This window comes from Ursus arctos, unplaced genomic scaffold, assembly GCF_023065955.2.
Source record: "Ursus arctos isolate Adak ecotype North America unplaced genomic scaffold, UrsArc2.0 scaffold_31, whole genome shotgun sequence".
Taxonomy (NCBI): Eukaryota; Metazoa; Chordata; class Mammalia; order Carnivora; family Ursidae; genus Ursus; species Ursus arctos.
In genome coordinates, this window is record NW_026622997.1 from 2,646,754 (window position 1) to 2,710,786 (window position 64,033).

The 64,033-nt window shown below is 49.3% G+C and overlaps 4 protein-coding genes and 4 non-coding genes across 13 annotated transcripts; 1 reads left to right on the forward strand and 7 right to left on the reverse strand.

Moving 5' to 3' along the window:
* Positions 1-721: 721 nt before the first annotated feature.
* On the reverse strand, positions 722-8,707 carry HMGN4 (high mobility group nucleosomal binding domain 4). 6 transcript variants are annotated; one of them, XR_007191446.2, is made up of 4 exons: positions 8,503-8,600; positions 5,269-5,313; positions 5,011-5,184; positions 722-2,614 (listed from the first exon to the last, which is right to left on the reverse strand). XR_007191446.2 is itself a non-coding variant. In XM_057305015.1 (4 exons), the coding sequence occupies exon 4, from the start codon at positions 2,526-2,528 to the stop codon at positions 2,256-2,258; it is 273 nt and encodes a 90-aa protein (XP_057160998.1). In that variant the 5' UTR covers positions 2,529-2,614; positions 5,077-5,184; positions 5,269-5,313; positions 8,590-8,707; the 3' UTR covers positions 722-2,255. The 6 variants fall into 6 exon arrangements, 5 of the variants coding, with proteins under 5 accessions (XP_057160998.1, XP_026367012.1, XP_026367014.1 ...); XM_057305015.1 differs by having other exon boundaries at positions 5,077-5,184; positions 8,590-8,707; XM_026511227.4 differs by having other exon boundaries at positions 8,590-8,707.
* A 287-nt stretch (positions 8,708-8,994) lies between these two features.
* Positions 8,995-9,067, reverse strand: TRNAV-CAC (transfer RNA valine (anticodon CAC)). Its single transcript has one exon. It is a non-coding gene; the product is annotated as a tRNA-Val (tRNA).
* A 475-nt stretch (positions 9,068-9,542) lies between these two features.
* Positions 9,543-9,615, reverse strand: TRNAR-ACG (transfer RNA arginine (anticodon ACG)). Its single transcript has one exon. It is a non-coding gene; the product is annotated as a tRNA-Arg (tRNA).
* A 3,652-nt stretch (positions 9,616-13,267) lies between these two features.
* TRNAT-AGU (transfer RNA threonine (anticodon AGU)) lies at positions 13,268-13,341 on the forward strand. The gene has a single exon. It is a non-coding gene; the product is annotated as a tRNA-Thr (tRNA).
* Positions 13,342-17,157: 3,816 nt separating this feature from the next.
* On the reverse strand, positions 17,158-17,240 carry TRNAL-CAG (transfer RNA leucine (anticodon CAG)). Its single transcript has one exon. It is a non-coding gene; the product is annotated as a tRNA-Leu (tRNA).
* A 3,960-nt stretch (positions 17,241-21,200) lies between these two features.
* On the reverse strand, positions 21,201-43,519 carry BTN1A1 (butyrophilin subfamily 1 member A1). The gene is made up of 9 exons (XM_026511162.4): positions 43,017-43,519; positions 33,067-33,293; positions 29,521-29,724; positions 29,007-29,354; positions 26,847-27,128; positions 24,251-24,400; positions 23,752-23,772; positions 23,634-23,660; positions 21,201-23,257 (listed from the first exon to the last, which is right to left on the reverse strand). The coding sequence occupies exons 3-9, from the start codon at positions 29,666-29,668 to the stop codon at positions 22,584-22,586; spliced, it is 1,650 nt and encodes a 549-aa protein (XP_026366947.1). The 5' UTR covers positions 29,669-29,724; positions 33,067-33,293; positions 43,017-43,519; the 3' UTR covers positions 21,201-22,583.
* LOC130542242 (endogenous retrovirus group V member 2 Env polyprotein-like) lies at positions 37,033-39,273 on the reverse strand. Its single transcript, XM_057304973.1, has one exon. The coding sequence runs from the start codon at positions 39,183-39,185 to the stop codon at positions 37,815-37,817; it is 1,371 nt and encodes a 456-aa protein (XP_057160956.1). The 5' UTR covers positions 39,186-39,273; the 3' UTR covers positions 37,033-37,814.
* A 2,719-nt stretch (positions 43,520-46,238) lies between the features above and the next one.
* Positions 46,239-53,886, reverse strand: LOC113264301 (butyrophilin subfamily 2 member A2-like). Its single transcript, XM_026511233.3, has 7 exons — positions 53,802-53,886; positions 52,738-53,085; positions 50,736-51,017; positions 48,972-49,172; positions 48,645-48,665; positions 48,517-48,543; positions 46,239-47,176 (listed from the first exon to the last, which is right to left on the reverse strand). The coding sequence occupies exons 1-7, from the start codon at positions 53,884-53,886 to the stop codon at positions 46,584-46,586; spliced, it is 1,557 nt and encodes a 518-aa protein (XP_026367018.1). The 3' UTR covers positions 46,239-46,583.
* Between the last annotated feature and the right edge of the window lie 10,147 nt (positions 53,887-64,033).

The window sequence follows — 64,033 nt, forward strand, 5'->3', positions numbered from 1 at the left end:
CCCACTCCCAACGTTTAGACTGTGTTCTCTGTTGGCAACTCTGATGGTATCCCATCACTTTCAGAGAACAATTACAGCCTGGAGTCTTCCATTTCCTGGCCCCCAGTTATCTCTGCAATCATATCAGCTATCATCCTTACCCATCTTCTTTCCAATTCAGCTGCTTCTGCTTCCTTGTTCTTCCTCAGCGAGCCAAACAGCCAAACACATTTTCACCTCCTGTCTGCTGGAGTGTTTTCCCCACATATTGACATCTCTTGTTCCTTTATTTCATTAAGTGCTCTGCTCAAATGTCATCTCATCATGGAGGACTCCCCAGCCACCCTATCGAAATAGCACCCACTTTTACCTGTTTACTTAGGCCCCTCCTCACATAAATCCGTGTATTTTCTAACTCTCCCCCCAGGCCCAACTGGAATAAAAGCTTGGTGAAAGCAGAGATTTTGTTTTTTCACTGCTGTGCTGCCAGCACTTGGACAATGCCTAGCATTAGAAAGAGTAAAAATGGGAATAAAACCGTGTAGAAACAAAATTGTCCGCACATACACAACATATGGTTTACCTATGTAGAAAACCCAAAAGATTAATTAATGAGAGTTTAGCAAGGTTGCTGGATATAAACATAAACTTTAGCTAAAAACGGAAAATGTAGTAACTAAAAATATACCATAAGAATAGTGTCAAAAAGTATAAAGTCCTTAAGAAATATTAACAAAAGACATTTATGGAGAAAATTATAAAACTTTATTGAAAGACATTTAAAAAGGCTAAATAAATGGAGAACTATATCATGTTCATGGATTGGAAGACTCAACATTGTATTTAGTCTATAAATTCAGTATAAATCCAATAAAAATTCCAACATTTTTGTTTTGTTTTAGAACTTGTCAATCTAATTCTAAAAGTTGTACTGAAGAGCAAATGGCTAAGAATAGCCAAGATACCCCCGAGGAAGAAAAATTTGGTGGTGATTTTTTTGGAGGTGGGATTTGTCCTGAGATACCAAGACCTTTTTCTAAAATAGTACTCAGGATTGTATAGTACTGCCACAAGATTAGACAAATTGACCAGTGAGTCAGAATAGAAATCATCAACAGACTCACCCACACACAGAGACTTTATTTACGAAAGAGCTGGTGTTATAGATCAGTGGGAAAGAATTAAGTATTCAGAGAATGGTGCTGGGACAACCACCACTTATCCACATGGAAAAAATATTATATTGAACTTCTATCTCCTACTTTTCACAAAAATCAGTTCAGAGCAGACTAAAGACAAATGTGAAAAGCAAGACTATAAAATGTTTACAATGCAATGAAGAATACACCTGTGACTTTGGGTAGGAAGTGATCCCCCACCACCTGTGACTTTGGGTAGGAAGTGATCCCCCACCACCTGTGACTTTGGGTAGGAAGTGATCCCCCACCACCTGTGACTTTGGGTAGGAAGTGATCCCCCACCACCTGTGACTTTGGGTAGGAAGTGATCCCCCACCACCAAGCCAATTTGTATTCGGCTTTATCAGATACTTTTCAAAACCAGTTACTTCCAGGAGGACATGGTTGACAATCCATAACATTTTACAACTTTCAAACTCCCCTCCCCCAAAAGTCAACAGTCTTCTGTTGCTGTTTTGAAAAGGCGGAGTTCTCAGAAGGGGTGGATATTTCACAAGAGGCGTGTAAGATCTTTTCACAGGTCAACTCTGACATGGAAGAAAGGAACTGAAAACTCTAAGATCATCGATGGGATGATCCACAAACTACAAACAGGAATCTTGGTCTTTTGAGCAACACCATCTTGATATTATCACCAGAAAGCCTGAGTACTGTTACCCGACACAGGAGTTTTGGGTGGCCAAGGCCACATCATTACTATTTCAGGAAGTCAAGTCTATGCTGATGGCATCAGGAAAGAAGACATGAAGTTTTGCTTCTCTCTGTTGTAAGGCTTCTAAGCCAAAGTGGCTGACATGTGTGAATGTCAGAAAATCTCTCCTGGGAACCAAGAATAATCTTCAAAAATAAGGACAGAAGATCCCATCTTCCCCCATTTCAATCCACCTTCTGAGACACTCTATTAGTGGTATTTGCACTTTCTACAAAAGACAGCAACAATGTGTGTTGTATGCTAACAACATAAGTTTGGAAAGAAAAAAAACCCAAATTCTACATTTTTATAAAACTTGATTAAAGAAAAATAGTATTTCAAACAGTAGAGTCACTAGAAGTACAGAGCTATCAAAAAAGTACACTTCACTTGGCATCCCCACTGCCTTCTGCTTTCTGTGACTGGGCAGTGGAAGCATCTAGGTTCTTTGCAGTGCTGTTCCCCTCCTTGCCACCATCTGCTTTCCCCTTTCTCCCTTTGGGCGGCTTCTCTCCTTTCTTTGCAGGGGCCTTTTTAGGCCTGGGTTCTGGTTTTGGAGGAGCCGGTTTAGCAGACAAACGCGCCGATCTCCTCTGTGGCTCATCCTTCACCTTCCCCTTGTCACCTTTAGCATCTCCCTTTGCCTTTCTCTTGGGCATGGTGGCAGCGGCGCTTGGCAGGTGGCTTGGCCAGTCTAGGGAGGGGAGCGGTTTCTGTCTTCCTCACACTGCTCCTAGAAAGATTTCTTTAACAAACACAAAAAGTGTAAACCATAACGGGAAAGACTGACAAATTTAACTACATTAAAATTCAAATTTGACTATATTAAAATGAATAATTTGTGTAAATCAAATAAAGTATAAAAAAGTAAAAAGATAAGTTATAAGCTGGGTAATGATATTCATAACATACATAACTGACAGGGGATTTGAATCCAGAATATACAAAGAATTTCTACAGATCCACGAGAAAAGGACAAAAGGAAAATATTAAAACAATGAGCAAAGGTGTTAACAAGTACTTCTCAGAAAAAGCATAAATGGTAAATACGCACATAAAAGTACGCTCAACCTCATTAGTAATATGAGAAATGCATGCTAACACGCCACACCCATCAAACTGGTGGAAACGAAATTGCCTGACAAAATTAAGGGCTCAGCAGGTGTGCAACAATTAAAACACGATATACTGCCAGAGTGCGTGTTCTGTGTGTGTAAATTAGGGTATTAAATCTGAAAACATTCTGAAAAGCAGTTTCACTTCTGAGTATTTCCCCAGAGGAATTCTTGGAGATGTGCAGAGGATATCCCCACGAGAATGTTTATGGGGACTCTGTAATTTCAAAACCCAACACCACCAACTGGCCCTCAGTAACAGAACAAATACGTTAGTAGCATCTCGGTGAGGGAATGCTATGCAGCAGCAGAAACGAAGAGATGACAGCGACACGCAGAAACACAGATAATCTCAAGAGCACGCTGTGGAGCAAAAATGACAGGCTGCAAATACGTACAGTACAGATCCATTTGTAAGTACGAAAGTAAATGACATGTTTAGGCTACAAGCATGTAGTAAAACTAAAAAAAAAAAAGAGGAAGATAAAAACTGGGACTGTAGACACATCAAAGGGGGCTGAGAAAGGGATGGTGGCCGGAGAGGGTAAGAGGGTCCAGGGGAAGGGATGGGGGTAGCATTCTCCCCCCTGAACTGAGGGTGGGGTGAGGAGGAGGAGGGACATGGCTGGGGTACTGTTCTCCAGATTCTACACAGAGACATTTTATGTATCTGCTCAAGAATTAATAAAAACTACTTTAAAAAGTACATAGCCAAAGCACAGGTTCAGGGACACACAGAATGGAAAGTGATTTATTTTGAGTTTGGGTAATCGGGACCTGGGCATGAAGCACTGTGTGAACTTTTTTAAAGCTTTAGGCCAGGACTAGCTACTCACACCTCTGCACCACCCTCAAAAACATTTTCTGGGGAATTCTGTAGCCCTAGGCCCTGTCCCACTCCACAACGTTTTATCTTAAGAAGAAAAAAAAATTATTATCTGTCCCTAAATTGTTCCAGAGTCTTGTTTTGTTCTGTTCTGTGTCTGCTGAACCTCACTATGTACATAGATAGCTGGCAAACATGATCCTTGAGCAAACCTGGTTTTGATTTTGATGTTCCTTCGCTAACAGAAGTGACCACCTATAAATGGTGCTAAAACACCAAACTATCTATTTTTCTCCCCATTTCCTCATCAGAATTACTGGAAATTTTGCATGTTTCCTTCCTTCCTGTGCAATAGAGGGAGAAATATGTTAGTATAAAGAAGAAAGGAGAAGCAAAGTGCCCTGAGTAAGTCAGTATTTTTCCCTTGGTACGTTAAAGAAACTTTGGGAACAGAGATCGAAATTGAGAGGAGAAACACTTCTATTCTCATGCTGAAAGCAATTCACTGAAAAGCTAACGTGAAATTAGCTGGACCCTTCTCCTCCCTTACTGTGCTCTTCCCTTGCCTCTAAATATTCTAAATTCCTGAGGGCGGAAAAGTCCCTCTTGCCACAGATGCACTCTGCGTATCGATGGGTCCAGTAGCCTCAACCTGCTCCCTCCAGAGGACATGCTGCCCTAGACATGACATGACTTTATGTCTAATTTATTCTTTTTTCTCTCTCCCAAATGTACCACTAAAGGAATGTGTGAACAATCCTTAGAGAACAAAAGGCTTTTTTTTTAATCCAAATACTGAACCAATAAAAAAACCAATTTTTAAAGAAAGTAATTGAGAAGGACGCAAGAGATCACATAGGTCAACTCTGGGTATGGTAAAGGTGTGCCCAGAAAGCAACAAGTACGAAAAGACAGCTGTTATTAAAATGAAGGACCAACATTGAGAGATAGTTTATGGCACGAAAATCACTTGGTATAGTATTAGGGTGACTTGGTTTATACCTGTTGCCCTGGTGTGATTATTAATAACGTTTCCATTCACTCTCAAAAGTGTGCCAACTTGTATAAAAAATAATACTGTCACGCTAAAAATTCTGCATATATTCTTAGAGGCCTTTTTTTTACCAGAGAATGAGAGAGGAAACCAAAGGCTGAGCTTTTGTTCTAGGACACACTTCCCTAAGAATGGACACTCCATACCATTCTCCTTCCATCTCACTCCAAAACTCTGTTTCTTAGCCCAGGTCCTGGGGTGGGAGTGCTCACAGTCTGTTTCCTGGGCTCAGTCTTCTTCATGTTAGATCCCTTGCAGTCCATCCCAAGCAGGGGGGCCATGATCTCCACATGTCAAAGGCCGAAACACAGCAGGTAACACTAAAGATAAATTCAAGGAAAACAGGCCGCTGGCTGGATGTTGTATCTGAGTAGACGAATATGGATTAGTTCCTTGAAACTCACCTTTAGGAAGCTTATCAGGAGACCTCGGGCTGCCTCTCCAGAGACCTTACAAATTAGGAGACAGATAGACAAATAAGGAAAAAGGGCCAGTGGGATAAAAGTCATTTCATTTCCGTGAAGGCCAAAGAGGGATGGGGAGGGGAGCGTTCTCACCACACAGTGGTGTTAACCGAGAAGAAATCATTTGAGGTGGAGTACCGGGACATATTGCACAATGAAACTATTCTGTATGCATTATAATTGTGGATACATGACATTATGCATTTAGCAACACTCAGCTGTATACAAAGAGTGAAGCCTAAAGTAAACAATGGACTTCAGTTAAGAATAACGTGGAAACACTGCCTCAACAATTGTAAGAATGTACCACACTAATGCAAGTTGTTACTAACAAGAGAAATTTTAATAACAGGAGAAACTACTTTCTGCTCAACTTGTCTGAAAAACTAAAACTGGCCTTAAAAAAATAAAGTCTATTAATTTAAAAAATCCCATATTTTAAGAATTAAAAAAAGAGAAAATAATTTGTTAGGCAATAAAATAGAGAAGTCATAGGATTACAAATATTCCATCAGGCATGTGAGAGAAAAGAAATATTATGAACTAGCAGATAAATCATATAAATAATTTTATAACTTTGGGAATACAGAGATAGGACTTTCAGTGCTATCACCAGGGCAAGAAATTATCAAGACATGGCAACAATTTTTAAAGTTTTAGGAATTTAAAAATTCCTCTTTGTTAAAGTAACACTTCCAAGGACAGAATTATATTAACAGAGAACAGAACACACAAAATAGTGAAAGTGTTGAATCATTCATCTTCGCATTGCAAAGAATCAGACTGAAATTCTTGTGAAAGTTCACAATTTAACTCTTCATTTAACCAAATTGCTTGTTCTATAATGTGGAAAGGTATCTCTCCCTCGGCAGCCTCAGGGGAGAGGGAACATCTGCTCCATCCTTTTTTAAAAGCACTTTTGTTAGCTATGAAGACTTGCATATTTTCATTAGAAGCAGACCCACGAAGTTTAAATTAACTGGTAGAAGTAGCTTAAAAAACCTAAAAGTCAAATAAAAAGCAAACAGTCTATTTCATTTGCAAGAGAAATATGCAAATGATGACTAAAATGAGACGCAGGTGTGCTACAGTCTTCTGTGAGGTTAACTGCTGGGAAATCTCCAAACTCTGTCAATAATATATGTAATCCTCGATCTCAGTCCCCAAAAGTCAGCAAATTTGCCCCTCCTCCCCCACCCAAATTCATAGGTCGAAGTCCTAACCCCCAGGACCTCAGACTGTGACTGTATTTGGAGATAGGGCCCTTAAAAAGGTAGTCGAGGAAAAACGAGGTCATATGGGTGGGTCCTAATCCACTGTGAGTAGATGAAGACGCCAACAACACAGAGGGGTGACCATGCGAAGAGAAAGCAAGAAGGCGACCATCTTCGCGCTAAGGAGAGAGGCCTCAGAAGAAACCAAACCTGCCACCATCTTAATGATGGACTTCCAGCATTCAGAACTGTGAGAACATACATTTCTGTTGTTCGCAAGCCCCAGTCGGTGGCATTTCGTTACGGAGCCCTAGCAGACGACCACAGGAGGGAAGAGTGTAAAGCCCTCAGTGACCTACAACACATCTGGGATTAGATTCACTATGAGGTTTTGCATAGCTCTCAAAATCCTTTTCCCATATTTTTTTTCTCCTTCATTATAAGCCTGTCTCCAGTATCCATGGAGCAAATTCTACTCGTCCAATACACACCCCACCCATTCCCAGCGAACAGTTACAAGCACACTTTAGCAGCATCCTTTTGCTCCCTTGACCTGTTACTGACCTGGATTTCTGGGAGATAGTTCTAATTTGGGTTCTAGTCTCAATCCCACCCCAAACTCAGAAGGCCACCTTCTTCTCTCTGTGCCTTGGGGTTGGAGGGAAGACCTGGGAGAAGGCTTAGGAAAGAGAGAAGAAAGACTATAACAAAATAAAAGGTCATATGTAAGGTGCAGTGTGCCACGGGAGCAAGAGCTCACGTGGTGTCAGCCACTATCTAGAGCCCATTTGTTCTCCACCTTCCAAAGGAAGTATCAGCCAAGGTGGGCAGCCTGAGCTTCCATTTGGCATTGAGGGAGACTGGGAGACGGAAGCGTAGTGAGGTGAGAGGGCAGAGTATCTGAAAGGTTAGGGCTCCTTCTGCGTTTTGCCAGAATACACAGGGTTTGAAGAGAAGGAGGCGGCCATAGGCTTCCAATGAAACCATCACCCATCTGCAACTGGTTGGCTTAGGGCACACTTGGTTTCCCAGCTAAAGTACTCCTGCCCACTGGCATCACAGAGGGATGGGAGGGGACAAATCTCCCAACATCTCCCAGGCCCCTGAGACCCGAGCCTCCTTTCAGGGCACCACCTTAACTCACTTGTATTTCTGAGCAGTATAGATGATTTCAAATGAAAATGTCTTAGATACATTTCTACTGAGCACATACCAAAGCTTACTATTATCTTGCTAACAAGGGAATTAACAAGATGATAAAAGAAGGTATGAAAATGGAGGAGAAAGAGGGAGCTGGGGAGAGAGAGAGAGAGAAAGAAAAAGCACATTAGGTAAAGATCGCCCTTTCTTTTCTTAGGGCCCTAAAAACATCACATTCATAGCATTCATTCCAGGGAACGTAGAGCATTGGGATCTGAGAGACGAGGCTTGGCTAACCCCTAAAAGTAGTAGTGGCAGCAGTAATCCAAATAATAAAAGTAGGAGTAGTCGTAGTAACACATCTAAGAAAGAAATCTTGAGGATAAACCCGAGGCTGTCAGGTGCAATATCAAGACTTCTGCACCAGAAAAGCCTCTGATGGATCCAATTAACACGGAAGCAGGCCTTGTGTCAGGCAGAGGTCAGAGGCCACACACCGGGGCTCAAGACCTGATTTTAAACAGGGGCTGCCAGGGACTCTTCTCAAGCTTCGAGGCACTACGCGGAACCCACAGCTGGTCCGCTTCTTGACTTTGGGATCGTTTTCTTTCGACGGGGAGCGCAGAAGGCCACAGTGGAGGAAGCCTCGCGCCTGCGGCGTCCGCTCGGTGGGCTCGGGGGAGAAGGGCGGGAGAGGCCGCGCGCAGGCCAGGCCAGCCCACCCGACCGCTTCCAGCCGCGGCCCGCGGTGCAGACCCTCCACACGCCCCCGTCGCCGCCCCCCGTCCGCCCTGGCGCGGCTGCCTGCCGCCAGCCGTACCGTTACTCCGGGGAGGCTCCCCGGCGCGCGGGGGCGGCCGCACCACCCCTCCGTCGGGAGGCGCGCACCGAGGCCTGCGCTGCTTACCCGAGTCCCGCGGCCGTGCGAGAGGCGCGGGCGCCCAGCTGCGGCCCGGGCCGCGCGGGTGCCCTCGGCTGGGGCAGGGCCGGCGCGGGCCGTGGGGCCGAGGGGAGACGCGCGCAGCGGGCCCTGCCGGGAACAGGAAGGTGGCGGGCGGCGAGGAACCGCTTCCGGGGCTGCGGGCGGCCGGCGGCCTTGCGTCGGAGCGGGGGAGAGCCGCTTCTCCCCTCGCGATACGTCAGGCCGCAGCCCGGGCCGCGGGACCCCGACCCACCCCGGGCGGTGCCGCCTCCGCACCACGGCCCCGCCACAAGACAACAAAAGGCGGGGGTCGTATTTATGAGGACGTGGTATTTTTCTAATGCAGAAGACAAAATTTTAAGGAATTAGTAACAAAAAGGAATCGGTACGTGTTTCCGCCCGGTTTCGAACCGGGGACCTTTCGCGTGTGAGGCGAACGTGATAACCACTACACTACGGAAACGCGGCAGCAAGTTGCTGCCCCAGAAGGCAGTTCTCCCTGCAGAACATGCCCTTCCATCCTTGCTGCTGAGTGTCGTTTCTAGGTGCATGCGCCCGTGCACCCGAGCGCTCATACCAGACGCCATTGGGAAGCGCAGATCAAGCTCTTGCCGTGCACAGACCTGAAGCCAAATCCTTAACAATTTATTCTGAAAATGGCCAAATGCAGGAAAACAATAGAAAGACTTCAATCTTTATGATTGAGATTGCAATGGGCATGCACCGGGAACCGCTCACATTCCGCGGGCAGCTAAGCGCTCCCGCGTGGCCGAGACGCGGAACCCGCTCTGCAGTGGGCTGATAACCCCAGCTGTGCTAAGAGCTGCCCTTCTCGCTCCGGGAACTTGCAGGCAAACCTCCCTTCACCCGAATTTTCGAACTGCATGGAGCTCCTCGGTGGTATGCAGTGGAAAGAAGTAAAAGAGCACTGCGCCCCCCGAGCCAGCCAGGAGTCGAACCTGGAATCTTCTGATCCGTAGTCAGACGCGTTATCCATTGCGCCACTGGCCCGCACGGGGATGTGGGGGCGCCTGTAAGCCTTCGTGAGGACGCAGGCGCCAGCAGCAGCCTGCTCGGGCCCCGGCGTCTGCGCTCCGCCCGTGTCCCCTCTCCATCCACGCGTTCACTCACCAACCTGTGTTATCTACCGTTCGAAGTGCTGGAAGCCGATCCAAGAAGAAAAGACAAGTGATCCCTGCCCTTCGAGAAGCTTACGACCATGAAGCACTAAATAAGTAAAATAATCATGATAAGCACTTGGAGGAAAACGAACAAACCGGGAAGACTAGGAAAGCCCAGCAGCGCCGGTGATTGACACTGGAGAAATGCGGCTATCAGGGAAAGAGCCACGTGGAGGGGAAATCTCCAGCGCCGAGGCCTGGAGGTGGGAGCACGCGCAGACCACCTCCGACCCTGTAGACACTCGCAAGGGCTTTGGATGTGACCTGTAGGAAACTGGAAGTCGTTGTGGGCTGGCATGATATGACATGCTTTGTTGTCTCGCCTCGGGTCGTTACAAATTTTGTATTTCAGTATTTACTAAGCAAGGCTCAGTGCTAAGCACCTGACCGGCCTGTGCTACTACCGCTGGGCCTACAACTCAGATTTTGACACCTTTAAAAGGAGCATCATTAGCTCTCATGTGTTTGCTTTCTCAAGAAGCAAATAAGCATCTCTGATGTGTGCAGTTCAGCCTCTGTATTTCTGAGAATTAAGCGATATCTCCATGCCTGGATGAGCAATCGCAAATAAGTTGAGGGCTGTTAACAGATGGAGTAAAACTGCCTGATACTGAGAACATACACGATGAATTTAGAAAATAGTTGTTTTCAGCTCTTAAAACGGCGGCAGCCCTTAAGAAGAATATACAGGTTGCTACTCTTTCTGCATAACGTGAAAGTCGATCTAGTTAGGAATTTTCCCCAGGACAGTAGAGCAGGGGACTCCTGACCAGGTTTTGTACTGTACCCCTAGGGCACTTTGGTGGTTATGGACTTGCCTCTCAGAATAATACTTTTAAATATAAAGATAACAGATAAATACGTAAGATTTCAAAGGGAACTCAATTCTATTGAAATATGTTATCAAAATTTATTAAAAATTTATGGTATGGTTATAAAAATTTATGAGATGGTAATATTTGTGCTCCTTTATTAATGCGCCAAATGACAATCTACAGCAGGAGGTCTGATAAATACTGTAGTTTCAAAGCACTCATGAGCATAAATGGTAAAGAAATTTGTAACAACTGTAATTTGATATGAAATATTGGTGATTTCCAAAAGTGATAAAGTAAAAAGGGCTGAAATACAACTGTGATCTGTTGCCTACATTCATAGTGGAAGAAAACACAAAATTTCAGTAACAAGTTAGTCAAGATAAAAATGCATTTTCCCATCCAAGTTCACAGATTATCCCCTCCCTGTAAGATGCAAAAGGAGACTTTTCTTCCAAAGAGAAGTTTGGAAACATGAACAATCATGCCTGAATTTTCAGAAGTGAAACAAATGGGTACTTCTTGGTTCTACTTTATGCTCATCACATACCCAGCATGGGCTTCTCCTGCTGCTTCAAACTTCTCTGCCGTGTGCACAGCCTGACATGAGCCGAGGCAGGCTGTCACTTCGTTTTTGGAGAACTTTCTACCGCGCCTTCTTTTCTGAGAGATCCAGTTTCTAATTTCCAGTCTTTTCTTCAGTGGTTGTTATCAGTCAGAGAAACAGAGTCCAGAAAAAACGGAACCAGTAAGAAAATATGAATGAATGAATGAGTGAATGAATGAATGAATGAATGAATATTTCTAGGACTGGCAAGTCTGAATTCTGCTGGACAGGCCTGTGCTTTAGAAAATCTCAGGCAGGAGCTGATGTTATAGTCTTGAAACCGAATTTCTTCTTTCTCAGGAAACCTCCATTTTGCTTTTAAAGCCTTTCAACTGGTTGGAGATAATAATTGGTTGGAAACAATTGGTTGGAAACAATAGTTGGTTCAACGGGCTGACTCACGCACATTACGGGGGATACTTACAGTCAACTAATTGTAGATGTTAACCATATTTACAAAATATCTTCACAGCAGCATGTAGCTCAGTGTTCAGTTGAGTAAGTGGATAGCAAAGCCTAGCCAAGTGAAGGCATCGAGCTCACCATCGAAGTGGTGGACTCCTCTCCTTCTCTGTGTCTCAGGACACTGTTCTTCTGGTTTCTCTCTCAAGCGTCCAGAAAACGGCATTCTGCCCCTCCCTTTTCTTTACATTATTGTCCGCAGCCTGTGACACGGAGATGTGTGCCTTCTCCGGTTTCAGATATGTGCCACAGAACCAACATCCATGGTCTTTGCTGGTCACACTGGGAATGGAGTAGAATATAGAATTCACGTCCAGATTTCTGGAAACGATTGCTCTAAGGCTCAAGTTTTTCCCCAAGATTTGTCTCTGGCTTGTTAAACAGCTGACTTCCCAAAGTTTCAGTGCAAATTTTGACCGCTGCTCAAAGGAAGAATGCAAACAAAGTACTGTTGGCTCCGCTGGCTTTCTGTCTGCCACAGTTTGGTCAAAGCCACAATGGGAGTGACTGTGCTGTTCATGAATATATTGGCTCCAAGCACACGAATAATATGATGGGTAATCTTATAATAGTAAAGAAAGAGGTGCTTACTTCATGGACTGTCAAACTGATTTCATAGACTTTCTGTGTTTTACTGAAATGAGAAATCTAGCCGAGTCCGGCTTTCACACCTCATCCCTCACCCCCATCATGAATGTAGGTGGAGCTAAGTGCCAACTTTTGTAGTGTGACAGCGAAATCCTTCAAATATTGATACAGTTTAGAAAAACTGAAATGTTGATTTCTGCATTATCACCATGACAATAGATTTCAAGCAACACCGCCAATCATAATTTCATTGGGGAAGTTACTTTCACAGTTATGGCCACATAATTTGTAAATTCTTGGGAGTTTCACTAATGCTCTCTCTTCAAATTTTATTCCCAAGGGAAGATTTATTTTACAGAGAATAAATTGGGAACAGTTACAAATACTCACACAAGTCTCCATGATAATATAGAAATTCTTGTGAATGCTCTCAATTTGACATCTTATCTAACAGATCCTTCGGACAATTATAGGCCAAGAAATCTCTGCCTCTGTAGTTGCAGATGACAGGCGGCCGCTCCTTTCTCTCTAGGACTAGGTTTTAATTATGAAGTCTTGTATTTTTAAGGTGCGACTCTGGAATTCCATTTCCTAACATTATAAGCAAGAAGCAGGCAGGTGAAACCCAATCTTTACGGAAAGAAATGGGGTAAGGAATGACTGGACTTCGAATTAAAAACACCGTGGAATACAGGACCGAGAGCTCGCTTCCTGAGGGACCAGTTCTAGGTGCTGGAAGTGTTCGGGTGTGAACTTGACCTTGGGCCCCAAGTCACGCTCCCAGCGGAGGCAGGAGAACTCCTCTGGCTCCGCCGGAAGGGGACTTGGTTTTCCTATAGCCGCGCGGCTTTTTAGGTCTTGGGGGGGGCGAAGCGGGGACTGCTTTATCTTTAGGGTCTGGAGAAGCATCTGGGCTACTCCTGACCCTCAATGGTGAGAAAATACAGAAATGTACACAAAAGCAAGGATCCTTCCTTTTCACTGTCGATTTGAATCAGTAAGGACGTGCTGGCTCCGTGGCTTAGCTGGTTAAAGCGCCTGTCTAGTAAACAGGAGATCCTGGGTTCGAATCCCAGCGGGGCCTTTTGTGGTTTTCCCACCCTTGATAAAGAGGATGAGTGATCAAACTGCAATATTTAGGGCAAATTCCCCTACGGGATTTAACTGAAGTGTTTTATATGGGTCTGAGGGTGGGCTGTTTGTTTGCAAAGAGAAGATACAAAGATGAGCTTGCATTTCTTTAGGGAGAAAGAATTTCTACCTTTCTTGATGTCAACATCTTTATTTCCATGTAATATATTTTTAGCACATACTAAAGGAACCAGGGAAAGCAGAAGGGAAAATCACCAAGTTTAAACTACAAGTGACATCATCATCTCTGGTCATTCTATTTTCTTGCCAGGGGGAACTCCAAACGGATGCACTCTCACAATCTGCAGGCAGTATTTTTAGAAAGGTCAGCCTCTGGAGTGATTGATAAGCTGCAGCATCTCAGTTCATAGCAGCCACTAAAACCCAACCACATAACACAAGCCATAAGTAAGTGCTTTAAAAGGTGGTTTTGTGCCCAGAGTTTTTGAGAAAGGAAGATCAAACAGAAACAAATATTTGTCACCGAGATTTCAGAAAAGAAGGTGTCAGGAAGATGCTTCTACCTGATCGTATTATCAGAGTGGACAGCCACTAGAACAGGCCGACTTGAACATGGCAGCTTCCAGGCTGACTTGAAGAAGTCCAGAAGAGCTGCGGAGCCTACTCCCGAACTCTCCAAGAGGGACGAAAAAAATAGGAAGTGGGAAAGAAGTCTGGAGTTCTACTAGCAGCCGGGCCCCTACAGAAACTAAGAGCCAGGAAGTGGAAGCTCACCGTAGCTGTTACCAACCCTCTCGCTCATCTCCCACCACCAGGCTCCCCACCACGGGGCACAGAAAGTTCCACCAGCCTGCTTTTACCTTCAGAGCACAGCATTTAATGTAGATGGTCAAGGGTTGAATATAGTCTCTTGTCCTATCTGTGGAAACATCATGTCCCAATACTTTGAGGAATAGTTCAGGAAACAACTCTATCCTTACAGAGGATTTCCCCACTCACTCTGCAGCTTCACTCCCCACTTTTCTTTACAGGCGTCAGACAGCAATGGAAAGGCAGACCCTCTTTTTCACTACATCCTCCCATCCTCTGCTCAGGAAAGCCTTTCTTCCAGGTCTAGACTACAGACTTCTATCAAATGCAGAGGACAGCTGAGGCACCGGGCAGAAGTCAACACTAGACCACTATTTCATCCTGTGACTGAGTCTGACTTAACCTTCCCTCCCTACTCCATCAGCGTCCAGGAACACCTTTACCGGGCTGCTTCCAGCCCACAGGCCCTCAATAGATGGCATGATCTGTACCATTGAGGAAATAGCACTGACTACTGAAGCTAGAATATTCCAGGTGAGAATTCTCACCATCTCTCCCAAAAGCTTAAAAGCCTTTCTAACTCTCCATGTATCAATCACAGAAGTGATTTTTATGTACCAGTGGAAATGACTTACAACCAAATGCTTGTTTGTCCGCCCAGTGCCTATTTGTCCAGAGCCAGATATATGGCAAGTGCCAGGCTAATCGCACACACGTGGGTCACGAGTTCTGTTCTAAAAAGGCTGGGGGAGGGGGTGGCAAACAGTCAGATGGTGGCATGTAGTAACACTGGGAGTGGGGACACTGTGGGCCACGGTTTGCTATTTAACCCAGACTGACGGAGGTAGAAGGAGGTGCGGGCAGACTCCATGCAAGAAGTGATGCCCAAACTGCGCGTGAAGGAGATGTACCACTTCTGCAGGGGAGAGGGTCGGCGGGGGAGAAGGTGTGGACAGAGTGCCCCAGGCAAAGGGAACGGCGGTGACCAGTGGCGACAAAGAGGATGCCCCGTGCAAGTAGGTGGAAGCAATGAGGGGAGGAGATGTGTCTGCACCTGAAACTCTTCTTTGTGTGGATGTGACCGGAGGCCTTTGGGCATCCTCATCATTTGTGGCCTCATGAGGACCACAGATGGACTTGACCTGACAGTTGATCAGTATCAAGTGCTCCCTGGTTTTTGTTCGGTTTCGTTTTGGTTTTGCTTCATGGTATTTTTGTTTTCTTCAAAAAGACCCTGTGTTACCAAAGCAGTAAGGGAGGCATTTGAATTTACTATTTGTGAAGTAAGTGGAGTCTCTCTCTGGACTGCTGAGGCTCTCCTGTGTCTCCCATTTCACCCTGGGTAGCAACACTCATCTACTTGCTTTTTATCTGACTTTGTCGCCATCCTGTCTGCCTCCTGGGGCAAAGGCGATCTCGGATCTCCGGAGTTCCACACAGGCCCCAGCAAACAGCAGGTGCTCCTATTGTAATAAAAAATTACATTTATCTGGTGTTTATTATTTTCCAGGCATTTGTTATTTGCCAAGCACTTCATATGTATACAAAGTCATGAAATTCGCACAGCATCCCCATGAGTGTACGTTCAGCTATTTCCCCTACTTTAAAGAGTCACTTGTCTGGAAGGCCATACAACCCATAAGTGGCAGAGCCCGGGGTGGGCCCATGGAGCCTGAATAGCACTGAACCAACCTGTTGACCCTCCAAGTATCTCTAAATGCTTCTCCTCTTTGCACCTATTTGCTATTTCCTCCTTTACCATACGTTGCCCAGGCCCAAGTGGGGACTCGAAGTGGGAAGAAATGGACCGAATATATAGGCGATAGGAGAAACCTTGTTTGATTGTTCTTTTCTAACCTTATTGATGATAATCTTTCTAAGAAATACCAATTCACTTTTCTTTCAGTGTATGTATGGACGTTTCTGGGAATTTTGAGGAATTTGGGAGAAGGCAGAATGATTCTGAACATCATTATCATAAAACAGATTCACCCTGTTTTTGGTCTTTGTAAGCAGGTTTTAGATTGGATTTCTTTTTTAAGAAGGAACGGTGAGAAGAAAATTCTAGTTACCTGAGATTTTTTATTACTTGGGGCTTTGCAATAAATTATGTGAGAATAATAATATTCAGGGTCCAAGTTTGGAGCTCAAAATAGAAACATTGTATGCTAATATTTGTAACTAGCTATTAATGCTTAAGATAAGTAGGCTAGACATCAGGAAACTTGAATTTGAGGGATATTTCTGAAAAAGTCGTTAAACATGAATTTCTGTGTTTCTAAATCACATTCCCTGGATCCTGGATCCTGTTATGAAGTGCAAACTTTGCAAACCGTCAGAGCCTCATGACCTGCCATTTGCTCCCGCCATATGTCAAGGAAAGCCTCAAACTGGAATGCTGGGAAGATGTTCTTGATAGCAAGGCGTGGGACCCGAACTGGGAGTCATCCCTGGGCGCGTAGGCACACACACGCTTGCAGATCTCTGTGCAGCAGTTAAAAGTAATTGGTCTAGATGTGGTCTAGATGTGCATACAGCAACAGAAATAAACCTCCAAACCATGGTAGGACAGGAACAAAGTGAACGTAGAATGGAATATATGAAACTGTGTCATTTATGTGAATTAAAAGCACAAGCACTGAAATAAAAAATATGTGTCCGGCAAAAACATTTAGAAAGAAAAAGATGAACTTTCTCCAGTAATTTCTTATGGGGGTGGGGGATGGGAAATGAATTAAGAAAAGCGTATTAGAAATCTCTAAGTAAAGAAAACAAAAGAGGGGCCCTGGGGACATCCGTGTAATTTAGGAGTTGACATTCCTTTAATTCCTTGAATGTGAGAGAGGAGATGAGATTAAAATTATTAGTTCTTAAATCGTCTTCTAGTGCTTAATTCTAGAGCGCGGATAAAAAATTTTAAAAAATGGATGATTCCACTATGGGGAATATAGGAAAAGGCAGCAGGATATATTCATTAGTTCAACTAAAAAAGCTGCTTTGTCAGGAGTGGGATTCGAACCCACGCCTCCAGGGGAGACTGCGACCTGAACGCAGCGCCTTAGACCGCTCGGCCATCCTGACTCGCTTGGCGACGGACTTGCTCCGAATTCATTTCTGGGTCTCCAGAAACAGTATTCGGTGCTTGGTGCAAGATAAGGGAACTCTTCGGTGAAAGAGTGAAGGCACGCCTTCGAGAGCCGCCGGGGCGGCCGAGGGGCACCTACTGTACGACCTCGGACTCGATTCCAGGCCCCCCGGAGGGGCGGGCCGGGATGCCGGGAAAGAAGGGCACTCTCCCTCCGCTCTCGGCAGAATCCTGTTAAATAATGCCACCTCCTCGCTGGAATACACGCTTTGTCCCAGGAGGCTTTAGGCCGTTCAGGTGAGCGCCGGCTGAGGCCGAGCCCGCAGGTGCTCGAGAACCCCTCCCCAGCCTCTCCTGTAAATCTCCCCGCCGGGGCTTCCCCTCCTCACCCCCACCCCCCTCCCCCTCCCCTCCACCCCGCACTCCCGGAACCGGGGTTAGGAGGCCGGCTGGTCTGGCTGCTCGTTCTGATTCATTTACCGCTATGCACTGAGGATTTGCGGGCGTTACTGTATAGATGTTTTACTGCAATCAATAGTTTAAAAAGAAAAAAGGGGTGAGTAGTTTCTGTATCTAGTAAACCGGGCCGGCGGGGGACGGGGGCGAGGGGGCAGCCGGATGCCCCGCCTCTACTGCCGCCCCTGTTCGGATCAGACCTCAGGTCACCTGGGACCTACTTCAGGTTTTCTGGCCCACCGTTACAGCCAGGATCCTGTGCTCAGAGTAGCACCGACTAGAAGTCGGGAAACCGGACTGCGAGTTTCAACCAAAGCTAGAACTGGTCAGTTAGCTGCCTGCAGGATTTTAGACAAGTCATTTTGCCTCTGTCCACCTGAGAAACTGCTTTCCTCGCTGCGGAAGTTACATTTAAATTCAGTTGAAGAACGGCAGTGCTAATCTCTTCAATTCCGCATCAAATCCCCATCCCCAGGGAACCGGGTGGAGGCAAATTCTCAGTCCCATCCAGGCCTACGGAATCAGGTATTTTGGGGATAGAGTCCAGTAAGCTGTGTGTAACAGACGCTCCATGTAACCCCGAGGCTCGCCCAAGTTCGCGAGGCACCTGCTTAAAGCACAGCAGCCCGCAATTCTTCAGGGAGACGCGGCCCTGCCATCAGCCGGAGGTGAAAGGTCAAAGCCTGTCGATGCTGCCAACATCCTCCCGCCTCAGACCCGAGAGTTCCACCTGGGGATTGCATTCGTAAGATTTCCCCTCCACCCCTAGGCAATTCTCCTGTGCACCCAAGTTTGAGATCATTGTTTCAGGGTTTAGCTTTAGGAAAAGGCTGAATCTTTCAGGTAAGGTGGAATTTTTTTGAATTCAAAAAAGTGTTCAGGCCCGTGTGGTGCAGGACTCTGGCCCAAAATACGTGTGAATCATAGAGCACAGGAGCCCAAAGCACCATTTACAAGGGCTGTAGACTCGGCTTGTCTGAGCCCACCTGCACTGCGATGTCTCAATGCCACTCACTGGCGGTAGCCAGGGATGCCTGTAACCCAAGGACAGTGCTCCCTGGGATCTGAAAGGCCAGAGCCCCACCTCTCCAGGAGGTAAGATGGAAACTATCTGTAGAGAATGTTAAAATCCGGTTGTTGGAGCGGTTGTATGGGAGGAGGTCGGAGGTCGTACGGAAGCATTTTGTGAGGACAGATATATCTCTCAAGGATGCAGATAAGCTTTCTGGGGTTTAGAGGTCCAGCAACACCCAATGTCATCTCTATGAGAAAATACAGAAATAAAGCCAGAACTACCAATGCTGGTCATTTCCTCCAGGCCTTGGTAGCAGGTGCCAGCTGGAAAGAGAGGCTCATCAGGTAAGTTCTTCCTTAGAGGGGTCTCATGCAAAGAGGCTAGAGCTGGGGGTGTGGTGGGGGTGGAAAGGAAGGACACAAATGTTTCCTATGAATCTACTGTCAGCTCAGTACTGTGTCTGGTGACCATTTTCCTTGAATGATCAAGGAAATCATGGATCTTGGGGAAGTCAAGGATCATGGGGGAAGGGGCGGGGAGTCACAGAGATGATTAAAACCTATCACTGTCTTTCTTTCTAGTCTCAGAGAGGGGTTCTTGGGGCAGCCCTGTCTATTTGGGGTGAGATTTCACATATACATTTCAGGATACACATTATACATTAAACTAGCAAGGTTCCCAAGTATTTTTTTTTTAAGATTTTATTTATTTATTTAACAGAGACAGAGACAGCCAGCGAGAGAGGGAACACAAGCAGGGGTAGTGGGAGAGGAAGAAGCAGGCTCACAGCAGAGGAGCCTGATGTGGGGCTCGATCCCATAACGCCGGGATCACGCCCTGAGCCGAAGGCAGACGCTTAACCACTGTGCCACCCAGGCGCCCCCCAAGTATTTTTAAAGAACTTTGGACTTTGTTTTTCTTGACTGTCTCAAAGTATAACTTGAGCACAAACGAACATGTAAAGCTGTGATAAATGATGTTCTTCTCCCAGGGGGACAGTGTGAGAGTGTGTAGCATGGGGGGGAGGACAGTGTGGGGTGAGAAGTGTTTGAGGCAGGGGCATGGAAAGGACACTGGGTGTTGGAGATCTATGAAGTGACAGAAGAAGGGGCCCTTTCTATCTGGCTCTCCAGGTGCCGGCCCTTGGTCCGAGTAGAAGGTGGTACACTTAGTTGCTTTTTTCTTGTCCTGACCCTCTTCATGCCTAAGACTTTCCCAGGCCAGTGAGTCCCACCTCGATAATTTCTCTAAGCCTCTAGTCCTGCTCTCAACTGTGGTTTGTTCCGTGGAAGTTTTCCTGGACACAGAAAGCAAGGACACCCCCGTTCAGGTCCTGGCTTGGGCACAGACTATATGCTTTAATAAGATCACTTTATGTCTCCTGGCTTCAGTTTCTCATCTCTGAAAGGAGGCAGACGGAATAAATGTTGTCAGTCACTTCTCACTCATTACATCTTCTTCTCCACCCCTTCCCCCAGATAATACTTGTGTGGTCTCCTGATTTACAAGCCTCCATGCAGGTTCACTTTAAAATAACCTAGCAATACGTATATGGAAATGCGGTTACCTAGATATTATTATGTAAGTCTCGAACCCCAAGTCCTAAATCACAATCATAACCAAACCTAAACAGAGTTGGAGCCTGGGGGCTGACAATAACAGGTGAGTAGTGGAGAGTTGTTGACAATGTCGTATGTCACAAATCACAGTGAACGTGGTAATAATAGACTTGTCTGGTGTTTAGAATTTCCACCGAAGAGAGAACATTGGGTTTTAATTTGTCACAGTCTTCTGTGAGGGTAGTTAGTAAACTGAAAATTTAGAAAAGTTGGTTTTTAGCTTAATCATGAGAAATGTAATGTGGCACAATAATGGAAATAATGTCAGGGTGAACAAAATTTGGAATTTGGATTTCTTGTTTGATCCGTAACAGATCTGATCTCGATGATTTCTTACTGGGAGACACATCTGAGGTGATTTTCCCACCACTTGGTGAACCTTTGGAGACTCACATTGTGTCCCTTTGGGCAGCAGGGCTGGTTGAATTGCATTCAGGTCAACCGTCTGTGAAGGAGACCATTCTCGACCCTTGCTTGGGGCGACACGGGAAAGTGGGCATCTCACTGAACTACAAGGCTCTTCAAGTAGGAATCCATAGGGCTTCCCCTCTGGGAAAGGGGTTTCTAAAGATTACCCAAGTGTTTTTGGTGTTGGTTTTCCAATCACAAGGCATTATCATTAAAAATTTCCCAAATATTTCCTCCTCCTGGAAAAGTGTTAACATTTGAAGAGGTGACCCCACTCACTACACCGGGCGTCAATTACCTTTTCAGGAGTAGACGTGGAGTCACCCCGAAACGGAGGCTGAGGGTGGGCAGCCGCTGGCACGGGGCAGCTAGATCCTCACGGGACAACAGCCCCTTGTGCCGCCTGCCCTGGGGAGCCCACCGCCATCCGGCCTAGAGATGAGTCTTGGACACGCAGGTGCTTTCCTGGTTTTATTTCACTTGCACTTGCTGGGATAAAGAAAAGGGGCAGATGCCGCCTTCAGCAATCAACAGACTTATTACGTTAAACCCCTGGGCGAAAATACTCTGGAAACTGGGAAAAGGCAATGGAAATGGAAGGTGTGAGCCCAGATAAATCTGCAGTCCGTCGGCTCGGCGAGCCACGTCCATCCAGGAAAACACACACAAGGGCCGTGCTCGGCCTGGGGGCGCCCACGCGGGGACGCAGGGACGCGGCGGCGGGGGCCTGGGGTGCAGCAGCCCGCGAAAACGCGCGGTGGGGGGAGTGGACGCTGGCGGGAACGCGCGGTGGGGGGAGTGGACGCTGGCGGGAACGCGCGGTGGGGGGAGTGGACGCTGGCGGGAACGCGCGGTGGGGGGAGTGGACGCTGGCGGAGGTGCGCGTGTGCTGCGGGGGGAGCGAACTGAAGGTGCTTTTGAGGGCTTTAAACCAGAGCTTGGGAGGAGGGCTGAGGGGCCCCGAGGCCGACCCAGGCGGATAAAGAGGTGATGTCACTGAGGAGGTTCCTGGAAAGCCTCTGGGTTGGAGAGAGTCTACGCGGAAAGGAAGAAGAGAGCTGGAAACCTGTATGGCGTCCACAGAGCGAGGTTGGAATGAGCCCGGAGCGGAGGGGGGGTGGGGGTGGGGGTGGGGGAAGGCCGTGGCAGAGAGGAGAGCAGGATCTGGGACACGGCCAGACACCCAACCTGGGTTTTGTCTGAAGTTTTCCCCTGGATCAGATCTTCAGTCTGGCCCCCAGCCCCGCTCATTTCATCCCTTCCCCAGGCCCCCATGCCAATGCTCAGATCCCGCAGAAGTAGGGCCAGTTTCCTCTACAGGATGTGTCTTAGAAAGCTGGACATACAGGCCCAGAAAGTCTAGAAGCTGGCCAGGTGTTCATCATTGGCCTGGGTTCCCCTCATGGTCCTCCATCCTGATGTCCCCCCAAATTGCTTTATGGGATTTCAGCCTTGACTTCTCTCTTCCCAGAACCTTTTAGGGTTCCTGCTTGCCTAAAACCTGTTTCTCTACACACCCCTATTCTGGACACCCAGATGTTTCTGTCATAACCCCATGCCAACCTAACCCCATCTTGATCGCTGGGGATTTGGCCTCTGGGGATAGAAGAATGCTAGAAGCGGCTTCAGAGTCACCTCCCTGCCCCGGAGTATCAGCGCAGAAACAGATGAGGACAGCCCCACACCCCACACTCTCTAGCAGCAGCAACACAACCTCCCCAAGACCAGCTGATTCCCTACCCAACAGGCAGAAACGGCTGGGTGGAGCTGGCAGCTGGTGCTTCAGAGGTGATGGAGGGGAGGGCTGAGGACAAAGGAAAGCAGTTGGGCTGGGATATTCCTTAAGATGCCCTTTGGCTGGGCTGGGTAGGGATTAGCTTAGAATGGAGGGTATCTGTATCCCCAGAGGCAGAGAACTCCCCCATGGGGGACAGTGGGATCTCCTTAGTGAAGTCCTTGGCATCAGCAACTACTGTGACTCTCTCAGGCCTGTCAGCGACTGGGCAGATGGTCAGGGGCTTTTTACCACAGGACCACAGGCAGAAGAAAGGCCGGAGGGGACCAGAGAAGGAGGCATTGGAGAAAGTATAGATATGGGACCCAGTGGTCATATTGTAGAAGGAGACGTCTCCTGATTCATAGTTCAGGAAAATCCCAACCTGACGGGGGGGTCCTGCCAATGGGAGAGGGGTCCGCAGTGGGGTAAGGGCCCAGTACCCATTCCCATACAACTCCACAGCCCAGAACCCATTCTCAGGAGTCATGGGGTCAAACCCTTTCTTCACCACATTCTCCCTGCACACCCCAACCGCCCAGTCAGCCCTGTCTCCCACCTCCACCTCCCAGAAATGTTGCCCTGATGTGAAGGTCTCACGACCCAACACGCAAGGCCAGGAGTCAAATCTCTCTGGTTTCTCAGGCAGTTCCTGACGTGAATCTTCTAGTCGGACAGATCTGGAATCCTCATACAAAAAGAGGTGGGGGTGTGCGGTGTCTGGATCCAGAGTCACATCAACTAGAGACAGAGAGAGGTACTCTGAGCATCAGTGAGCGTTAGGGGTCACAAGACCTATTCTTCTCAAAAAAAAAAAAAAAAAATAGAGCACAGTTCTAGAAGTTGGCAGGTCCCTTCAGAAGGAGAACTGTTTGGCCTCTTCCTGTGACCTGTCAACAGTCACAGGGTGATTTGTGAGCTGACTGTCACCAATGCCTAACAGGTCCCTGTCAGAGGGGCTTCTCTTTTAAACATCTTCCAAAGGCCCTCTATATGCCTCAAGGAAAGTGCCGTTTGCCATCATCTTTCCTCTATCTATCCTCACCACAAAAATGGGTTCGTGTTTTTATTTCCAAGTATGACAGACTCTGAGTCCCTGAGGGGTAGGGCCACTGACCTGCATGCACCGTGGCCTTTCTCCATTCTGCAATGAGAGAGAGAGACAATCAGTGACGGGTTTTCTAATGAGAGAGAACAGTTTGCTGGTGAAATAACAACAAGAAGAGAGAACTTACTGAGCTCTTCCAGGAGTTTCTCTGGAAAACAAACAGAAATACCTTACTCACCTTCTAGAATGGACATGAGGGAGGGGTAAAAGCTGGTGTGAGGAACACACAAAGGAGTAAAGGGCTAATTCATGACTACCTGATTACTGAAACTTTATCAATAAATGAGGAACAAGGATCATGGGGTTTTTTCTAAGAAATGTGCAGGAAGTTCCTACTGGCTTGGGATCAGATCTTTAATCTTTCCTGGGAAACCGAGTTAGAAGTGAGGAGAGAGTCAGGGGGGTAAGTGAGTGAACAGCAGGTCTAATATCTCAATTAGCATTGGTTTTGACTCCTTCTACACCCCAGACCTTCATACTGGGTATCCGTGGCTTCCGGTGCCTTATAATCCCCCTTCTTGGCTCTCAGAATTCTGGAATCAAATATCCTCCCATTGGCAGCCATCCAAAAGCACTTGGACCCAGTCCCACTCGGAAGCACGCCTGACAAGCAGCCTATGACTTACCCTTAGAGCTGAATTCATCCTTTCTCTGTCTGGATCTTTCCTTGTAGAGCCTCCAAGTGCAAACTACAGACCCGACTGTGAGAAATCCTAGCACCATCAAGATGACAGCCACCGCCACCATCCAGGGAGTCAACCTTGGGAAGAAGGGAGCTGAAACACAATGCCCAAGAAGGAGGAGTTGTGGTGCGACTCTGAGCAAGTCCAGCTCTCTTTCTGATGCCGATGGGGGTTGGGAGAGAGGCCGAGCGGCCCTTTCCCACTCCTCCCACAGCGAAAGATAGTGCTTCCAATGCCGCTGCTCTAAGCTTTTCAGATTGATCTTGGGTAGGAGAGGGCAGAGAAAGAGAAGAATGAAGATGAACAGGAGTCATTTCAGGCTTGCTGGTGTCACCTTAGAGATGGGGACTGGCTGGGCTTGTGAAAGAATCAACATACCTTTGGCTAGGGATTTACTACACCCGCCCTTGGAAAGGGAAAAGGAAAAAAAAAAAAACATAAAAAGAAATGGCTAGGGGGCTGTGGGGTGACTCAACTGGTTAAGCATCTGCCTTCAGGTCAGGTCATGCTCCCAGGATCCTGGGATTGGGCTCCCTGCTCAGCAAGGGGGAGTCTGCTTCTTCTTCTCCCTCTACCCCTCCCCCTGCTTGTGCACGCTCTCTCTGTCAAATAAATACATGAAATCTTAGGAAAGAAAAGAAAAGAAAAGAAAAGAAAAGAAAAGAAAAGAAAAGGCTAGTTCAAAGCCCAAATTCCTATTTTATGGGTGGAAAATGTCAAGGCTGCTACGAGATCAATCTGGATTTCAGCCATGCTCGGATGGTGGTTCTTTGTGTAGGCTGTTCAACAGTCCTGTGGCAGCTGACAGGAGGAAAGGGCAGACTCACAGAAGGGTGTTCATAAGAAAGCAACACTACTGGCCCCCACAACCTCTTGAATTTCTGTTATATTGCAGAAAGCCTTATCGGTTCAGTAATTCCAGTTAATGTGCGGAGATCATGTAATTATATTTAATTTTGTAAGGGATACAACAGTGATCTATTTTGGTGTCAGTTTTTCAATAAACTTTTGATTATGGGCAAGGAGAAATGAAGAGTCATTTCAGTTAGGACCTGGGAAATAAAGAAGGTAATGGATCAATTTCTGTTATTGTGGAAATTCCTACTTAACTATCAATGCAGGATGGCAGCCAAAGGGATGAAGCACGTAAGCCAGGAAGGGAGATGTCACCTCTGTGTGCGACAGAGAAGGGAGATGTCACCTCTGTGTGCGACAGAGAAGGGAGATGTCACCTCTGTGTGCGACAGAGAAGGGAGATGTCACCTCTGTGTGCGACAGAGAAGGGAGATGTCACCTCTGTGTGCGACAGAGAAGGGAGAATGTCACCTCTGTGTGCGACAGAGAAGGGAGATGTCACCTCTGTGTGCGACAGAGAAGGGAGAATGTCACCTCTGTGTGCGACAGAGAAGGGAGATGTCACCTCTGTGTGCGACAGAGAAGGGAGATGTCACCTCTGTGTGCGACAGAGAAGGGAGATGTCACCTCTGTGTGCGACAGAGAAGGGAGATGTCACCTCTGTGTGCGACAGAGAAGGGAGAATGTCACCTCTGTGTGCGACAGAGAAGGGAGATGTCACCTCTGTGTGCGACAGAGAAGGGAGATGTCACCTCTGTGTGCGACAGAGAAGGGAGATGTCACCTCTGTGTGCGACAGAGAAGGGAGATGTCACCTCTGTGTGCGACAGAGAAGGGAGAATGTCACCTCTGTGTGCGACAGAGAAGGGAGATGTCACCTCTGTGTGCGACAGAGAAGGGAGAATGTCACCTCTGTGTGCGACAGAGAAGGGAGATGTCACCTCTGTGTGCGACAGAGAAGGGAGAATGTCACCTCTGTGTGCGACAGAGAAGGGAGATGTCACCTCTGTGTGCGACAGAGAAGGGAGATGTCACCTCTGTGTGCGACAGAGAAGGGAGAATGTCACCTCTGTGTGCGACAGAGAAGGGAGATGTCACCTCTGTGTGCGACAGAGAAGGGAGAATGTCACCTCTGTGTGCGACAGAGAAGGGAGATGTCACCTCTGTGTGCGACAGAGAAGGGAGATGTCACCTCTGTGTGCGACAGAGAAGGGAGATGTCACCTCTGTGTGCGACAGAGTGGGACTGGATGACCCAAGAATAAGGCAAGGTTCCTGCCTGAACCAGAGGCAGCCTGGGGGGAATAATGAGAAGATTTGCTTTCCTGAGGACGCTGGAAACCTAGACAGAGAGCTCTAGGGTGGAATGGGGAAGACAGAAGGGCAAGGGTGGAAGTGGGTTTTCTTGTTACTCAAGGAGAGAAGGCCCCCAGAGACAAAGCTTTTGTATCTAAAATGTATCTCCTAAAACAGAAAATCTGGAATTTCTATGAGATCGAGGCAGATTTTATGCATTTAGAATCTTTTCTCTTCTAATGAAGTTGCTGGAGCTCCTTCATGTCAGTGGTCAGGAGCTCAGGTGGGGACAGTAGACAGTGCACCATGAGAGCCTGCCTTGGGCAGGTGTCCCAGGTAATATGGCTCTGAAACTGTGTCCGATAGGAACCCAGCATTGATTTCACTGACCTGGTATGGAAATGTCTACTTCCCTCTGCTGGCCAAGAAGGAGGTTCCGGATACAGCAGGATATATTCTTCATGGAGGGGTCTCTGATGATCACTGAAGCCACCACAGTGAACAGGCCTTCTTCGTCAGGATTCCTAGACTCTGATGTGGATGGAAACGTCTCTCCCTCAGAAGTACTCCACTGTACCTGGGGCTCTGGGTACCATCCCACTGAGGTACACTCCAGCCGGACCTCTCCACTTTCTCCAACTTCCATATGGATGTGAGGATCAGAGCCCAGAGCTATGGAGAGAGAAGCGGGCCTTACTCTTGAGAAAGGAAGCGTGCAGGGACTGGGAGTGAGAGGGACTCGTCTCCTATTTCATGACACAAGGAAGCTGTGGTATCAATAAAAGGAATTTCATAACCTTATCAGAGAGGGATGCCCTATTGGGAGTTAGGGTTTGAAATGCAGGCAGTTTGATGGACAGACATAGGGAGCTTTTCTAATCAGCAGGAACAGCGAGACCAATGGGTTAGAGGCAGGTAAGGGAGCTCCAGAGATGGTAGAGGGCTTTGTGGTGGGAAGTATTATGAAAAGACTTTGAGGAGAAGGAGAACTACGAGTGGGTATTTGAGGATGATCAAGAAGGAGTACTTGAAGAGAAGGGGGACTGGAGTTTCTTTGCATTGAGATTGTAGCTGCAATCTAAGTTTCCTTTACTTCTGATTCTGATTTCAGGGATTTTCTTAAATGGGTTTCAACCTCGTCTTCCTCACACACAGTTATGTCCTAACATGTATCAACATAAAGCTGTTTTTCCTTTCTGTCTTCAGCCTGATTATTTTCTTACAATTCGACAGAGTACAGACAAACACCAAGCTGCAGAGAAGAGTCCTCAAACACGTGTCCACACTGTTAGTTTAAATCCATGTTCCACGGTGTGTATCTACGTCACAACATGGATTCTTTTCAGGAAAAGGACCGCCGCTTTCAGCAGACTCTCGGAGATGTCTATCACTCATAAAAGGTAACAATGACAGTTTTATGCTATCAAATCTCTAGGATTTTTTTTTTTTTAAAGATTTTTATTTATTTATTTGACAGAGATAGAGACAGCCAGAGAGAGAGGGAACACAGGCAGGGGGAGTGGGAGAGGAAGAAGCAGGCTCATAGTGGAGAAGCCTGATGTGGGGCTCGATCCCATAATGCCGGGATCACGCCCTGAACCAAAGGCAGACGCTTAACCGCTATGCCACCCAGGCGCCCCAAATCTCTAGGATTTTATAGTCAACTTTTAAGATACTTCCCCAAAAAGGAAATGTGAGTTATACATAATGCTACTGCATGGGACACCCTGTTCTGAGGCAGGGACCCAAATTATACCCAAGTATTTTTGAAACCTTACCTTTATTTGAATATATACATAAAAGGCAATCCATTGGTATGCTGCAAATTCCAGGGCAGTCTGAGGCACCGTACTAATATCTCACAAGTACACAACCCTTCTGCAAGCATCGCCGAGGCACTTTCTTAGGTATTGTCTAATGTTATTTCATTCTTGCAAAATCTCGTTTGACAGATGCCCGCCGAGGTTTACAGTAGGAAATAAGGCTCAGGAAGAGATGTGTTTGCTCCCATTCACTAGCAAGTGGGAAAGTCAGAGGTCACCGCATACTTTCCTCCTGAACACCATTTCCATTATGGTTTCCACCTTGGATTTGGACTTGAAGCCAAAAAGGAAACAAAACCCAAAACCTTTTCTAAGTGGATCAAGGATGTTAAGGAGCAGGCACGCTCTAGGATCTTGGGAAATCCGTCCTCAGGCACTAACCCATAAAGCAGCCTCAAAGGGTGCGCCCCACAGCCTGTCCGTGGTGGTGAAAAATAGACGCGACTTCAGTGTTCAGTTCTGAGACCGGATCAAGTGTATTACGGTGTGCTCGCGGAGAAGAATGTTCTATAGCCATTACACCCTCCGCTTATTCGACTAATAACATGGAATGCTCTGTCCCCACTCTCAAACACCCTCGGAGTCACCTCCCACTCTAGGCCTGCCAACCTTTTCCATCCTAAACGGGATTTGGGCAAAGCCCCTGGTGGTTTCCAAAGTCTCAGGGCCATAGGAAAACGGACACCACCTGGACGTGACCAGAGAAAGCCAAACCCCGCGCGCTCACCGGCCACCTTCAGGTGCACGCTGGCCTCCTCGTAGCTTCCGTCCTGCCGGAAAAAGCATCGGTACTCGCCGTCGTCCGAGGCCCTGACCCGGTGGATCCTCACGGCGACGCGCCCGGCCGCGATGTCGCGGTCCACGAGCGTGGCTCTGCCGCGGTACTCGGGCACCTGCTCCCCGGCCTGCTCGCGCCCGTCCCGGCGCACGAGCACCGCCGCCGCCACCTTCCTGCGGAACCACCGCAGCTCCATGCGCTCGGCGCTCACGTTCGGGGACAGGTGGCAGGGCAGCTCAACGTCGTCACCCACCGCGGCCAGGATGGGCTCCGCCGGCCCGATCACGTCGAAGTGCGCTGCGAAAACCAGGCGGGCAGACAGGGGGTGTGTGTGTGTGGGGGGGACGGACGGAGGGGGGCGGGAAGCCCCGACGCCGACCAAGGTCGGTCTCTGCGACCGTGGCTCCTCCTCCACCTGGACCCCCGCGAAGGGCGCCAGCGACAGCCACGCGGGGTGCCTCACCTTTACTGAGAGGTTTCAGCCCCGGGGTGGGGTGAGGGGACCAGAGAGGGAGACCCAAGCGGGATCTACCCGAATCCGGCTTGCACAGCTGGAAGAAAGTGAGGATGAGCAGACCCCTGGGGAGGCAGGAGTTTGGGGAAACCGCCATCTCCGGCCTTCCGGGGCAGCAGGCTGCTGGGGGTCCACGGTCGTCAGAACTTCCACCTAGGAGATGAATGCACAGGACATCACGAAGTTTCTTTAGACACCCTTCAGCTGCGTCCTCCCTACAACTCTTTCCAACTTGCAACGCTCTAGACCTTCGCACCTGAAGCCTCCCCCTCGCCTCCTGCCACTGCACGCTCTCGGTCCGTGCGGCCGTCGGCACTCGCGCAGCCATTGCCCGGTTTGGTCAAGCATGTATACAGCCGCGAAATAGGCCCTAGAACCCCGACAGAATCTTAGAAGGGAATTGTGAGGCATAGTACCCATTAATGGGTTGCGTGTCAATGAACAAGTCTTGGAACCACTGCTCCAAAAAGCCTCTTTTTTCCTCAAATATAGTAATTTGTATTCACTTTCTGCGATGACAATAAAGACGCAATGAAAGCAGAGACAGAAACCAGGGGACTGAACTGGAGAAGAAAAGAGGAAAGTCGAGAGGAGAAGGCACAAGAAAGGAGCTGGAGAGAGCAAAGGGTCAGGGGTAGAGGGCCCAGGACTGGGGAGGAAGGAGACAGGAGAGCAGATGCCCTCCTGGCTGCTGGTTCTCTCAGGGGAACCAGAGCCGTCACAAGTACTGACCTCTGATCTTGGAGGAAGAGGCACCAATGAGCCCGGCTACCAAGTGACAGAGCTGCTCACGGCCCCAGCGGCAACAGTTAAAGGCCAGCGGAAGAAGGAAGGGGGAAGTGCTCTCAGCAAAGCCTGCCCCCAGGCCCCAGAGGCATTTACTTTGGGGGCAAAGAAGTTTTCCAGAGAGATGAAGGCTCTGTGCGTTTGTGGTCTTCAGTGCCAAGACCAGAATATACACTGATGAGCTTACTAAATAAAAGGCAATTGGGTGGAAAAGGAAGAGGGTCAAGACACCACTAAACTGAGACGAAAGGCCTTAAGCCCGGTAATTCACCTCTTCAAGCCTCACTTCTTTTACCTCTAAATTGGGAATATTGTTAATAATACCCTTTTTGGAGAGGCACTGGATGAAATGAGATTAAGCAAGTAAAGTGCTTAGCATACCGCAGGGATTTAGAAGAGGGTAAATTGTTATCCTATTGCTTCTATGGGTTGAAAATTTAAAGGTAGGCTGGGAATGCACCTGTGGTTCAGTTTTCAAGGTCTCTCCAAGTTACCTCCCTGCAAGCAGTTCGGCCCGCATTTCCTTATTTGGGGCTAAACTTCTTATTGTTATGAAAAAATTTAAATATATGGAAAAACATGTTTATTTTTAAAAGATTTTATTTCTTTTTATTATTATTATTTTTGAGAGAGAGAACTAGAACGTGAGCTGGGGGGTGGGCAGAGGGAGAGGAAGAGAGAGAACGTTAAGCAGGAGCCTCACTACCAGTGCTGACTCGCCAGCCTGCCAGATGACTTTTCCCAAATGCAAATCTGATCGTGTCACTCTTTGCTTAATGTCCCCTTAGTGACCCCAGCACCAAGTTCAGACACTTCCTCTGGTCAAGAAAACGCTGTAGGATCTAGTGGTCTCCCTGCTTCCTTCCTCTCAGCCTCTCCTGCCTCCCCTCCGAACTCCGTGCTACGTGGCAGCCACAGTTTTGACCGGGTAACCTCCAAGTCATTTCTACATAAACTAACAGCCTCGGACCCCCAAAGGCAACAGATTTGACATGCCCTGTCCCTCCAGGCTCGCGTTGTGAGATGCCTGTATGATGTGGGACTGCTCCGGGGAAGGTCCCGCCACTCCCAGGCCCACTGGAGACTGGAAACACCTTCTCCCCCTGAGACATGAAAATCATTTGAGCTGAGGAATGCGATGTGCTGTGTATGGAGCAAACCTAAAGGCAAAATGTCAGGACTTGCCTCCTCTGCCCTTTTCCACCACTGCTCAAATTTCCCAGTGCTGTAGACTCATCAAATCCAGTGATTACCCTCAGCCCTCCCTGACCTTCATCAACCCTTCCCTGAGGCGACCACTTGCTCCTTCTCTCTTTTGTTTTTAAGTTTATTGACTTATTTACTTATTTATCTAAGTCATCTTTGCACCCCATGTGGGGCTTGAGCCCAAAACCAACCCCAGGATCCAGTCATGGGCTCTTCCGACAGAGCCAGTCAGGCCCTCTGCTCCTTCTCTTTTTAAAATTAGTTTTTATTCTGCTAAAGTACTCCATACAGAATTTTTAAAAATCCAAACAGTTAAAGAGCTTTTAAGAAAAACATCAGTCCCACTTCCACCTCTCCTCATTCCCCAGAAACAGCCTTCTCACCTGCTTGCTTGTTTTATCTGGCATTTATCTAGGTGTTTCTCAAGACTATACCATACTTTTTTTTTTTTTGGAAGACTTATTTATTCACTTGAGAGAAAGAGAGAGAGCGTGCACGTGCAGGTTGGGGAGAGAGGTAGAGAATCTTTAAGCAGACCCTCCCCACCCATGAGATCATGACCTGAGCCAAAATCAAGAGTGGTCCCTCAACCGACCAAGCCACCCAGGCACCCCAAGTCTATAACCTATTTCTGTTGCCCTTTCTTGACATACCCATTTTTAGATATTACTTTTCAAAGCCCTATCAATGAAGTCAATGATAATTTAATTCTCGTGACAGTTAATTTCATGTGCCAACTTGACTGGGCTAAACACTGTCCAGATAGCTGGTAAAACATTGTCTCTGGGTGTATCTGTCAGGATGTCTCTGGAAGAGATTAGCATTTGAATATGTAGGTCTGTTAAAGCAGATCCCCTCAACAATGTGGACGGGCATCATCCAATCCATGGAGGGCCTGACTAGAACAAAGAGAGGGTGGAAGGACAGTCTGCTCTCTGCCTGAGTCAGGTGGGGCCCTCTATCTTCTCCTTCCCTCAGACGCTGGCTCCCCTGGTTCTCAGGCCTTAGAATTTGGACTGGATCTACCCCCCCCCCCCACTATTCTGGGCCTCCAGCTTGCAGGGAGCAGATCAGGGGGTCTCTGCCTCCATAATCACATGAATCAGCCCTCCTAACACATCATTTTCTGTGTATCTGTATATAGCTGTTGGTTCTATTTCTCTGGAGGACCCTGACTCATACAATAGAAATATGCCCCTTCCGTTCAATGTTTCCGATGCTGTTGGTTATGAAGCTGTGACTTTATGGATCCGAGTATCGCATCTGATTTCATTTCTTTTCCTGTATAACTTCTTGTGCTTTTGGGGGATGGAGGAGGGAAGGTGTTCAGTGGTTCATCTTGGTTCCTTTGCTTACATTTCTGTGTTCTCAGCACACATTTTCCCCACCCCTCCATCAGCCTCTGAGGACAGTTCCCACCGTGACACATACCAGATGATTTATGAGCACGAGGTCATCCCCGCCCCGCCCCACCCCTCCCGGAGTGCCGCTGCTTGAACTCACCTGAGCCTGCGCTTCTCTGGAGGGTTTTCTAAGTAACGGATCCTGATCCGGTAGGTCTGGAGCGGGGTCAGCGTTCTCCCAACCGGCTGCAGGTCCGCAGGGGCTTTGCCTCGATCCTTCTTCGGAAGCTGCAGGTGAGGATGCGGCCACGGGCTTTCCGTGAACTGTGGAGATGGCCCTGAGGGCTCTGGCTCAGGGTCTCGGGCGTGTTTCTTTTGCTAAACAGGCTGGGACAAAAGGATGAGGGTGAATGGGCACCAGGTAGAGTACAGGCTTGCAAGGGAGTTTTGTGGTCAGCTGCTCTTTCTGGGGCACACGCTGCTGGCATGCTGACCATAATCAGAAGTGACCTAACGATATGTCCACGTCGTAACAGGGACACCACTCCCCTATCGACCAAGCCTGCGTTCAGTTTAGGTGCATTGCCGCGCCGGGGTTTGCACGCGTGTGGGGTGGCTAGACAGGAAATGAGGAGGCCTGGAGAAGATACGCATGGATTCTGTGTAGTAGAGGGGCTCGCGGAGGTGGAGGGAGATGAAGTGGGCCTGGGGAGCAAGAAGATGCTGAGGTCTGGTCGAGTGGGGACATCTCTGAGTCATATTCCTGGAAATGCTTTTGAAATGGAAAGTTCCGGGAACACAGAGGAGGGGCAGGCAGGGAACTTAGGGAGCCAAATAAGTGAGGTTGGACTGAACAGGGGGAAATAGTAGGATCCCGGGAAAGAGGTCAGGGTCACAAGGATCACTCTTGAGTTCTTTCCAAAATCTATGCCCTGCAGTCTCTTTTCCTGCTACCTGTTAGGCAAACCCTCCAAAGCAGGGCTACATGCATTCACCCTCTGCAGAGAGGCTATAAAAACATGAAAATACAGACTTTAGCCCCTCTTTGGCTGAGGATCTCCCAGGGTGAATATCACAGAAAGTGTATGCCGGGGATTACTGAGAGAGACAGACAGACACACAGAGAGAAAGGGAGACTGAGAAGAGGTAAGAGGAGGGGGAAGGAGGGGAGGGGAAAGGAGAGACAGAGTTAGTGAATGTGAGAGATTCCAAAGGCTTCTCTTTTTTCTCCAAAGAAATGAGGCACCATGCTAAGAATTGTCAGTTACCCTCATGAGAAGACCTTTTCCAGCCTGCAACCGGTCCCCCAACTTTTCCTAATTATCAGCTACGGATGAGTGGGCCTTCAAGTTACTCAGGGAAGAGAAATGAGTTCACTAATCCTACGGTCTCCTTCCAAGAGGCCTATATGTCTCCTAAGGAGCAACTTGAGGCCATTTACACTCTCTCTCTTCTCTCTGCCCTCATCGCTAAAATGCTGTCAGTCAGTATTTTTCATTTTCTTGTATCCTGAGGCTTTGAATCCATAGTAAGTAGGAGCTCAGAGTCCCAGAGGAATGAAGAGCCACTGACGTGCATACAACTGTGGTTTTTCCATTCTGCAGTAACAGAGACATTTGATAAGAGATGCAAAGCTTTGTTTATAGAAAACTGTGGGAGAACCCCAGAATTCTCCAAGCTCTTTTAGGAGTTTCTTTGGAAAATAAACAGAACTAAAGCAATTAACATTTGAGTTAAGACAAGAAGGAGGATGGAATGTGCTTATGAATCACACAATGGAGTGACTGTTCCCTTCTGTGAGTACCTGATTACCGAAAACCTATCAATAAATCACAGGAACAGGAACGCGTTTTCTTTCAGTTTAAGTTCTTAGAAATCTGCAGGAAGTTCCTTTTGGCTTTAGATGCTGAGGACGTTGCTGTATCTGGGGAACTTACCTGAAAGTCTGGAGCCAAGTTCGGGGTGGATGGGAATGAGGGCTGGGAGGCTGATAGCGTTCTGACTTGCTTGTGGCCATGCTGGACCCCACCAGCTAAAGCCCACCTGTGGCCGAACCAAGTTGAATTTGATGGTACTTGTGACAGCAGCATGGAGCCCACACACTGTGGGGAGGCTGGGAGGTGGGCTGTCTCAGTGAGAGGGTGTGGGAGGAATTTACAGGATTTCAGTTTGTGTTGGGGGTTTGGGAGAGGGTCTAAGAAGGAAAGGTTGCTTTGGATGAATGCTGTTGGAAATCAGGCCACTGTTGTATGATCAGGCATTCCAATTTTTATAAGGAAGTAGAACAGAGCGGGTTAAAATTGTAGTTGCCAAAGCAGCAATCAGCCAAGACAAGGATATGTGGTCATTTTTGTGGTTTGCACGTGGCCATGCATTTTTGTCTGTGCTCTGACCTTTGTCTCCATCACAATCATGGAAGGGTCTTGTCTGATGTTGACAGCAGCTGTCCTACCTGCTTCTTGCTTTCTCAATCAGAGACCACATTCTCCTTCAGATCTAAAGGTATTTGGAGTTTTATAATCTTGAGAATCTCTTCCAGTTTGTGAAAAAAGGTTATTTACGTATGCAGTCTCTATACCCAACATGGGGCCAGAACTCAACCACAAGATCGAGAGTCATATGTTCCTCCGACTGAGCCAGCCAGGTGCCGAGTCCCTTCCAATTTTCAACAACCCAGAATCCTATTTCTAGATTCTGGATTGGGATGACTTTTGACTGGAAGTCATCTTAAAAGGTATGGAACCCAAGCACGTCTAAGGTTTAAATGGTTACAAGGCACACACCCTTGACAAGCAGCCTGACGTGATGTAACAGGAATCAAACTCGTCCTTCCTCCATGTGTAGCCCCCTCACCCCATTTCATTCCAAAATAAATATACTGTCCAAATGAGAAGCCTCAGGCATGTGATGACCACTGAGCAGAGAATCAGTCTTAGATGTAAGGGAAAAAAAAAAAGTCCCAGAAATTTTGACGATGAAAGGTAGACTAGGCCACCTCAACTATGCCATTTTGTCACAGAAATTATTTTGAGCTGAATGTAATTTAGAAGCAGCCAACGCAGTTAGAGGCAATGACTTCAGTAGAATTTTAGTTCTGAACACTGCAGGGAAAATGCACTTTCTTTGGAATTATCCATTATGTGCATTTAAACTCTGCCAGAAAAAAATAACTATGTTGTTTTGAATCTACTTTTTGTATTTAGTAGTTATTTGTATAAATTAAAAGTTTTCAAGTTAGAAAAGAAAAAGGGGCATCTGGGTGGCTCAGTCGGTTAAGCATCTGCCTTCTGCTCAGGTCATGATCTCAGGGTCCTGGGACTGAGTCTGGCATTGGGCTCCCTGCTCAGAGAGGAGTATGCTTCTCCCTCTGCCCCTCCTTCCCTCTCTCTTTCTCTCTCAAAAATAGATAAAATCTCAAGGGTGGGGGGAGCAGGAGCCAACACAGGATGGGCTTTTTACCTTTTTTTGCCTAAAGGCTGGATATAAATTCTCCTCTTACTGGAGACTGACATTTACCAGCCCAGAGAGGAGCCAGTGGAATCTGCAAACGAGCCTTCCTCCATTACTTCCCTCCCTTCTGTTTACCTTCCCTTGACTCCTAAATTTGTTTTCCTTTGTCCAGTCACTTCTCTGCAAATTTACTGTCCTTTATTGAAGATGGTAAATAAGCTGGATTCTAAGCTGCCACAGAGTTACTTTTCCTGTAGGTTTCTCTCTTGGGATGTGCACTGCATGCGGTAACCGTTTTTCTCTCGTTCATCTTTTCCTTAAGAGTCCTAGCTGAAAACCTAAGATGGGGAGGGGGAGAGTTTTGCCTCCCCTCAATGATCTAGGGAGAAAGAGCAGGGTACCCCACGATGTGCCCCTCTGGCATACTGATTATCTTAATTAAATTACTTACAAAACAGCGACTTCAAGGACCCTCACACCCTCCTTCACCCCACTGAAAGAAGGAAGCAAATCTCCCATATGAAAAATACCCTCCCAGTACTAAGAAGTAAAAAGGCATCCAAATCACCAGAGAACAGGGTCTGGAGAAAGCCAAGAAAGAGGACTGGGTGGGACTGTTCCCAACCCCAGGGCTCTTTGGCTCTCAGCAAAGACAGACATTGACGCAAGCCCAAGACAAGATTCAGGCAGTGTTTATTGGGGGCTTACGGGAGGCAGCACTGGGGACAAAGGCCCAGCAAGTTGGTGAAAGGGTTGAGGCGAGAGAGCAGGGACCTCCGGGGTGGGGGGGGGGGGGTGGAGCTAGGGGAAGCTGCGAGAAGGCACCGTGGACAACTTACACCCACAGCGAGCACGTGTCTCATTAGCATGTCAAGTCCCAACGCCCCGGGCCTGACTGTTAGCACCATCCTGAGGAAAGACCAGACAAAGGGTCAGCACTGGGGTCCACCGCGGCACAGGCTGGTTTAGTCCGGTTTCTTCTGTAGCGTTCTAGAAAACATCCCGCTTCTGTATCTCTGAGATCTAGTGCTCAAAGCCGTGGTGTTGAGCCTTTTCTTCTACGGTGACATAGAGGGAGCCATGGGCTTCGTGGTTAGGATGGGGCAGGGTCCCAGACGCAGCCTCTGCTCTATCTCCATCCCCCACCGAGAGATTTTACCCTCCTTATTCCTAAGGAGGAGGGGCCGAAGGTCTCATCTTCTGGAACTGCTTCTTACTGAGCGGGTTGTTGTCTCTGTCCTACCCTGGAGGAGTAAAGCTCTCTCCCGGACTGCTTTAACGCTCTATAGGGACATTATTCCTCTTGGGACCGGATAGGTGGGACCCTTGTGCCACCATCAGTTTGACAGGAAACTGCTGTGGTCTAGAAGACACAAACTTAACCAAAAGATTAAAGAGACAGGGTCTGAATATTAACAAAAGAATGATGGCCACCAGAGGGCCCAGGACAGGAAGGAATCATGCAATGCTGGGCATAGAGAATCTATTCGAGTCCCACTGAGTTTGGGCATCGTGATTATTGAACACACGCAACCACCTGGCTTGTCTGTCAATCTCCTGGATATTTAGTTCGACTTCCCCAGAGTCGTTGATGTAGGTACAGCAAGTGTCGTTGACTGGGGCACAGACACCCCCTTGTTTGGCCAGAAGATAATCCAGAGCTAACCGACTGTCAAGTACGACATTAGCCAAGGAATCCAGGGACTCCTGAAGGCCCTCGAAGCTGTCACCGGTGTTTGTGGCCAGGTTTTCTATGACCTGGGTAAGGTGTTTTAAGGTTGTTTCACGATAAGCAAACCCTCGCCAGGGGGCAGCCAGTCCTCCGCCTTCCCCCGTTGCTGCCAAGATGAGACTGAGCGCTCTCTTACGTCTGCTTTGAGAGGTGACATTATATACAGTGGCGCCTAATCCTTTAGGGCCCAATCGTCCCAAAGTGCATTCTCCCCGGAAGTGAACATTATCTACACATGAATAGGCCACTGCCCGAAGAGGCCAAGAGAAGGAGGAATTAGGGCTCCCTTCATAGGGGAGTTTATTTTGTGGTGGACCGCAGAGAAACAGATACCCAGGTGGGGTGCAAGCTTGGCGGGGTGAAGAGGAATTAAACCAGCTTCGTAAAAGGAGACCCCAGCTAGGTGTACTTTTGCATCCGGGGGACAGGGGCCCTCCGTCCAGTGGCCCCCCACCAAGCTCTGAATCCTCTTCTATTCCCTCCTGGCTATCGAAGGCAGATGGGGTCTGATAGGTGAGCCTCCAGGAAGGGGCTGCTGTTCCTTTCCAGTATGTACAGGAGAAGTTAGGTTGGTCACCTGGGGAGAGTAGAGACGAGTCCACACACCAGTGGGTCTGGTTGGGGGTACATGAAGAGCTTGAAGAGGAAAATGACATAGGGTAAATGGAGGGCGAGCTTCCCACATTGGTAAGGCAGGTATCTGTCCGGCAGGGGCAACAGGGCTGTCCTTGTTCTTTACAGAGAAGAGGCCGCTTAACCTGGAGACCGGTTTGGTTCCAAGAGTCTGTAAGCCTGACACATCTCATATCATCACGACCATCGAGTTCTACTATTAGAAGAGGTGTGCTCCTAACAGGACCGGAAGTCAAGGTGAGAGTAATATCCTCATTTATAGGTACAAACTGGAACTTAGGAGCCCCATCTTGTGGGTGAGGATGACAGATCCAACAATTAGAGAGATTATTTCCCGAGGCCACAATGCTAGAAAAGTTGACAACTGAGTTTTCTTTCCAGGTTTCCCCCACTTTGTTATTTTCTTCCCAACTCATCCCCAGGAGAAGGGCCAAGAGAAGAGCCCACTTCATCAGTCCCATCATTGGTTTTGATCTTCTAGACCCCGCAGTAGCAGAACGGGTCTTTCCCAGGGAGTGGAGGTGACCCGAAACAGTACTCACAGAGAAGAAAAAGTAAAACAAAGGCAACAAAAAGCAAAGTCAGCAAACCAAACCACCAAGGTATAATCACTTATCTGACTCTGTGGGTCGCTTCTTGAACAAGCATTTGAAGTCTTCGCAGGCTCAACATGAGTAAGATGGTTCGGGGCCTTCCAGGCATTTCTGAGGATGTCCAGGAGAAATAGGTTTTAGCCTAGAAAGATGTATCTGGCTAGGGATTCCTTGCAGCTTAACTGCTGTTGGGGTGACTAAAATCACTCAATAGGGGCCTTTCCACTTGGGCAGCAACTGATCTTCCAGGGAGCCCTCCTTCCAAGGAGGTTTTAAGGAGGGCCTGAGCCCCTGGATGAATTTGCAGAGGTGGTGGGGGGGGTGGTCTCCTCTAAATTACCACTAGGGGGTGCTGGTAGCATGTGATTAGCATAATCCACAATAGCTTTTTCTACTTGGCCCAAATAAAATGCTGCAAGCTCTGGCTTATTTTCTCATCTAGTAAAATATCTGGGGTGAGGAGGGGTTTCCCATGTCATTTCAAATGGGCTGAGTCTTAGGCTAGGCTCTGGGGCAGTGGCAATCCTGAGTAGTGCGATAGGGAGCAACTGGACCCAAGGCTCATGAGTTTCTTGACAGAGTTTTGCTGAAGTCTTTTTTAGGGCATGATTCATCTGTTCAACCTTCCCTGAGGAATGGGGGAACCGGGGAGCATGCAATTAATAATTTATTCCCAGGGCCACTGAAAGGCTCTGGGTAATTTTTTTTTTTTTTAAGATTTTATTTATTCATTTGACAGGATAGAGACAGCCAGCAAGAGAGGGAACACAAGCAGGGGGAGTGGGAGAGGAAGAAGCAGGCTCATAGCGGAGGAGCCGGGATCACGCCCTGAGCCCAAGGCAGACGCTTAACCGCTGTGCCACCCAGGCGCCCCAGGCTCTGGGTAATTTTAACTGTAAAAGAAGGAGTCTCCCACTTTGGAGAGACTTAAGAGAGGCCGAATCGGGTAACTCTCTTTTAGGAGGGATTTATATTTCTCGGTTGCCTTCCCAGACCAGGTGGGGAAGGTTTCCACCCGTTCAGTAAAAGTTATCAACAAACACAAGGTGGTATTTGTAGCCTGCTCGTGGTGCAACAGGGTAAAGACTACTTGGCCCATCTTCCCCAGGATGTGTCTCCTGGTGTTGGACTGGTGTAAGAAGTGGGGACTGACTGGATGGGTCTGTGGTTTGTTTTTGGGTGCATAAGTGACAGGCGAGGGTAACTTGTTTTATTGTCTAAGTTCCTATCCTGAAAAGACCTTTTGCACCAAGTCCCATAGGACGTCTCTTCCATAATGCATGGCATCATGGAAATGTTGAATGAGCTTTTACTGCTGGGCTTCCGGAATGAGAATTTTGTCCTCTCTCATAAGCCACCCGGTGCTTTGTTCTGTATATCCCTGTTTCTTTGCGTCCTCCTGTTCTAGCAGGAGGTTCTGAGGGTGGCTGGGGAACTCGTGGCGGTAATCTGAGCGGGCTCCTGAGCTCAGGTTGCCTGTTTAAACAGATGACTGGGGGGCCTGATTGGCTCAGTCCCTTAGACGTGTGCCTTTGCTCAGGTCATGATGCCCAGTGGCATCAGGGTTCCCTGCTCAGTCGGGAGTCTGCTTCTCCCTCTCCCTCTGCCTGCAGCTCCCCCTGCTTGTGTACTCTCTCTCTCTCTGTCAAACAAACAAACAAACAAACAAATAAATAAATAAATAAATGTTTTAAATAAATAAATAAAACAAACAAACAGCTGATTGGTCAGCCTTATTACTTTCTTTGCTTACAGAGGTCCCATCTTTCCGGGGGACTTTCACAATGGATGACAGCCACCTGATTGGAAAGTTGCACTGTCTCTAGGAGGGTGAAAATTGGGTCCTTCTGTTTTATTGGTGAATTTGTAGCTGTTAAGGTTCTCCTTTCTTTCCAGACCGCAGCATGGGCCTATAGTATAGGGAACCCACATTTTGAATCAGTATAGAGACTTCATCTTTTTCCTTCTCCCAACTGTAAGGCCCTAAGTAGAGCTATCAGTTCAGCTTTTTGGGTGGGTGGAGCATTGAGGCAGAAGAGCTCAAGCCTCTAAGACTCTACCCAGGCTCATTATCGGGTAGCCTGCCTTCCAGATGCCTCCCTCCGTAAAACTGCTCCCATCCATAATGGACCCCCTATCTGGATGGTCAAGGCATTTGTCTTGAAGCTCAGGTCTGCTAGAATAGGTCTGTTCCATTGTCTCCATACAGGGACGCTGGGGACCCTCATCTTTTACAGATGGGAGCAAGGTAGCAGGGTTTCGTCGGGCATACTTTTAAAATAACATCTGGGAATCTAGCAAGAGGGCCTGATAGTTAGTTAGCCTTCCTCCAGTCAGCCAAAGGTGAGCTTTACTTTCTAATACCGTCTGAACCTGTGGGGAGTTCGATGTTGAGTCAAGGTCAGCTTAGAGGCCTCACTCACTGAAGGAGCTGGGTTATACCTGTGTGACTGGGTCCAATTATTTTGAGAAATAGGCTACCAGTCTCTGATCAAGACCCAGCTTTTGAGTTAGGACCCCCAAAGCAGTGTGTACTAAGTTGTCCCTAGAGGACCGGGGGTTTTTCATTCAAAGGCAAGTAAATATTGACTCTCCTCATAAAGGAATATGCAGAAAAAGCCCGTGGTGGCAAGAGAGGGATTCTAAAAGAACCCTTTCATTTGGGGTCTTGGTATTTCTCCTCACTTCTGAGATCTTTTGCAGAACAACTCCAATTGCAAATAGTATTAAAGTTTAATGATCCATTTTGGGGCCACTATTCCTCATCCCCTAAGTTATATTGGGGCCAGTGTTGCAAAACTAATTAATTAGTTAATTAATTAATTTCTTTTTCTTCAAACCATCCAATTTAAATTGATCCCTTCCTAGAAGGGAGTCTTTTGTCACATTTAAGGTGTTGCCCAGCTTGGGAAGTTCGACAAAGCTGGTGACTTATAAAAAAACGTGAAAGCCAACTAGCAGGTGTAATCCCTGGGACTTGGATCTGTATGAATAATGGACTTCTCCTCATCCCACGAAAGATGAGGGAAGCTTGATTTCTTTAAAAAAAAAAGGCGGCTCCCCCATACAGAAAACGATTAGTCTTTGAGGTCCTGAATCCGGACCAAGGTCTGGCTTTCTTCAACCTTACACCAGAACCAAGTCTGGCTCACCAGGAATTGTCCTTCCCTCTGAATAGAATAACAAGTTACCAGATGTTTCACTAGACAAACAAAAAGGGAAAAGACAGGATGGTCAGGGGCAAGACAAGACTGCTGGTAGGAAGCTAATGCCCCGCTTTCACAAAGACAACAATGAGATTTCTCAGGGCGACAGCCCTGATCGGAGAGACAACAGAAAAAAGAACACAGATCTGAAACCCAAAGAAAATAACAGAGTCTGGAAGTAATTCCAGGTTTGAAAGAAACCCAGGAAACATAGACCAGCCAGAAGGAAAGCCGGGGGAGGGGCCAAGAGCCCCAGGACAGGGGACACTCAGGACGGGCTCAACCCACCAGAGGGTCCTCCAGTGACCCTGCAGGGACCAACAAGGGGGGGTGAGAGTCAGGGGACAGGCGACACTCGGCCCCGCATCGCGGGACCAGAAAACCTTCCTCTGCCGGAGACATTCAGACCGAAGTGACAGAGAGGCCAAAACAGGCGAAGCAGTCCGCGGGGCCTGACTGGAGGGGCAGAGTCGCTGAGGCAGGAGGCAGAACTTACCGCCGCCGAGTCGCCGGACTAAAGCTCCAGGCCGCTCGTCAGCCCCAAGGGTCGGAGGGGCTCCGTCCGCCGTGCGCCGGCTCCGGGTCCTCGGGGACGCACGGGGGCTCCCTCCTGGGCTCCCTGCGTGGCGGCCGGAGTCCGTTCCCGACCCCCGGGCTCTTTGGCTCCAGCGCACACAGAATTGACAGGAGGCCAAGAAAGATGCAGGCAGCGTTTATCGGGGGTTGACCCTGGGGGCAGAGGTCCCGCCCGGCTCCCGACACAGACCGCACTGCGCGGAGCGGCGGCGGCGGGAAAGCAGCCGCGCCTCGGGGGCGGGGAAGCTGCGCGCAGGCGCAGCGGGCGCACAGGCGCCTACCTGCCCCGCGTGTCTCATCAGCGCGTCAAGTCCCCACCCCGGGCCGCGACTGTTTTCCTCCGGCCACCCCCGAGGAAAGAGCAGGCGAAGGGTCAGCGCTGGGGTCCGCCGCGGCACAGGCTGGTTTAGTCCGGTTTCTCCCGCCCCGTTCTTTCTGGCAAACACCCTGCTTCCGCATTCCTATGAGATCTAGTGCTCAAAAAAAAAACAAACAAACAAAAAAAAAAAAAAAAAAAAAACGATTGCTCCGCCTTTTCTTCTAAGGTGACACGCCGGAGCCCTGGGCTCTGTGGTTGGGGCGGGGGTGGGGTCCAAACACAGACCCTATTCTATCTTGGGACCACTTTTGATGGCAAAGTTAGGAAGGGTCTCCTGGGGAAGTGATGGTTTTGGGGAGACTTGAGGGCTAGGAAAGAATCAGCGCGTTTGGGGGGGCCACCTGCCCAAGGCCCCCGCGTGACTCACCTCCTCCTAACCCCACTCATCCCCCTTCTCCTCATTTCCCAACTTACTTTAGTTTGGAGGAATTTAAATGCCTATCCCAAGTGTTTGATTTTATTCTTAATTTTGCAAGCGATTTCCCACAGTATACCCCCCAGCCCACCCCAACCCCTACCCCCACCAACACTTACTCGCCTCTCGCTCAGAAAGAATCAAAACCTTCCTGAGAAGGTCAGGGTTGAGTTCTGCGCAAGTGAAAGCGTTTATAAGATATAGAAACCTGCTCAAAGCTTTATGGTACAGAATGCAGAAACCCAGTAAGGCTATAACTTGTGTAGAGCATAGCCAGTTATTAGTGACATAGGGAAGCTGAAGGGACTGCATTTTAGGAAGCCCCAGGTACCCAGGTACCTCACCTTGCATCTGAGTAAGCCAAAGCAGCTCTGTTCCCAGGCCAAGGGGGACGCAAGAAAGTGTGTCATTCTGAGTTTCCTCCTAGGCCCCCGTACACCTGATAACATCTGAGAAGAACCGACCTGAGCATGTTTCAGGACATTAGCTTCCAACAAACCTTGGTTTTCACTGGTGTCAACACCCCCGCCTTTGGTGATTTGTGGAATAACACCTGAGCTTTTGGATGGGACCCTACCTACCCTGGATTCCTTTAGGAACACGCACCCTGGACCCCTTTCCAATATAAACCCCTAACCGAAGTGAAGAGGGCACTCGTTCTCTGAGTCTCCCAGACACTCCGTCTGCTATATTCTATCACTTACACTATTGAGTAAACACGGCTCTCGCTTTTTCCTGGCTCGCATTTGATTTCTATCCTGCTCCAAGCCCAGGACCCTCTTGGCAGGTCTTTGGACCCGCTGGCCTTCAGAACTGGCCTGCCTAGCCATGCATGAGCAGCCCTGGTTCTCCGACTGGACTTGCACACCTGTGCTTTTGGTTAAACCTATTCAAATAATATTGTAACAAGAGAACCAAAGATAAAAACCACACATACGTGTTAATAACCCAGTCTTCCATCTTACCAAGCCAGCTGTTTCAGTGCCCCACACTTTCCAGAACGTGTCCATGCATCACTGCCATAGTTAATTTTTTTAATTAACATATACTGTATTATTTGTTTCAGGGGTACAAGCCTGTGTTTCATCGGCCTTACACAACACCTAGTGCTCACCACAACACATACCCTCCCCAACGCTGGAAGTTTTTAAATACTTGTTCAGCCCACTTTTTCCAATTGGATTACTACCATTTAAGCCATCACTTTAGATACCTGAGTCTGTTCCAGGATCCTCTCTCCTGGTTCTCAACGTATGATTTGCAGATTTCGGGGGTGGGGGGGGTCCCTGATACACTTTTCAAGGAGTCTGCAAGGTTAATACTATTCACATAATAATAATGATGACATTATTTGTTTTTGCTCTCATTCTCTCACTAGTGTACAGTGAAGTTTCTGGAGATGACATGGCCTGCGATACCCCAACACTGAGTATAGACGCACACGTCAGGGTCCAGCCCATCTTCTAGTAAAAGCCAGAAATTAGATTTGCAGAAACCTTAAAGAATGCCACATTTCTCAATAAAATTTATTTTGCCTTGGAAACAAGTTATTTTTTATAAAACATGTTTTTATATTAACTTATAATGGGTTTATTATTGCTATTTTAATATACATTATAAATACATTTTTAAAATGTCTCAGTTTCCATCTTCGATGCCATAAATAGTGACAGATATAACTCAAATGAGCAAAAGCTCTTTGGGGTCCTCAATAATTTTTATTTAATTTATTTATTTTTAAAGATTTTATTTAGTGAGAGAGAGAGACACAGAGAGAGGAGCAGGAGGAGGGGCAGAGGCAGAGGGAGAGAGAGAATCCGTGCTGAGCGTGGAGCCCGATGCAAGGCTCGATCTCACAACCCTGAGATCTCGACCTGAGCCAAAACCAAGAGTCAGATGCTCAACCCACTGCGTCACCCAGGCGTCCCCTCAAAAATTTTTAATATCTAAAGGCAGCCTGAGGTCAAGAAGTTGGAAAGTGCTGCTTTCCCCATGGGACCTGGTCCTGGGGGTCCACTTGGGTCAGTACACACCTGCTCAGCTGGGACCTTAAACCTCAGGCCACACTCAGTAACTGGGCGCTGACTTCCAGTTTATCGAGGGGACAGCGGACCCAGGCCGAGATGTGTCTTCATCCTTCTTCAGCTCAGTTCTAGGCCGGGAGAGCTTTGCTGTGCAGTCTGGAAAGCTCAGGGGAGGGTGGAAATGGCCCACGAGCTCCTGAGCTCCTGAGCCCCTGGGCTGTGATGGGGAGGCCCACAGCACCTGCACCCTTGGTCCCTCCCACCTCCCTGACCTCCAGCTGTGCTTGCCTCCCCTCACAGCCTGCTGTGTCCAGGTGCCCTCACCCTGAGTCCACAGCGTCTGATGTCCACCCGAGCATCAGGCTGAATGTGTCACTCCGATGTTAAAGCCTGTCACTTTCTCACACTTTCTTCTTGTTGGGAGCCATGTGGCAGCCCCTCTCTGAGACCAGACCCTGCCCCATGGTTCCCAGCAGATGAGTTACTAAAGCAACAGCCTGTTGAGGGACGGATGGGGCTGGGCCTGAAGAGGGTGTCAGAGGGGCCTCTGGAGGCTGTTCTTTCATGTGGCCAGAGGGAAGGAGAGCCCGTTTCCTTCCAGGGTGCTGTGCTGTGGAAGCAGAGATGGCCGAGGCTTCTCTACTTGGCTCTGAGGCCAGGGCTCTGTGCCTAGTGGCTGTGACGGGTCCCTGTCCTGTGAAGGATCAGGCCGCCCTCAGGCACCGGGACCCCCCGGGCCCCTGTGAAGGCTGGGCAGATGACAAGAGGGCTGTCATCAGACCCCAGCCTGAAGAAGGGTCTCAGGGGCCCACAAAAGGGTGAACGGGGACATGTGTAGATGTGTGATCTGTCCCTCATGTTATAGAAGGAGATATCTCCAGCTTCATAGTCCAGAAAGACGCCCACCCGGCGAAGACGCTCTTTCAGAGGGAGAATCTTCTCGGGGGAGGACAGGACCCGGTACTGGTTTCCAAACATCTCCAAGGTCCAGAAGCCATTCTGGGGGACCAGTAGGGCCTCCCCTTTCCTCTCAACGCTGTCTCTGCAAACCCCTACAGCCCACACCATCACGTTTTCAACCTCCACCTCCCAGTAATGCCTCCCTGAGGAGAAGCTCTCCAGGCCCAGGACACAGGGCCGGCAGTCGAATCTCTCCGGGTTGTCGGGGACACTCTGCCTGGAGGGGCCTCGTCTCACACTTCTCTGGTCCTCTGTCAGGAAGAGCTCAGGATGAGCAGTGTCTGGGTCCAGGACCACATCAGCTGCAGAAGAAGTCTCCGGTTTAGGTCTGGGGTCTCAGGAGATGGTGCGATTCCTGGACCTCAGGGAGGCCCCAGAAAGGTGGTGGGAGATCCTGTGTGGCGGCCTTTTCCACGAAGGCCCCTTGATCCCAGTTCCCAGGCAGCTAGCTCACAGAACCCCTGAGGCTGCACTTCTGCCTCTTACTGGACAGGAGACTGGGGATCATCAGGGCTCTAAAAATGTGGGAAGTTTAGCAAAGGAACCGAAATTCATGGCTCCCACTTTCTCTCAACTTTCTCCAATCTGCCCCCTTTTCTACTGAAGACATATGGTCTCTGGGACTCTCTTTAGTTAAGAATGTTCCAATTGGACTTAAATGAGCCAACAGGCCCATCCCGCAGCCTCTTGCAGTGAGGCAACTAATGCCAGCTTCCCCTGCAGATTCCTGGGTAGTAAAAGCTCCTTTCATTTGTTCTCTGGATTCCACCAGTTTCACCAGGTGACAACTGGTTTAAATGACTCCCAAGGGCACCCCCTTCCCAGGGGAAACCGGGAGGGTCACGTCTCCACAACCTGTTTCTGCGTTAACAACATGGCTCTGACCTCTCTGGATGCAGGAAAGGCTTCCGACCCCTGACATTCTGCAGTCTCCCACCCACAGTGACTACTCGGCTGATCTACATTCCGCTTGTATGAACGTGATTTTCTCCTGTCCCCACGTTGCTGGGATGTCTGACTCTGACCCTTTTGAAATTCACCTAAAGAGGAAAGGTTCAAGTATCACAGTGTCTGGTAAAGCCTGGATTCCTCGGTGCTTTTGAGCAGAAGGGGAGAAATCGTAAGAGGCGAAGTGCTCATTGGGATGAGGCATTTGGATCCTATGCTCTCCCCCTTGGCCAAGCCCCCTCCCCTCACAGGCCATTCCCAGAGCATCAGTGTCCCCGCGGAGCAGAAAGGCGTTTCCGGCCACCTAAGCGTCCACCCTTGAATTGGGTCTGGGGAAGCCTATTGCGTTTCCATCACGTGCTTCTCCAGTTATGCAGAGGCTGTACCAGCTTCCAAATTAATCCAGGATCCAAAGAGCAGCAACTCCTAAAATGTAACCTTTGGGGTGGTCCACTGTGTATGGTAAAGCTCTGGTAATGATAGATGAAATTATTCTAAACAAGAGGACCTCCCCAGGAGCCGTGGGGATTCCCTGATAGCAGAGCGGGGACCCAGCACTGGGGGGGGGGGGTGCGGCCAGCCAATGCCCCCCAGCCCCTCTGCCTCCCAGCACTCCCTGCCCGGCTCCTCTAATACGCCCTGCTGGCTGGCCAGGGGGAGAAGCCTGAGCTCGGGGGCGTGTCCAGGTGCTCACCGGCATGTAGGAGGGTTCTTCTCCATCCTGCAACGGGACAGACAGACAGACAGACGAGCTTCAGGAGCTGCTGGCTAACCGAGCAGAGCGCAAACCTGCATGGCTACTTCAGGAAATGGCACACTTACGCAATTCTTCTTGAGGTTGCTCTGAAAAAGAAACAGAAACCAGTTCATGTCCTCGATAGAAGAAACCAGAGGATTTGAGTTTGTGTTAAACGAGGGAGGGTGGGCCCTTCATGAACACCCCCCCCCACCCCCGCCTATGGAACTGTCAGGATTCCAGAAACAATCGAGCCCTCAGAATGGGAGCCAGCAAGTGGGAGGGTCAGGCCCCGGACAGCACCGGTCCAAGCCCCTTGCTGTGGCCTCTGTTCATTTCCTCCCCGTCCCCAGGCTTCTAGCTGCCACAGCTGTGGCCCTGTGGGACAGTGACCTGTCCTCCTACTCTTTTACCTTTTATTTGACGTTCTTTCTCTTTTTCCACACGGTCTGTCTCTAATTCCTTACATGCAATTTCTTTCTCTTCATTTTCAACCTCTTTCCCCCCGTGGAGTTTCCTGATGAGACAGATGCTCGCGGTGGAGAAGAGGAGCAGACAAGGCAGGATGACAGCGAGGCCCACCGTCCAGGGAAACTCGCTGGGAGCAGAGGATTCTGAAGGGAGCCCGAAGAGTCCCATTCAGTGAGAGAAAGGAGACCCTGGGTGAGAGAGCCCCTCAGGATGCCCTTGGCAAGGGCTCCCGGGTCCCTGCTCTGTTGGCTTCTCTCGGAAACCCCGGACAGAGACCCTGGCCCTGCACTGGCTCCCCCTACAGCAACTGCCAGGGCTGGGGGTCAGAAGCCAAAGAGCAGGGACCCCTGGAGTCAACATGGGAAGGACCAGGGTGAACAAAGCTAAGTGGCCACCACGGAATCACCACAGCCACCACCCGGCACAAGCCACCATCCCTTCTTGCCTGAAAGGTTGCAGTTCCCCATTCCCTTCTTCTGTCCACATCCCCTGCAGTCTGTCCCCAGCACAGCAGTCTCAGTGAGATTGCGTTGCTTCGCTGCTCAAAACCCTGCAGTGTTTCCTGTGTCACTCAGACTCGCGCAACACTCCCTGCCTGCCCACCAGCCACACCTGCCCCTCGGGGTTCCTTGAAGCTGCCACACATGCTCCTGCCTCAGGCCCTTTGCACGTGCTATTCCTAGTACTGGGTTGCTTGGTTCTCAAATATCTGCACGGCTCATTCCTCACTTCCCCAACTGCCATCTTTTCAAGTGAAGCCTTTCCTGACCATCCTATGTATAATTACAACTCCCCCATTCCCTGGCACTCCCCGTCCCCTCCCCCAGTTCAGTTTTTCTATAGTACTTCCTTCCATCTGATATAATCTGCCACTCTAGAATGTTAGTCCCATGACCATAGGGATGTTTATGTATTCTGTTCACTGATTTATCTTTGGTGTCTAGAACAGTGCCTTGAATATACGTGATACTTGTTAAGTATTTGTTGAATGAATTTGTGCATGTCTGTAGATAGAGAATCCCACCCCCTCCCTTGAGAAATGCCATGGGCAGGAAGGGAGAAATTCAGCAGGCAGCCCCTCTGTGTGTAGATAGCCACTTGCCCATACCACTCTCCACTTATGATTGCTCTAAATGTTTTAAAAAATGACTGCAGGGGTGGGGGGCGCCTGGCTCAGTCCCTTAAGCTCTGCCTTTGGCTCAGATGGTGATCCCGGGGTTCTGGGATCGAGCCCCATGTCGGGTTCCCTGCTCAGCGGGGAGCCTGCTTCTCCCTCTTCCCCTGCCATTCCTCCCACTTGTGCTCTCTGGCTTTATCTCTCCGTCAAATAAATAAATAAAATCTTTTTTAAAAAAATGGCTGCAGGGGCCCCTGGCTGGCTCAGTCAGAAGTGTGTGTGACTCTTCATCTTGGAGTGTTATGAGTTCAAGCCCCACGTTGGGTATAGAGATTACTTAAATAAATAGATAAACTTTAAAAAAATTGCTGCAGGATAAGGGCCATGACAGAGAAACAACTCTCAGAGAAGACTTTGATTTTCCTCTTGAGACAGAGGAGAGGCCTCGGCTCCGCCGCCGCCTTCGGCTCCTGGGGGCTCAGGGCCCTTCCACCCCACGCCTCTATCTCCCCATCCCTTGTCCAGGCTCCACTCTTTGTCTGAGGATCCTGCCTCGGCGTGATGAGCCTCCCAAGGGCCAGGAACTCACCTGGGATGAAAATCACCGTTTCCTTCTCCTGGCCAAGCAGGGTGCTGTTGACGGAGCAGGATACGTTCCTCACAGAGCGGTCCCTGATGATCATGGCCATGGCGACCGTGAAGAGGCCGCCCGCGTCCACCGCGTAAGCCTCCTCCAGGGCTGGCAGGATCGCACCGTAGGGGTCCCTCCACACCGCGTGGGGCTCCGGGAACCACCCTGCAGACGTGCACTCCAGCCGGATGCCTCCGTCCTCCTGGCCCTTCATTTCAATGAGGGGCTTAGAGCCCAGGCCTGCGGACAGAGACCAGCGAGCAGCTAAAAAGGCAGTGGCATGTTAGCCTGTGTCTTCGATCAGCTCTCCACGGGGAGAGCCAAGGGACGGAGGAAGGCAGCAAGGGGCCAGAGAAGCTGGTTGTGAGTATTCCACACATTCCCCCAGTAAGTACCCCTTCTGTGAAGGGCCTGAGGGAGGAAGGAAGAAGACCCTGGTGTTGGACAAGTGCAGAGACCAATATGCCAATAAATCGTGAGATCTCTGCGGACAGGACGACACCGCAGTTAGCTTTGTGCTCCTCCAGTGACCCCATCACAGTGCGAACATCCGTCTGTCTCCTACCAAGTGATTGTTGATTGATTCATTCAGTGAGAGGGTTTGGTTGTCTACTGCTGGGTGAGTGCATCTGCTCTGACCTGAAACACGCAGGTTGCGGATTTCCCTTTCCATCCTGGGAGGACTTCTCAGCAGCCTTGGTCTCCTGGAGCTCGGGAGCAATAAGATAAGGACAGAAGTCCGCCAGGCCAGCAGAACCTTGGGAAACTTTTTGACCTCAAGACATTGTCCCTTCTCTCCCAGCTTAGGGCTTCACGTGACCACAGGTCATCAGAAGTGGTTGGTTTTTAGGAGAATGGACAGAACTAGAATGCAGAACCAACCCTTACCCCAGTTCAAAGACATGTACCTTCCAGGGGCTCAGCCAGGGGATGTCCTTATATCCCTCCAAGACATCTACCAATTACAAAGATCTGGGTGCTCCTGGGATCCACAGGATAACAATATCACCTCCTCAATGTCAGCAGACCATCACAAAAAGTCCTGACTCCAAGCTCTTCCCAACTCATCTGTCTCTCTCTCTCTCTTTATTTTATTTTATTTATTTATTTGATAGAGAGAAAGGGAGAACACGAGCAGGGGGATAAGCAGAGGGAGAGGAAGAAACAGGCTCCCCACCAAGCAGGGAGGCCGACATGGGGCTCGATCCCAGGACCCTGGGATCATGACCTGAGCCGAAGGCAGACACTTAACCCACTGACCCCCCAGTCGTCCCCCCCCAACTCATTCTGTCTTTAAAAGAATATCTAATAAAACAGAATAGTGGTTCAAGGCCTGAAAGTGCACGGTCCTAGGAGACTTCTGCCCTTCAGCCAGGGGTCTAGCGATCATCCAAAGTTCTTAATTAAATTTTATTTGATTTAAAAAATTTCAGCAAAATGAAATTCCTGTTTATTGTTGGACAATATTGTTTCATGCAAACATTTATTTTTAAGATTTTATTTATTGGGGTGCTTGGGTGGTGCAGTCAGTGAAGCATCTGACTCTTGTTTTTGGCTCAGGTTGTGATCTCAGGGTCCTGAGATTGAACCCTGAGTGGGACTCAGCACAGAGTCTTCTCGTCCCTCTCCCTTTGCTCCTACCCCCGCTCTCTCAAATAAATAAATTAAAAAATCTTTACAAAAAAAAGATTTTTAAAACATTTATTCGAGAGAGACAGAGCAAGCATGGAGGGGAGGGGGGCAGAGGGAGAAGCAGACTCCCCACTGAGCAGGGAGCTGGGGCGGGACCCCAGGATCATGACCTGAGCCAAGGGCAGATGCTTAACCGACTGAGCCACCCAGGCTTCCTGTCACCTTCCCTGTTTAAAATCTGCTGGGCTGCAATGGGCCTGAGGTTAGGAGAGAAACTTCCCCTAAGGGTCACCCTGAAAAAGCAGCCAAGCAAAATGAAACGACGCACCTGCCACCATCAGGCGCAGGATGGCCTCGTGGTAGGATCTGCCTTCTTGGAAGTAACAGTGGTAGATGCCGTGGTCGTGGGCTGTAACGTTGTGGATGACGAGAGCCACGCTCCCCGTGCTGATGTGCTCGCTCACAAAGGTGGTTCTTCCCCGGTACTCCTCCATCTGCTCCTCCAGGCTCTCCCGTCCGCCCTTATACACGAGCACTGCTGGGGAGAACTGAGCGCGGAACCAGCGCACCTCCATGCGCTCGGCGTCCTTCTCGGGCGACAGGTGGCAGCGGAACATGGTGTCTTCTCCCACCATGCCCAGGACCGGGTCAGCTGGCCCCACGACAGTAAACTGGCCTGTTCAACAAAGGAGCAGAATCAGACTGCATTGCCATCAGAGACCTAAGACAGGAAAGGAAGTGGATATTCCGCGGGACAAGCGTAATCTTTCCCAGGCCACAGGGGCTTCCTGAGCTGAGGATTCGGGGGGCTGAGGTTGGTGCGGTATCCAGTGAGGCTGCTGATACTTATTAAGAAGCACGTACTGAGCGCCTCCTGCAGCCCCCGCGCTTACAGAGATTTCCCCTCCATCCCCCGATCCAGCGCAGGGCCGGAGTGTGCTAGCATACTCGAGCTGTCCCTTATGGTGGCCACCAGCCACCAGCTAGTCCCCACTGGAATGTGCTGTGAATGTAAAATACACACAACTTGGAAATGTTAGAATAAAAATGTTAACTATCTCACTGTTCATATTTTACATTAATTGAAAGTTTAAGTAACAATATTCTGGTTATTTGGGGTTAAGCAAATGCATTGTTAAAATTTATTTCACCTGTGTCTTTTTACTATTTTAAAGGTAGCTACTGGAAAACGTAAAATTGTATGTGCAGCCCGCCTTTGTGGCTCTCACTGGGTTTCTATCAGACAGCGCTGGTCTAAATTCAGGGAGCGCGTGCAGAATGCAAGCCGCCGGACCCCAACCGCAGTACTTCTTCACTCGTCCTCTCTACAGACCGAAGTGTTGATCGTTCCCCTCTGCAGGGCTGGCGGGAGCTCGAGGCAGGCGCCCCTACCTGAGAGCAGTGCGGAGCAGCTGAGGAGCGCGAAGAACAGAAGGGAGCGCGGCGCGGAGAAGCGCAGAGCAGCCGCAGACTCCATCCGCGCCAAGGACCGGGCTCCGGGGGAGTCAGCGGCCCGAGGCCTGGGGGCACAGACGAGGAGAAATCAGCCAAGGAGACTTGGCACCAGCTCTGAGCGAGGTCACACTTTCCTGTGACCCGCACTGGGATCCTCAGCGCCCCAGCTTCTGTGTGGGGCAGCGCCCTTTCTCTCCCGATAGACCGAGTCCTTAAGCATTCCACGGATAAGCCACAATGCGATGATCCGAGAGGCAGTTTTCCGCCCTTCCCGGCTCACTTCTCTGGGCCAGAGTTGAGTTTCTTCAGGTGTCACTTGATATTTTTCCATTCCCTTGCTCGCCCCCCCCCCCCCCATCCTCCCCTGGAATCCCGCAGAGCGCAGGGAGGTAAAGGCAGACGAGGAGAGCCGCCCCTCTCCCGGGGACCCCGCCTTCCTATGTCTCACTTCCCACCTACCGCCCCACCCCTGTCCCGGAGGGCTAGCGCGACCCTCCCTTTCCTACCTTCCCCAACTGACTTCGGCGCTTTATCTTCTCTGACGCTCAAATGAGGATTTTCCTGTTGCCGTTCTTCTCTCTAATCTCATAGTCACGATCGGAGAACGAAACGTCCTGAAAGCGGAGAAAGAAAAAAAAAAAAAAAAAAAAACCTTTTCTACGCCTTCCATTAGTCGCGGCATGCGCGGCGGCGGGACCTGGGACCGGGTCCACTGGGACCACAGAGTCCCTAGATGTCAATGCATGGTCTCGAGCCAGGATTGGCCGGCTGTGGGTCAACCAGCCAATGGTATCCCTGAGCCTACTTCCTCACCAGTCACTAGGCAGAATACACACAAAGTTTAGAAGCGCACAGCTGCGTGTTGCTTTTTGAGATTATCTGGACTTATAAAATGTCCTTTTTCTAATTTTCAGAAGCAGGCTTACCCCAGGAGCGGCCTCTTGTGTAGACGGGTGAGTGTGTAGTGGTCGGAGTTGGGGGTGGGTAGGTGACGAGGGAAACATAAGCAGCCTTCCTTCCAAAGCCAGAAGGATCTGTTCCAGTTGCCGGGCTTGTGGGGGCGCTAGTGGGGGCGCCGGAGAGAGAGGGAGGGAACCCAGGGCGGGGTGGGGGCCGGTAAAGAGGACGCAAGACAGCAGCCGAGGTAGTCTTTGCGGACGCCGTGTCATTCATGCAAAAACGACTGGGTGAGAGGTCCTAGGAGAGGGAGTGCGGGGTCCCAGTGGGGCTGGAAGATAGCGCCCCACACAGGCTTTCTAGTTGGGCTTCGTGGTCGGCCCGCAGACGGTCTGGTTGAGCCCAACACCCCCGACACCCATACAGTGCTCCCCTCCCAGACCCCAATCCGGCCACTGTACATTTTCTTGCAGAATAATCTTACAACGCACATTTCTTAATATTCCCCCAAGTGCCTACATGCTTCCTCGGGAGGCTTCCAAATCCCTTCTGATTCACTTCAAAACTGCACTGGTCTTGTATCCCAATGCTCGAAGTCCTGAGGCCGGTGCTCTCTCACCCGCGTGGCTCTCCATGTCGGCCTCTGGAGGCCCGGCCTCGCCTGCATGCCCCCCTCGTCCCAGAACAACGCCACACGCTCCCAGCTGGCAGTGTTCTCAGACTCTTCTGGCGGCGGAGGCTCTGCCCCTCACTCCCTTCTGTCCTGCCTTACTGTCGCGACCGTGGTTGAGGGACTGGAGTTTGTACGCGTGCCCTCTGTGGTTCCTCTCTCCCTTACACACCCGGCCCTTGCTCTACACTCAGCTGATGTTGGGCGCCTGCGCGAGGAAGCTCAGTGGGAGGCCACCCCCCAACGCTGTCCATCCATGCAACTGCTTCCGTCCACTCTCCCTGCAGATCACCTACCTTTGCTTCTCTGGACCACACTGTGGATGAAAACTGCCCTCCCGAACCTCCCAGGCACACCTGCTACAGGTGTGACAGTCAAAACCTGCAAGGCACGCCCACCGGCCTGGCTAGGGGGTCCAGACCAGATTCAGTCCCTGTGTGTTGTGCATTGGGGGTGGGGCGGGCAGCGGGGCCACAGTACGTGGACATGTTTTGGAAGACGGAAGTCACTGCTGCTCCATGGGTGGGGGGCTGACAGATCTCACCAGGCATTCCCTACATCCTCCGAGGGGGAGCCTTGTAAGGAATGCTGTTGATGTGCAATCCCATGTACCCTTGGTCCACGTCAGGCAGACAGTGTCCTGCAAGGTAACAGGCTCCCAGGTGCCCACTTTTCTCCATCTGAGAGCTTGCTCTAGCACGGATGATACGTGCTTCTTTGCATATACGCAGCCCAACCTGAAAGAGCAGGGGAGTTGACACCCCTACAGGCAACCTTCACCCAAAGGGGGCTGGGGGCTGGGGGCTGGGCATAAGTGGCCCAGGTTCCCCACCCCTGTCAGGAGGGTTCTGAGAGTACGGGGTGGGATTGGGCCCAGTTGCCCAGACAGTAACCAACCAGCTGACAAACTCTTTCTGCCACTTTTCACTTAGTTGACTTTTTCCCCCTTTATTTCTGAATTTGGGTTTCCTGGGGTCACTTCCCAAGTAGACTACCTGCACCCAAGTCCTTGACTCAAAAGTCAGCTTTTGGGGAACCTGAACGAAGAGATGGAATTAGAAATTTTACCAAGCGTCGTATCCGACAGTGATCTTTCCTGGAGGAGTGCACTCTGACATATAGACCTGTTTCTCTACTGAGAAACTTTCATGTGTTATTGCCTTTCCTGTGAACTAATAATTCATGTCCTTTGCTCATTTTTTCCCTGGGCTGTTTTCTATTTTACGGAGATTAGCTTTTTCTCTAAGATATGAGTTGTCTACATTTTTTTCCCCATTTAATCATTTTGTCTTTGCTTAAAGGTCTAATATTGACCAGTTCTCATCGCGGTCACAGATTGTGGCCCAAACAGCTTTGTGGGGGAAAGAAGCTTCTCTGGAGCGAGGAGGCTCGGGATTGCTGCTCTGTGCCCCACATTCACTGCGAAGACCAGCCCTGAGTCAGCAGCGGAGAACGTACACCCTCCTTTCAGTAGCCTGGCTCAGCACAGGGGTCCCCGAGGCTGCCCAGGGCCCCACCTGTTATGTGGATACTGGCTGTCTTTTCCTGGCCCAGGAGGGAATTCTGATGACACAGGATACGCCCGCCCCAGAGCCCTTCTCAGGCTCACAGCTGCTGTGGCTGCACACAGACCTGCTCCATTGGCAACCAAAGGAGCTGCCTTGGCTGGGGGGCTCTCTCCCTCGGCGCGGCTCTACCGGGTTTGGGGCTGGGGACTCACGCTGGTGGACATGCACTCCAGAAGGATCCTGCCATCTTCGTAACACTTCGTTTCAGTATGAACTTCGAGCAGAGCCCAGCTCTGCAGAAGCATCAAGGAGCCTGCCTTCTGGGGAGCCTCCTGTATCGGGGAGACTCAGTAGGCGACAGCACACTCGCCTTGGATAATCCAGGAAGGGTTTCCCTAAGGAGCTGTTTACAAAAATGTGGGCTAGAACTATACCCAGGGTCCAGGAATGGTGGAGCTAACCCCAAGGGCAGGAGGAATAGAGGCTATTTTGAAAATCTAGAAGAATAGAGCCATGTAGAGAGGGCTGTCTTAATAGGAGCTGTGACCTTCGAAGGGGAAAATGTAGCCAGCTACAGGCGCCCTGCAGGGAGAGAGCCCGGGAGAATAAGTACCCAGAGTTCTCTCTCCTCTCTCCCTCCTTCCGTGTCTGCTATGGCTCCCCATGGACCAACCCCAGCCAGAAGCCACAGGTCAAGGGGGTGCCCTGAGAAGGAGAAATGCAACCCTCAACACCTGGACACGGGCCTGGTCTCAGCGCTCTGTTGAACACAAGCAATTTCACGGGACAGCAACATCAGACAAGAGCATTTTGTCACTATGAAGGATCGAGACACAGGATCACTCAACAACTGTGTATGAACGTGGAGGAAAACCTGAACGCCGTCCACACTGCGGCGGGGACCAAACACCACCCTAGGAGAGAGGCTTCGACAGACTGCTGAACCTTCACCAGTTACAGCCTTAGCCTCCCTACATACCGTCTTCCCCCTACACCAGACCCACTAAGATACCTACCTACAGAATGACACCCCCCCACCTCCCCGGCAGCATCCAGTCCAAAGCCCCGCTTCCATAAGCCCTCCCCCAGATTCCCCAACGCGAGCCCAAACTCTATGCCGTGTCCTCTCCGACACACTCTTCCGGAGACACCCCGCAGCTCCCACGGCTGCAGCAGGTCGCAAACACCACTTGCCCAGCGGCAGGTGTGTGCCTGGGGGCTTTTGGCTGGAGAGCCTCAGCCACCTGCGGGTCAGCCTCCCGGGCAGCTGGAGGGCGCAGAAGCCATCGGGCAGCTGGAGGGCTCAGAAGCCACCGGGACACAGCTGATCCCGAACCGCTGGGCGCTGGTCACTGCGGAGACGTTGTCTTCTCCTTCCTCTCCCTGTCCTTCGACTTCCCAGCTTAGACCCCGCGGAGCAGCACGAGGAAGTTCTTCACCTGATGCCACAAGGTCAGCAGGAATTCTTCCGGAGGAAAACCTGTGTCTTCCTCACAGGCATCGCAGGAACAGTTGGAAGGCAGTGGAGGCAGTTCCTAGGGACCAGCCGGGAGTGTTCTCAGGTGGATTTGGAGTCTGAACTCTGCATTTGCTCCCAGGTTCCACGGAGACAGGAGCAGAAGCTCCCGGAGGCCACTGGGCTGGGGGGGGGGGGGTGTAGAGGGGGGCATGGATGTATCTCTGAGCGGCCAGACCAACTCGGACTGTTGCTTACTTTGTTACAATCCATCTTTCCATTCAGCCCCCTATTCATTCTCTCTTATGTATTTCAATCCTTACTTATTTTTTTTTGTTTGTTTCATGCCTTTTAAAGTAAAGTGGCAGACATCAGTGTGCTTTCCTCTGGACACTTCAGCTCACCTGTCAAGTAGAAGAACATGATTACGAAATGCACCAGGCCCCAATACAGTATTGGGAATATGTGGAGGAGTAACTTTCAGTTGTCTACTCTAAAATGATCAGTGGGTTATCTTTATCTGGGTATCCGTATCTCCTAAATGCCTGGCCATTCCTGACATCAGCGGCAGTGTGGCCCTAGGTACCTGGCCACACCCAATAAGAATCAAGACTGCCTCCAATGGGGCTTCTGGAAGCAGGAGGGCTCTGGAACTTTCCCTCTCTTCTGTCCATTCCCGGGCACCTGCTGGGAGAAGTGCTCTGCAAGAAGGACTAGACGTTCTTGAGGACCCGAGGGCCCCACAGATCCCTCGAAGAATGACAGTCATAAAATCATAAAACTGTGAAGGACTGAGGACAGGCATGGGGTGGAGTTCAGAGACACAATAAAATAGAAGTGGGCACGGCAGTACAGAGGAGCGAGGAGCGCGAGTTAACTCGGAATGTAAAAACCGGCCCTGCCGTCGGCAGGCTGGGGAGATAGACACGTCTGCTAAAGCCAACGGCATAGTTAACGGGAGATACGATTTCTCCGATGTTACGCTGCAGCCACAAAGACGCAAACAAACCCCTTCTCTGAGTGCTTCCTGCCTTCTTATTCACTGGGAAACTTGTTCTTTAAAATTCACAGGCTACCAAAAGCTTTCTCGAACTCATATCGATGAGAAGGAAACATTCCATTCTTGCCTGGAGGATCCACGTTAGTTTGACGCAAAGAAGCAGCCTGATTTCCAAACTAGATGCTAAACTTCAGGCAAGGGCCCCGGAGGGCACGTTTCCCCACCCCCCAACCCCTTCCAGACACTGCCTAACAGATACACAAAGCCCCAGACTTATTGATAAGGTCACGTGCTCTTGGCCGGGCACCTCGATTACAAGGTTGAGGTCACCAAATTCCTCTGATGTCATTAGCGTCAGGGCTATTCAAGGACAGGCTCCTAAGCTGGGGGAAGCGAGGAAACGTGCAAACACTGCCTCCCTGAAGAACGGTTGCTATTTCTACATATTCTAGAACACGGAAGGTGTACATATTGCTTTGGGTATTGCTAGGTGCTGTAACAACAATATTCCAAAATGTCAGGGGCTTAATTCAACAGTAATTAATGTCTTAGATAATTGTCAGTTGCTTCTGGTGACAGGTAGGTTTTGTAGGTGTGACCCTTTCATGTGTGAGTCCCCATCCCTGACAGCAGAGCCCTCCGCATATGGCCAGAAAGGAGAAAGAGAAATTGGCCATCCCCTAAGGCAGGTGACACACCTCACTTCCTCCCATATTCTGTTGCCGAGAATCAGTCCGTGGACCCCCCCCCCAGCTGCAAGGGATGCTGGGAAATGTCTTCCCCCACTGGACAGCTAATTACCAGAGATAACTCCATACTCTGGAAGGAAAACATGAATGTTGGTGGGTAAGCTCCTCAGGCTTAGTGGGGAAAGCTGTTGTGATTCAGTGCGCGCCTGAGAAGCAAGCCCCACTTCAGAGGACAAACAAACCTGCTTTGTTTTTGCGTTTGTTTGTGGTGGGGCTGTTGTCAGCCGAGAGAGAGGTATGTCCAGAAATGCTGGTCTCAGCTCCGGGGTGGTGCTTTCTAACTGACAGGGGTCCGAGGGCTTGCATGGGCGCATCCATGCACGGAATGAAGCACATACCTTAGCCCCTATTTCTGTTTGTTTTAGAAAAAGGCTGTACCTGAGGCCAATTTGTGGAATTCGAGAAGTTTGACTTCAGGATATCCAGTCTCCTCTGGGTACTCAGTTTCCGACGCCCAGGGCCCGCTGAGTTTTAACCCTACCCCTTATCAGATGTGCTCTGTAAGGTGAGGCGTCTTGGATTTCGCACTGGCCTATGGGAGGGGAACTGGAGTTGGTGCCCAGACCACTGGCTGAATAAAAAGAGAAAGAGATGACAGGGGGAGAGCACGATTATCTAACTTAAAAACTCATCCGCTCTACTTTTTTTATATTGCATTTGAAATCTGTGAATTCTAATTGTTGACGAAAAGGCTATGTCCCTCATTAAATAGACTTCAGGAAATAGTGAGCCGGTTGGAAACAGATTTTCAGGTGCAAGGGAGTCCTCTCATCCCTGGGATTGTCCTTTATCCAGATCCTGCCCTGGAAGTAAGCCTGTTTTCCCTGGAATGGGGGGCGGGGAGCAAGGGCCCTCTGTCCTCTGGTTCCTCCCCCAACTTCATGCTCAGCAATGATTAAGCTGCTCAGATTCACAAAACAGGAACCTCAGACATAGCAAAATAGTCCCCCAACTAATCAGTGGTAAGGATTTCCTATTCTTCTATTTAAAAAAATAATAATGGTAATAACATCTACTCGATACTGGGTGTACGTGTGTTCGACAGGTTTCTATTGTAACCATGCCTCAAAACAAACCGAACGTGTCAGGGGGTTATATCAAGCACATTTAGAGCCCTAGCCCACTTCACTGATACACCGCTGGCCAAGCCCAAAGCTAAGGAGGTGTGGCACGGCAAAGACACGTGGCTGACAACGCGAGAACTGGGGGCAGTGGGCCTATCCACCACAGGAGAGAGCTCTGACCCCAGAAGTAGCATGTGCAAAACACTGAACACACATACACAATCTCAACACCGAAGGAAACCCTAGTGGCCCGCCACCCACATATATGCTCAAGCCCAAACCGGAAAGTCACCCCTGCTTCTACCCTCCCCTTACCTCCAGCATCTAACCCACCAGCAAGTCCTATCAGCTCTACTTCCAAATAAACCCTGATTGACATTCTGGGACTCCACGGTTACCACCACGGTCCAAGGCGGCACCATCATCTCTGACATTGCTGCCTGCCACTGTTTCCTGAATAGTCTCCCTCCTCTGCACTTGGCCCTGCCCCATGTACCTTGCATCATGGGGAGGAAAGGTCACCATGGCAGGCTCCCCCCTGTACCCGCCAGTGGTCCTTGTGTCAGAGTAGACAGTTAGTGAGTTCTAAGGGGATGCCCGGAGGCCAGCAAGGAGGTGGCCACGGCCAGCTGTGGGAAAGGTCAGAGGCCTGTCCTGGCAGCATCCACGAGAAGCCAGATCCCACCAGACAGGCCCACGATGGCAATGCCACAACGGGAAACCCCTGAGCAAGTGAGGAAGAAAAAGCAGGAAGCCCTGCTTCTGCCCCCCCCCCCCCAAATAGAAACCCAATACCAGGTCATGCAGCTCTCTTTCTCTCTCTCTTTCTCTCTCTCTCAAGCTCCCCCTCTCATCTCAGGGGAGTATAGTTTTCATTAAAAAAAAACTTTTCCACTGTGTCGCTTGTCTGCTGTGCTGCGCGTCTGTCCTTGAATTCCTTCTCATAACAAGACCAACAACCTTTGGTGACTCCTTCAGGTCTGGCTGGGTCAAGGCCCCAGGGCCCAGGGTCTCCCCAGTTCAGCTGACAACACTTGCAGTTTAAATAAGATCCAAATTCCTCACCATTCTGCAGGGCGTGCTTCCCTGACTGAGAGGCGGTCCCCATGCCTTGGGTGGGGATCTTATTAAAATGGAGACTGATTCCCTAAATCTGGGGTGGGGCTCTGAGACTCAGCATTGTGAGTGAGCTCGGGGAGCACCCTCTGTGACCTGCGCCCTCCCCCGCTTCCTCTTTAGCCACCTCCTTCGAAGGCCTTCTGTCTCTTCCTTTCCCACTGAAAGCTCTCCTGCTCCCAGGACTTGCCGCATGCCTGCATGCTCTCCTCTCAGAAGAAGGCTCCCTCCTTCGCATCATTCCTGTCTCAGCTCAGCCGTCGCCCCTCCAACTGGCTATTCCGGCACCCCATCTTGCTTGACAGTGTCTCAACCTCAGCACTACTGACACTTTGAACGGGACGGCGGGGAGCTGTCCTGTACGTAGTCGGATGTTCAGTAGCGTCCCTGGACTCTACCCTCTCGGTGCCAGGGGCAGTACCCGCCCCCCCCCCCCGGTTCGTAATAAACAGTAATGTCTCCATCCCTTGCCAAATGTTCCCTGAGGGACTGCAAATCATCCTCAATCCCCAGCTGAGAACCACTGCTCTATCCCACTGATGAGGGAGCAGAAGGCAAGCAGAGGACACAGCGGAAACTGACACCCTGCACCCTCCCCTCCCCCGCCATGGGATGTAGGTGACATTCCTCAGTGCTCCTGGCTGCCCTAAATGACAAAGAAATAGTTAACCTATAGAGACCACAATCCTGCAAGACTTGAGTCTCCCTCAGTTTGCAAATCTCTTAGCAGTTTACAAGAACGAAGCATTTCTATCAATAATCCAGCTTCCAGAAGGAAATGTAGATACAATTAAATGTCTTTATAATCTGCAGCCTCCAGGAAATTCCCAACTATCTTCATGCTAATGTCTTACTAGAGGGAAAAACAACCTTAACTTGACAATGGCAAGGCCTCGGGTGTCCTGTGAGTCTCCTTTAACATATGAAAGTACTTTCTCGACCTCCCTGTTTCCTCACCTCCCCCAGCCCCATGGTATATAATCAGCCACCCCTCACAACCCCGGGGCAGCAGCTCTTTCTGCCCATGGGTCCTGTCCCCGTGCTTTAATAAGCCACCATTTTGCACCAAAGACGTCTCAAGAATTCTTTCTTGGTCATCGGCTCTGGACTCAACCCCACTGAACCTCACCGATATCCCCGACCTCATCATTACCAGCGTTTTATTTCCTTCGGGCATCTTGTTTATTTGTTCCTTGTCACTGCAGAGCCCGAACTCTGTACATGTCTCTTCCGCTGGTGCTTCAAACAGTGTCTAATACATTGTAGGTGTTTGGGAAATATTTGTGGAATGGATCAATGAATGTATTTTTCTTCCCGGATGCATTCCTTCATTCCTTTTTTTTTTTCTTTTCCCAAATGAATTCTTAAAGTTTTGTGCCATTTTACAATTCAACAGTGTAGTAGAAAGATGTTCATGCCATTTTTTCAGCATATTTTTCAATTTTTTATTAAGGAAAATTCCAAACATACACAGAAGTAGAGAAAATAATATAAAGACTCCCTCGGGCGTCCATCTCCAGCTTCAGCAACTCTCATGTTTTGCCAGATGGAAAATGTTACATCTTTCTGCTCCCACTTTTCTCCCCACACACCACACAGCTTTATCCACAGGGTTAAGTCTCCAATAGTTAAGGCCTTTTTTTTTTTTATATAACCACAATGCCTTTATCATGCCTAATAAAAATTAAGACTAAAGTCATATGTAAATT

Excerpts from the sequence above, each read along its gene's own strand:
- HMGN4 (XM_026511230.4), bottom strand. The coding sequence starts at position 2,528 with ATGCCCAAGAGAAAGGCAAAGGGAGATGCTAAAGGTGACAAGGGGAAG.
- BTN1A1 (XM_026511162.4), bottom strand. The coding sequence starts at position 29,668 with ATGGCGGTTTCCCCAAACTCCTGCCTCCCCAGGGGTCTGCTCATCCTC. Across the intron at positions 24,401-26,846 it reads AGTAGACATTTCCATACCAG|CTCCCTTCTTCCCAAGGTTG; the intron begins GTCAGTGAAATC and ends ATTGTGTTTCAG. Across the intron at positions 23,773-24,250 it reads GGATGAATTCAGCTCTAAGG|AGAAACTCCTGGAAGAGCTC; the intron begins GTAAGTCATAGG and ends TTTGTTTTCCAG.
- LOC130542242 (XM_057304973.1), bottom strand. The coding sequence starts at position 39,185 with ATGATGGGACTGATGAAGTGGGCTCTTCTCTTGGCCCTTCTCCTGGGG.
- LOC113264301 (XM_026511233.3), bottom strand. The coding sequence starts at position 53,886 with ATGGAGTCTGCGGCTGCTCTGCGCTTCTCCGCGCCGCGCTCCCTTCTG. Across the intron at positions 49,173-50,735 it reads AACGGTGATTTTCATCCCAG|AATCCTCTGCTCCCAGCGAG; the intron begins GTGAGTTCCTGG and ends GGCTCCCTTCAG. Across the intron at positions 47,177-48,516 it reads AAGAACCCTCCTACATGCCG|CTGATGTGGTCCTGGACCCA; the intron begins GTGAGCACCTGG and ends CTTCTTCTGCAG.